This window comes from Sycon ciliatum, chromosome 1, assembly GCF_964019385.1.
Source record: "Sycon ciliatum chromosome 1, ocSycCili1.1, whole genome shotgun sequence".
NCBI lineage: Eukaryota > Metazoa > Porifera > Calcarea > Leucosolenida > Sycettidae > Sycon > Sycon ciliatum.
Window position 1 is genome coordinate 42,921,469 of NC_088643.1, and position 71,211 is coordinate 42,992,679.

Sequence of the window (71,211 nt, forward strand, 5' to 3'; positions counted from 1 at the left end):
TCTGGTAAGTTTCATGCATGTTTGGTATGTGGATAAAGAAATGGAGCAGAATTCGAGGAATTGTCCGCCATAAGGTTTGTATGGTTCTGCCAATTTCACTGCTTTTCGAGCAAAATCTGCCACCTTTTCGAGCAGAATCCACCGGTCCCTACCACAGACACACACCACGAGACCATAAATCTGAAACGGCATGCATTTTGACACACACACGCACACATGCACACACACACACACACAGTCACACACACACACACACACACACACACACACACACACAGTCACACACACACACACACCACGAGACCATACATCTGAAACGGCATGCGTTTCGACGGGCTTTAGAAGGCCACGAGTTAGGTGATCCACATCAAGGCAATACGCACCACCAACCCAGCTACATGTACCGATATCTCATACTAGACAGCAACTGAACGCGGCACACATACTACACACAAGAGCGCGTACAGCGGCAACTTTCTCCTTATGCTTACGGTTGTCGAATACAGCATTGACGACACACCGAGACACACAGAGGAACACAAACTAGGGTCTACAATGTACACACATACAGTACATGTGCATGCACAATGTACATGTATACACAGCTATGCGTTTGCGTGTTTTCATGCTCCCTTCAAAGGTTTATGTACATGTATACGGCATGTATGATTTATGTTGCTTGAGTACGCCCACTTTGAAGGTCGAAGTTGGATTATACAGGGCGTGAACAGGTGAGATTTTTATGTCTAGCTGTTAATTACCCTTACCTTAGCCCACCAAGGAAATCGGAATAATCAAACTCGTTGGTGCTCCAACTTCATTTCGACGTAGAAAATTCGCTGTTTGAACATCTCAATTTCAAAGGGTAACCACTGATTTCGATGTGAAAAACGTTTCCTGATCGCCATAAAAAAATTCCTGCCGACACACACCATAACAAGCTCCAAGTTCACAAGCAGTGGCCACAAACGGTTGCTTGTCATGAAGGTGGTTCGACACTTTCGACCAAATTCGTTCACTTCCGTATTCAGTTGACAATTATTTTTTGCCGTCATCAAGACTTATTTGGGCCCAAAAGCGCAAAAATCAGTGTAAGTCTCGATTAGTGGCAGAGATTATGTTTTTTGCACGCTTGAGGATGGACTGCAATTTCTGTAGCTATTATCTGCGAAAGGTGGCTGCGACTTTAGAGAGCCGAATTTCAACCTTTTACAGAAATTTTCAGCCGATTCTGGCGATTTTTTCAGCCGATCGAAAAGCCGAATAGGCCAAAATAAATGGCCGATTTGGGAAAGGCCTAATGGGGATATAAAACGCACCAGATTAAAAGAAGAAGAAAAAATGGAAGGAGTGACAGGTACATGTACATTATCTGAAAGTGAAATGTTAGGAGGAGAGACAGAAGGAGGGGGAATTAGACAGACAGTGTGAGGAGGAGAAGGAGACTCTGAGAACAGACGTTATCAGTAGGAGGAGTATGTGGAGCGGAATTTGAAAGCTGTGTGGTGAGGCAGTTATGCGGATGCTGATACTAATCAGAGATGCTCATGTGCCCACGACCAGTATGATTCATCGGGCCGAAACGAACACGATGGTGTGTAATTATTTGCAATGGCACTTCACCACTGCATTGGAATACTATGTACTAGTACTGTACTCAGTAGTGTACACTCATGTACATCATGCAAGTCGTGACTCAACTGCATAGCACATCCTCAGATGTTGCAATCAGGGAGTAGTACAATAACAATAATTATAATAAGGTATTGTACTACTCCCTGGTTGCAATGTGCGACCGCACTCCAGTACCGTACATGTGCAGTTCACTGCATGTACAGAAAGACCGGAAGTTCTGTGTAGAATGACGGATCATCTTTCAGTGGGAATGTTCTTCACATCACGAATGTTTGCTCTGTGAACGTATGTTCGAATATTCGGTATGTTTGTTTCAGCCTTGTAAATATGAATGAAACGAATATGAGCTCCTTGGTCACAGACACAGGTCCGTGAGAACAGCCAGAAGTCAGGATAACGCAACACTGCCAACACTGGCAGTATAAACTGTAACTAACTTTGAGTCGTGCTGAGATCATATCACTATCAGAACTTCTAACGGAGAATTTTTATGGCAGGTGTCACCTTATTCGACGCCACTACTCGTAGGGTTCAAAGTTCAACGCAAGGAGTTGGGCGCAGTCGAACCGCGTCGTAAGTAGATCTACGATACAGTTCATCGATGGCATTACACACCGTTTTTGCTGATGCCAACGGAGCTTCCGCCTTCGGCTATGACTCGGCACACTGCCCATATATAGCGTAGTCGCGAATATGTGTGACGAGCCGGATGTTGCTCTCCAGTTCCGCAATCCGACTCGTTTCTTTGGGTAGACAGCTACTGCCAGCAAAGGAGAACATACAGCAGGCTGGGTGACCACTTATTTCTTGTGCTGTTCACTGTTGCATGCTCTTTACTTGGTTGAGTGTTTCAACTCTTTCCTGCGTGGCCCCTTGGCTGCGTTGCGAATCCTCTACCATCTGTTGCAGGGCAGCTTCGCTTGAGCAGGCTGATCAGTTTCCTAGTGACTTGTCAGGATGGTGGACGCCATCGCTCGGGAAGTTCCTATTTCCAAGCAGGCCCTGTTGGAGAGCTCCAATCAGCTTGCAGACGTTGCAGACTATTGTGAAAAGCGGTACCTCGAGGCGACGTCGGAGCATGAGCAGGTACAGGTGCTAAGTGTGTTTAGGTTGGCCATAATCATGATTCTGTACGAAGTTTGGAATTACGTTGTACTGGTATCAGTCCACCGACCTCTTTCTTCTGAATGTACTTCTTGTATGTGTAGTCCTCGGGTCGACGCGACTTTAATCCAGTTCTCATATTACCGGCTTCGATTTTCAACAAGAACCAGGGCGTCACACACGAACGGTACGACCCCCCGTCGTACCACTTTTCGTCCGAGATGATCCACCCAATGCCCATCCAAAGAAGCAACAACTTCATGTGATCACGTCATCACACACTTGCACATGGTGCAATACAATGCTGATGCACCGTATCTAGCCTAGTTATAGTACATGTACTTGCCTGCGGCCAGTAGTGACGACCGTCAAGTTTGAAGTCAAACAGGTGTGGGCTTGGTGATGGTCTAAAGCCTCATTCATAGAAATACTTTGTTTCGCGTACGGGGAAACACATTGTGTGACGGTAGCGCGATGGGCCAAACAAGTTTAGCTCAAGTCCACTCTTTTCGCGATGCGGTGCGCTTCCCGTTCGCGAAATGAAGTATGCATCAGGGTTAGTCAGTCACAATACTGGCAGGTTCAGTCACACGCTATCCGTGCGTACATCGCGATATAGCCAGTGACCCACAGACTCACGTTTTCTGCCTGACGATACATACCCTGTGCGGGAGCTCACCGACGTTGGGCCGGAACGAGAGTGAGCTGTGTGGGTCTGACCACAATGTGGCTGGGGGGGGGAGAGGGCAATGGCCTTGACTTGAGTGACAATAATTTTGCCTTTCGAACAGTCAGAGTCAAATTGCCACGTGGCAAAGTAAAGTAAAAAGAAAATGATCATGTCCGTTCCCGAAGGGAAGCCGAAGGGAACTCACGTGGCAAGTGCAGAACAATCAAATTCATGTATACCCCACGTCACACATTCCACTCGTCAAACCTGCAGGAAAGCACAACTCCCTGCTCAATACACAGAGTTTCGGGGAATTCACCCCTCATCAGTTGAGCCTGAGTAGGCTGAGGAAGGCTGTGCCTGAAGAGTACCACTTATATCATGTATATAGTGCTCTCCAGACCAAACCATCACCAGGGATACACACTGAAATGTATGCTCCAGGAACACTACATCTTATAGTGCTCAAGCATCCCTAACCGTGACCATTAGACAAAGTAGAGATACAAACTGACGGTGGCTCTCTATTTCCAGCATGTGTTCCGTGTAGTAGCAACCAACATCGTCCGCCGAAGTCACAACTTCTAAGTTCGATTTGTATTGTAATAATTATAGATTGTGGAAACTGCCATAGGCTGTTACTTCCCTCCTCGCCAAACACATATCCAGGCTGTCAGAAATGGGGTTGCATTTATGCATCTACCAAAATACATGTCCAACATACTAGCAGGGAGACATGTACTATTGTATATGTCTAAACCGATTAGCTTTTTCCTATTTTTTCAAGCTATCGGCGAAGGGGGGGGGGGGGGGGGGGGTCGTCCAGACCTTATACGTGACCCCTCTGGAATCTGGATACATGCCTGCCCTTTCTCCCAACCTCCATCTCCGTCTCCTTTTGTCTCCATCTTCCCCTACCTCTACCTCTGCGGCCCCGTTTCTGCCTGTCTAACATCCTCCATCCCTGCCTAGTGCCTTCCCGGCCTCTATCTATCCATCTCTCTCTCTCTCTCTCTCTCTCTCTCTCTCTCTCTCTCTCTCTCTCTCTCTCTCTCTCTCTCTCTCTCTCTCTCTCTCTCTCTCTCTCTCTATCAATCTATCTCTCTCCCTCTCTCTCCCTACCTCTTTCTCTTTCTCTCAAGTGCACATGCACACGCAAATGCATGCACACACACACACATGCACACACACACACACACACACACACATGCACGCACACACAAACACACCTCAGACCTTAGACCTGCCCATCGCGGAAGCGATGATAGCGAACAATTATGTTAGACATAGCAACTTGTGCTGGGATTACTCCATTCAACAGCTTGCAAGGCCGATGAATTGACCGCCACTAATGTTTAGCCTGGTATCCACCACACAGCTGATTGAAGTGGCTTTTTCTGGCCAGTGAATCCCCACAAACATGCAGCTAATGGGGTCGTTTTCGGCACTTGTGCCAGTGGTTGTGAGACTTACCCACTCACCCCCACCGTTAGGCGCTGCATCTGCCGCTAGGGTTTATCGGGTGTTAGCGGCCGTCGTGAGTTCCCTTCGGGAACGGATACGATAATTTACTTCTTTTTTTTAATCCCCACAAACACACACACATACCATAGCTAAGGTCCGTGTTGGTTGCTCTGGCCGAGCCACAGCTTCCGTGGGACATATTGTGCGTAACTGGTGACTCCAGTGTAAGAAGATGTCTGCGCTGATGATGTTGCAGGCGAGCTCTTGTGTTGGGCAAATCCACCCCTGCTCCGGAACCATCTGTCACACCCATCGCTTTCTGGCTGTTGGCTTAATGGTAGGGCACACGTAGCTAGCTGTACACTTGTGTCGCTTCCTGTCGCTTACGCGGCTGAAGGAGCGGTGACAAGTTGAGTATACAACAGGTGATGATTACGGTCTGTTCTGCTTGCAAACACACACACACACACACACACACACACACACACACACACACACACGTGCGCTCACTACCATAAGTAGTCTAGTCTTCACTGCTGTTGTGTGTTTGGATTCTCTCTCTTTGCTCGGTGTTGCTTGTCTCTCTGCAGGGCACTATCATCAATGAATCAAAGCAGTATACTATTCAAGCTCTGGCCAGTGTTGCCTACAGTATTAGTGTGCTTGCTCAGCATGCCACCAACTTATTTGACCAACAGTCACAGCAAATGGATCGATTAGATGAATCTGTTAGCCATCTATCCACGGTAAGGACTGCAGCCATGCGCAGAATCTTCTGCTTGTATGTGTGTGCATGCCAGCAGGTGTGTGTGCGTGTGGATGTGTGTACGTGTGTACGTGTGTGTGCACGTGTTTGTGTGTGTGTGTGTGTGTGTGTGTGTGTGTGTGTGTGTGTGTGTGTGTGTTGTGTGTGTGTTATGTGTGTGTTGTGTGTGTGTGTGTGTGTGTGTGTGTCGATAGTGAAGAGGGCAGGCCAATCGTGAGGCAAGGGAAAGTTGAAAACATCTGAAGGCCAGAACATAGCTAGTCAAAAGTCGTATTGATAACGCACGTCAATTTCCATGACGTGTATTTTGCAAGTGTCAATTTCCAAAATGTTTATGTAGGACCACACGTATAACATATTCGTAGCCTGCACACTGACATCTAGGCCAGTAGAAGGGGAAATCCCAGCTATTTGTGTTTGAGCAGCGCAGTACAGTGAAGTGTCAGCAATGTCAGGGCTCACCACGACCGTACAAAGCGTCAATAACGGTCATTTGGATTTGACCAATCAGCGCACGGCAAAACGGGCTGTTTCTTGCAATTGTGGGGTGTTTTCTGAGTGGAGCTCGGCTGTATTCGTTGGTTTTAGACATTAGGCCATTGTGGATTCGTGTTCAGAAGGTGTGTCTTTGGAGGGTTACCGTCTCGAATTTTTCGATTTGGCCTTCGTTTGGCTGAGATCGGATGGTGAAATCACTCAAACGCGAAGGCGTGCGAACAAGTGAATGAAGAGAAAATTAGAAATCGGGGACGGTAAACCGATAGAGAATTCCAAGACCTTGAAAATGAGCTATCGATGGTGAGAATCGGCCAAGGAGAACCGCTGTTCTACTTTTTTGAAGACATCAAGGTCGGCCGTGCGTCGCCGCGCGCACCAACAAAAACTGGCAGCCGTGCGCATATCTGCAAGTACAACAAGAAAGGACGGAGGAGACAGCAAGCGTTCCAAGTGAAGAGTTTACCTTCGTGTTGACTCAAGCTAAGGACTCATGCCAGTCAGGGATCATACCAGTCATCTCTCATCATGGTCATGACTAAGGGATTCATTTGTGGCCAGGAAACTCCCCACGCTGCGAGGCCAAACAGAAAAGAGTGTGCCGAGTCGCGATCAGGAAACGCTGAGTTCTACTGACAACATTGGTTAGCTAGGCGCGGCAAATTCTTGTAGATGCCAGGACTCAAGTTCACTAGTACCTCACGGACATATCTTGGTCAACACCCACCAGCGGATTGAGAAAAATGACCAAGATGGCTTGGAGAAAGGACGTCTTCTCCGCGTGTCTTTCCCGACATGAAACAACAAGATTCGCTTCGGCACTGGCGCTTCGCTGTACAGAGTAGACCAGGGAGTCGTAAAATACCGGTATTTTACGACTAGACTGTACATCGCTGTGCATCGATGAGCATGAACTCGGGTGCGTAGCCGCTATGACTGCACAAACTCTGGCCTTGGCGGCATCGCCATGTTTTCAAAATGGTGGTCGACGCTTTTTGAATTTTGTATGGTCGTGGTGAGCCCTGAATGTACAATTGCGAATCAGTCATGCATGAGAATGGTGTCGTTATTCGCGTGTTGCCATTATTCATGAGGTTGCAAGTATACAGTCAAATGCTCACTAGTTCTGAAGATGATGTCGTTATTCATGAGTTGTTGTTGTACCCAAGGTCATTATTCATAACGTTGGCTGTACACCGTGTTTCTGTGTGTAACTGTTGCATACCCCCACTGCAGTGTGTCAAGATCCACAAGGAGAAGATCGTCCGCCGTGATATCGGCAAGATGTCCATGTTGAAGCGCAATCGTCCCGCACCCTGTGTTAGTGTCAGGGATGGCGCTGCTGTAGCCAAAACCAAATGTAAGAATTATATTGTGTGTGCGTGTGTGTGCGTGTGTGTGTGTGTGCGTGTGTGCGTGTGTGTATGTGTGTGTGTGTGTGTGTGTGTGTGTGTGTGTGTGTGTGTGTGTGTGTGTGTGTGTGTGTGTGTGTGTGTGTGTGTGTGTGTGATCTACACTGCGCGCAGTGCTATGCCATGTCTTGCCAAATGTCCAGCTCATCATTGATTGTCCACACCACAAATCAGTGTAAACAACTCCAGCAATGATCAGGGAAATGTTGGCCGCTCCGTATGTGATAGTCTCTATTCCAGCCAAATAAGAATGACTTGGGTAACGAGCAGGGAGTGCATTTTCGTTCATCTTTGCCGAGACGAATGTTCGATGGATTTCTCGTGTGCGCTGGATGGCAGTCCAGAATCAGGCGAGCATCTAGTCAGCAGGATAAAACCGCGAGCGCCCATGCATGGCATTGGAGCTGTTGTGTATACTTATGTTGTGTTTGTAAATATACTTCCAATGTAGTACTGGGGAGGAGTGAACTATACTGTGTAATCACAACACCCGCCGCTTGAAATTGCAAGGTAGGGGGAGAGCACAATCATGTTTTTCCTCTTCACGACAACAGCTGGATGGTGTTGTTGTTGTTGTGCATTAGCCCGTTTTGGGGCCCGTAGTACTAGTACCAGCATATGCACCGCCGGTTACTTCAGTTGTGTAGTGCGCCTTTGTTGGCACCCACAGTGCATGCCAAGGAGTCGTCCTTGTTTCCACGAATGCAGCGCCATTGTTGGCCCCCGTTTCTACATGCTGTTGCTGCGCCACCTATGATTCCTTCGGCTGCATCACCTTTGCTCCTGGCTCTACTATAGTAGTACTGTACTTGAAGGCATGCATGTGTGCCGTCTTTGCTTCCCTTCCCGTCTGACGCCATTGTAGATAGCAATTGTGTATTGTTGGCTCAGCCCAGTGCTAGTGCATTTGACAGAGTGACGACAAACGCTGAGTAATGCCCTGATTTTTGTCTTGTGATGTCAACATGCATGTAGATCACTTCAGTCGCAAGAAAATCGACAGCGCTTCCTTGGACACCATTGGATTTGGCTTGCCAAAGCAGCACTCCGATCCCAGGTGTCGGGCAGGTCATAACTCACAGAGAGGGATGCAATCAGCTGACGGGCAATCAGGAGCACCTCTACAATCAGTAAGTGTCAATATGCTCTTGGAAGTGTGATCAAATACTCGTAGGAAACATCCTAGCCAGCCCTGGGAAAATCCAATGGAATGTAGTATGTGGGTGCGTGGGCGGCGGCGATGGGGGGGGGGGGGGGTAATAAAATTATTTTTATTTGATTCCAAAGCCCCTTCTCCATGACACCATACACATGCACATGCACAAACACACCACACACACACACACACACACACACACACACACACACACACACACACACACACACACACACACACACACACACACACACACACACACACACACACACACACACACACACACATACATATACACATACACATACACACACACACACAAACACACACACACACACACACACACACACACACACACACATCTGTACACGTACAGAGAAGAGAATCAAAGTGGAGTTGCTGTAACTCCGAGTTTCACGCGTCAGCAATTATCACACAGCACTGACTAACTACGATGTTGTGAAGATGTGATTGATATCGGCTGCAGCAAGTGTGAGTAATGTAGCGCGGGTGAATGGTATGTGTCAATAGTGTAATGTGCACATACGCAAGCTGGGTGGGGTGACATTAAAGGACAGGCGCTAACAGCATACACCGAGGCGCATACGACCAGATGGTCTACGAGTTTTAGAGGGAGACGACACAACATGAAATAAACATGGTTGCTGGGAAGGAGAATGACACAGGTCTAGCCAGCGCTAGTAGCATCAAACATCCACACCAGCGCCTCGCCTGCATGGTGTGGATAGTTTATGTGACGGCTGATGATGAGAATTAAACACATCTGTATGTTGTTAGATGATTTAGATCCTGGTTTGGCTACACCGCACTCCACTACGCAAGTGACCACGCCTATGCTGTCTCATCATTGCAGTTGTCCAATGAATTGTATACAACTAGTACTGTGTTGCACAAAGTTGTGATTGAGTGTGTCTGCTGTCTTGTCATCATCCTGCCTGTAGAGTGCGTCGATGCATTCATGGTCGAACAGGAAGTCCACCATAAGATCAGGTAAGCAGCGCTTGGGCACTGAGTAAAGTAAACCCTGACCTGACCGGACCTGACCGGACCTGACCGCATGCCCTTGGTGCAGTGGAAACTGTCCTGATATGACAGGATTCCGTTTGATCAAGGGATGCACGTTCGATCCACAGCACGTCGGTGCATGACCATTTGTCCGGTCAATACAGGAGTCCGCTTGGTACAGGGTCCGGCAAACACAGTATCCCGCCGTATCTCGACGACGTTTTGCTGATTCACATGATCTCTCAAGACATACCCCCCCCCCCCCCCAGTCCTAGTAGAGGGGTCGCCAACCGGTGCCCAAAACTCATACTCTGGCTCAAGTGCAACAAGGAGAATTTGGGTTGAGAGTAGGGCTGAAAACAATCAATATATCAATATAACGATATTTGAAGCCAGCATTCGGCAATCATAGCCAAGCGCGGCTAGACCGGAAAAGTAGTCCACGCTGGGCCAGTGTACGCACTAACTGTCTGCCACCAGTGAACACTGTAGTACTGGACGTGTGTTATGCCAGTGAACAGCGCAGTCCGAACCCGGTACACTGTGCCCGCAGCAATAACAGTGCAATTCTTGCATTCTAGCACCTTTTAAAGGGGAAGTTAAGGCTAAAATCAAAAATTCACCAGTTGTAGTCTTCGGGGTGCTGAGTCGAATGGTCTTGGTTCGAGAAAGTTGAGACGCTCCCTTCCTACTTGAATTCCAATCGAACTCGCGCACTTCCACCGAAACTGGGTGACTGCGCCCTACTAGATTGGGATTTGTATGCAAAATGTCACTAAAAGCGCCATTTCGTTCTTATAAAAGCACGGATGACAACTTTCACACCAAGGTTCAACTCGAGTGACAGGACTGCACCCAAAATAGGTCAAACAGGCTAGTAAGTTGTACCCTGCAGGCGCGGTGACCAGGTGACTGGTGTACGCAGGAGCACGTGACCGCTTGTTCAACCATGTTCGATTGGGAATAAAGGAGGAACGCTGCATCGCAGTCTTTTCGGACCAAAACCAGTCGACTCAGCGTCCAAAAGACTACAACATATGGGCCAATCGCGGTCATCCGTGCTTTTATAAGAACGAAATGGCGCTTTTAGTGACATTTTGCATACAAATCCCCATCTAGTAGGGCGCAGTCACCCAGTTTCGGTGGAAGTGCGCGAGTTCAATTGGGATTCAAGTAGGAAGGGAGCGTCTCAGCTTCCTCGGACCACAACCATTCCACTCAGCACCCCGAAGACTACAACTGGTGAAATTTTGATTTTAGCCTTCCCCTTTAAACATGTGCATGTACATAATACAGTAGGTATCGTTATATCGCTAGTGACAGCTAACGATAATCGACACCTTCCTTAACGATTAGCAAATGTTTATCGTATCGTTTCGGCCCTAGTTGAGAGTATGTACTAGTACTTTTAAAGCAGGGTGTCCGTGCGTGCTGTTTCTTATGTTTGTATATGTTTCTGGGTGCGGGTTTGTTGTTGTCTGAACAGGAGGTATGGATGGAGGCCTCTTCAAAACTGTACACGCCGGCCCGGTGAGTGCAGCAGCAGACTCAACTACAGAAGTGGAGGGTGCTGCAGTATACTTTTAAAACTACAGAAGTGGAGGGTGCTGCAGTATACCTTACCCTGCAGTATACTTAACTACAGAAGTGGAGGGTGCTGCAGTATACTCAACTACAGAAGTGGAGGGTGCTGCAGTATACTTAACTACAGAAGTGGAGGGTGCTGCAGTATACTTAACTACAGAAGTGGAGGGTGCTGCAGTATACTTAACTACAGAAGTGGAGGGTGCTGCAGTATACTTAACTACAGAAGTGGAGGGTGCTGCAGTATACTTAACTACAGAAGTGGAGGGTGCTGCAGTATACTTAACTACAGAAGTGGAGGGTGCTGCAGTATACTTAACTACAGAAGTGGAGGGTGCTGCAGTATACTTAACTACAGAAGTGGAGGGTGCTGCAGTATACTTAACTACAGAAGTGGAGGGTGCTGCAGTATACTTAACTACAGAAGTGGAGGGTGCTGCAGTATACTTAACTACAGAAGTAGAGGGTGCTGCAGTATACTTAACTACAGAAGTGGAGGGTGCTGCAGTATACTTAACTACAGAAGTAGAGGGTGCTGCAGTATACTTAACTACAGAAGTGGAGGGTGCTGCAGTATACTTAACTACAGAAGTGGAGGGTGCTGCAGTATACTTAACTACAGAAGTAGAGGGTGCTGCAGTATACTTAACTACAGAAGTAGAGGGTGCTGCAGTATACTTAACTACAGAAGTGGAGGGTGCTGCAGTATACTTAACTACAGAAGTAGAGGGTGCTGAAGTATACTTAACTACAGAAGTAGAGGGTGCTGAAGTATACCTTACCCTAGAACTTTATGGCTAGACATCACCGAAAATGTTTTTAAGAGTGTGCCAGACTGGAAGCTAAGATTTAGGAATAGACACCGATGTTTGCCATGTGACGTTGCACTCAGAGTACATGCTTACAACGTGAATCTACAGTGCTGCTCGATGAAATCCTATCGCGTGAGTCGCGTACGCACCGGACGCTGGGGATCGTCTTACCGTGAACCTCTGAGTTATGACCAAGTGTTCGTCGTCCTCTTGCTGTGTGTACAAGGCTCTGTGTTTATTCACATTGAGCACTCTGTGGATGGCCAAATGGCAAGGAATGTTCACCTTGCTAAGTTGTTTCTAGTCTTCAGTTTGTATACTACATTGTAGGACATCAATTTACACTTTCATGCCATTTTCTATAGTTCAAAAACTGGATAAATAAACGAGAGAGCTTGGAAGCTCAGGGCCCTACGCTATGCTTTTTTGCCTTGATAACCTAGAGAAAAAAAGCATAGGGATGTTATAAATTCTAAAAAAATTCCAACACACGGCGAGGAGACAATAATTTGATAACCGCAATCAATAAAACTAGCTGAACCGACATTTGTGTACTTTATTCATGCAATGTAAAAACGGTGGAGACGATGTGCAATAAAACGATGAAACTATGAAGAAATGGTGTAGGGAAAAAAATATGGATTCAAACAAGTTTTCGTACAACACTCATCAGGAATCGTCGTTGTACTAAAGGACACTGAAACAAAAATTGAACTATTATAGAAAATCTAAGTTAGAGAAATAACACTAAGAGCAACAACAGTGAAATTTACAAGTGTGAATTTTAACAATCAAAGCGAGAAATGAACAAAGGAGAAAGGAAGGAAAGACAACGTGATAACACATAACAGCAGTACATTACACCTAGAACATTTTAACGGCCAAGCTTGGCCGCACTAAACACGACATGTTACTTGAACAATTTCAACCCAATTATACTATCTTTCTGTACACACAAATTAGGCTTGTACAGACGCTGATAGATAGCTTCCAACACTTTTAACTGTAGTCCATAACCATGACGACCACGGCACAATACAGTGAACGAAGAGTCGGAATACGAATTGCAACAATCAGGACTAGCTAGCAGATGATTGTACACTGAAGACTTGCTACCACGAAACCTACGCACAACACTAACACTCTCACCGGCATTCTCACCATCACTCCCATCACTGCTCTCCGACTCACTGCTCCCTCCGCCGTCCGTTCCATCCTCCGCTTCCTCTGTACTCTCTCTGTCTCGTCCATCCCGCCTGACCGGGTCCATTGAACTCAACTCGGCCGTCACCCTGCTATCACGTCCCTCCTTTCGCCCTTGTCCGCTGAGTGCGTAGCTTCTGTTGTAGTTGGCTGTTGATCGTCTTGGTCTTTCAATTATGGAAAACTTGTTTGAATCCATTTTTTTCCCTACACCATTTCTTCATAGTTTCATCGTTTTATTGCACATCGTCTCCACCGTTTTTACATTGCATGAATAAAGTACACAAATGTCGGTTCAGCTAGTTTTATTGATTGCGGTTATAAAAAAATTCCTTTTTTTTTAAGACATAACCTGGGATTCGAACCCGCACTATCGCGCGCTCTGCATGCATCCCCCGATACACTTCGCATACATACTAATTCTTCCAAGTTGCTTCACGTTTATGATCTTGCATTTGAAAGCCCTATTTGAATATGCATTGTGGCCAGCCGTACGGTACGGGACAGATACGGGACAGGTACGGTCGAGGGTAATACGACACCGTCTACCGCCTTGATGACCTAGGCAAAAAAAGCATAGGGATGCTATAAATATTTCAATTCTCCTATTTTTTTAGGCATAACCTGGGAATCGAACCCGCACTATCGCCCTACATGCATTCCCCCATACTCTTCGCATTCATACTCATTCTTCCAAGTTGCTTCACGTTATGATCTTTCGTTTGAAAGCCCTATTTGAATATTGCGGCCAGCTGTATGTGGCCAGCTGTGTTTGATGGTACGGTACGGGACAGATACGGGATAGCGCCAGGCGTGACACAAACACACAAACAAACAAACACCAAACGAGAGAGCTTGGAAGCTCAGGGCCCTACGCTATGCTTTTTTGCCTTGATAACCTAGAGAAAAAAAAGCATAGGGATGTTATAAATTCTTTAAAAAATTCCTTTTTTTAAGACATAACCTGGGATTCGAACCCGCACTATCGTGCGCCCTGCATGCATCCCCCGATACACTTCGCATACATACTAATTCTTCCAAGTTGCTTCACGTTTATGATCTTGCATTTGAAAGCCCTATTTGAATATGCATTGTGGCCAGCCGTCTTTGATGGCACGGTACGGGACAGGTACGGGACAGATACGGGACAGGTACGGTCGAGGGTAATACGACACCGTCTACCGCCTTGATGACCTAGGCAAAAAAAGCATAGGGTTGCTATAAATATTTCAATTCTCCTATTTTTTTAGGCGTAACCTGGGATTCGAACCCGCACTATCGCCCTACATGCATTCCCCCATACCCTTCGCATTCATACTCATTCTTCCAAGTTGCTTCACGTTATGATCTTTCGTTTGAAAGCCCTATTTGAATATTGCGGCCAGCTGTATGTGGCCAGCTGTATTTGATGGTACGGTACGGTACGGTACGGGACAGATACGGGATAGCGCCAGGCGTGACACAAACACACAAACAAACAAACACCAAATTAAAGCTGTGTGGACCCTGGCTAGCGCCAGACGTTACTGAAGTAACGTCTTCTGCATAGCTACGGGAATAAAGCTGACACTTCGGTGGTGAACTGATTTTCATTGTACTGTTTGATCTTTGTGCTCAGGCTCCCGTTTCCGTTCCTGTGTGTCCACCGAAGGCGGGATCCATGCGTTCCAGTGCGTCAGAACCAGGAATACGGCCTGCCGTCCGACCTGCCTTAGCTAGGCCGGGGCCAGCCCAAGTCCAGGAGGAAGACAACATGTATGAAGACTGTGGTCCCAGGCATAATCCTAATCCAGCTAAACCTCCTCCCAATCCGATGCAATTTAATGCACCTCCTCCCGATCCGATGCAATTTAATGCGCCTCCTCCCGATCCAATGCAATTTAATGCGCCGCCTCCCGATCCGATGCAATTTAATGAGCCAATGCAATTTTCACCGCCGAATACAGCACCACCACCAGCACCCATGAGCCCGGTAAGATATCTGTTTGCAATATACTAAAATCGTTTTACAAGGAATAGTACAAGCTAGGAAGTTGTGACTTTGGCGGTAATTTCTAGAAGTTGGCTTCTGCCAACACTAGCTTTTTAAATGCTTCCTGCCGATTGACTGAGACCTCACTGATTAGTGTATACCATCTGGAGCGCACAAAAAGTATGTTGACCCTTCGACTCGACAAACCTGCAAGAAACCACCATTCCATGCTCAGTAGTAGCACACGGTTTTTGGGGGATTGCATTCCTATTCAGACGAGCTGGAGAAGGCTAATGGAATTTGTGCTCTCCTGGCTAAAACCATAACAAGTGACCGAACTTCCAGTGACGCCTTCCAGCGTGGCAAACATCTCATAAACACCAACATGACTCAGTGTTGCCCATGGAGTGATAAGAACAGACGCCGAGGACGTTTGGTCATTTGCAGCGCTGTCACCTGCACCCGCGGCGCCAATGCCCAATGGTCCTGTTGTCGGCATGACATGGGCGACACTGACTCACGCTGCTCACTTGGACTGTCAGACTTGCTCAGACGACCCCCAGATTTGAGGCAGACGGGAATGATCTTCAATAAAATTCTTTGACTTGGCCTGGGTTTTGACTTTGATAAACTATAATGTCGACCGCACATGCACAGTTGATCCTCTAGATTGTTATGATGACGTCATCGTGTCCAAGATCTTTGTGACCATGAAGTCATCATGCCAAAGAATGCAAAGATCCTTGTGATGATGAAGTCATCGTGTCCAAGAAGCTTTAAAAAAATGTGAATGTTTTCAGGCAATTCTCTGTGCTTGTAGTGGCCAGTATGTAAACGAGCCCACGCACCCTATTAAAGATACTGAATTCACTACTGGTAACTTATTAAACTTAATGGAGCTGTTTTCACTGTGTGCCTATACGTGTTGCTACAAACTTTCCCTTGCAGTCAATAGGTGGAGGGGCTCTGATGGACGATCACTTCGATACCATGTCACAGTATTCTACTCAGGAGCAGATGGCACAGTATTCTACGCTGACACGCAAGATGCCAGGCGCGAGCCAGGCACCTCCGCCTCCGGCACCTTCTCAGTTCCACGCCGATGCAGATCTGGTGGAGGAACAAACGTCACCCTTGCCACCACCACCACCATTATCAACCGACGATCTGCCGCCTCCGCCACCGCCTCCGGACGAAAACAACTACACCGCTTACGGTGAAATACCGGACAACCCTCCGCCGGCCCCACGTGAATATGCACTTGGTCGTAAGCCGTCCAGACCGTTGCCAATGGCAAAGCCGAGACTGCTCAAGAAAAGAGATTCGTCTTCAAGCACCACGTCCAACGGTACGCTGAATGGCAGGAACACCTCGATCACAAGCGCCTCTTTTGCCGATCTACCACCACCGCCTAATCTATAGGTACTTGACAAAACCAATAGTCACATGGACAAAGTGAGAATACGCGTTGCAGACATGTTGATACATTTCTACTTCTGCCCTTGCAGGCTTCAAGCATACTTTGCACACAAAATTGAATAACATGAAACTTGGTATGAACTGTCTGCTTTCAAGTAGTGTTGTTGTTATGCTGCACGCTGATAGTAGTGTTGTTGTTATGCTGCCCGCTGATAGTTCAATGTATACTTTCCTTTCGTAGGTCTTCTCTTATCCTGTGCCTGTTAGACTGGCTCTGTGCAGCTGCTAAAAGCTGCTTCCTACTCACTGATTGTACATCATACCTACTCACTGATTGTACATCATACCATGCAGTTCATAAGCTTTTATACCGTGTACTATTATTTCTTCTTATTCGAGTAAAGAAGCAAACACCCGTCTTGCACGTATGCTGTTCCTATTTTGAAGTGTGTTTGCTGCTGGTACATGTACAAGCAAGGAAAACACACATACCGGTACACACATAGACACAAAAACATACACATGCATGCGTGCACGCACGTGCACCCACACACATGCACACACACACATGCACACACGCACACACACGCACGCACGCACGCACGCACGCACACACACACACACACACACACACACACACACACACACACACACACACACACACACACACACACACACACACACACACACACACACACACACACACACACACACACACACACACACACACACACACACACACACACACACACACACACACACACACACACACACACACACACACACACACACACACACACACACACACACACACACACACACACACACACACACACACACACACACACACACACACACACACACACACACACACACACACACACACACACACACACACACACACACACACACACACACACACACACACACACACACACACACACACACACACACACACACACACACACACACACACACACACACACACACACACACACACACACACACACACACACACACACACACACACACACACACACACACACACACACACACACACACACACACACACGGTGGTTGTGATCTGCATCTTGATTGTCTCCAACAGGAGCATAGCCATGCCATGGAAGCAGTAGAAACCAGGGAGTAACCCTTGCTAGAACCTTTCACAGACAGACTGAGACTGGGAACTGCATGCACGTTGGCCATCTCCATTAATTTTTATTATCACTGGTGCTCACCGGTGTTCTCATAAAAAAGGGACAAGCAAATTTAGAATTCAGCAGAAGTAGTTGAAAATACAGAGCAAACAGCAGCTTAGCGATAGTGCAATGGGTCCAAGCCAATGTACACAGTGAATGGCAAGACCACACTTGGTGCAGCGACAGGGGCACAAGCAAGTAAACATAGCCAAATACGGCGATATTGCAATTCAATTGGATGTGCACTTTACGAGGTGCACAAACAGCAGCGAAGATAATCAAATAAGATAGAAATAAAAAATTAACAAGCAACAGTGTAGGAACGCACTGCATTCTGTTTGTAGCGTAGTTTATCAAGTTTGGCACACACTCACACACTCACAGTCACATACACACACACACACACACACGCGCGCGCGCGCGCGCGCGCGTGCGTGCATGCGAATGATTGAGAAGTGTTCCTGTACTATCAACGATCAGATCGTGGTGGAAGTGATGGTGCGTTTAGAAAAGCTTTCCCTGATGCTGCAATTGGGTTTGGAGGAATCTTCAGCGAAGAGATCTCCGAGGTGGCCTTTTCAAAAAACCGTAGCATACTCTGTGTCTTCTCGGCTCTTGTTGTTTCGTCATGTTCCAGGAAAGATGGCCTTACCTATAAACCAAGACAACCATCAAAGAAGAAATAACCACAACTTGATCAGTCTTGTTGCAAGACTGTATGGTATTACTATCTGTTGTGGGTGTCTATCCAGGAACCCTTTTCTCAGAGCTGCAGGGCCAGGGGCTGTACTGCAGGCTACAGTCTGTAGGCGTTGAAGGTGGGGACGTCTTAAGTCAATACAGTGGCATCTAGTGGATAAGTCACTTGTGTCACGTGTTGCCATGATCTTTTGTCTGCACGGGTTATGAGGGCCAAGTCTGGTCACTGCTGGCCTGATACGCGCCTTGATTTACAGCCAGGGAAAGGAAATCGTATCGACTATGGCTGGGTACGACTAAGATCGTACACGTGACAGTGCAAGAACCTGAGTGTACTGGGGTCACAGAAGGCCCTCCACTAGCCTTAGGGGGTGATTATAGGTGAAACTCCAGCCCGGGTTGGCCAGCCTGCCTGCATAGGGATCTCGGGCTTGTACACACATCAGCCCGGGTTGGCCAGCCTGCCTGCCTGCATAGGGATCTCGGGCTTGTACACACATCAGCTATTATGTGTCATATGACCAACAAACAGGACTCGCTCATTCACGCCACCTCCAAAAACACGACCATGAACGGGTGCAGGTGGTGGGGAACTCTCTCGTGTTCTACCTTGATGCTAGCTGTGTAGCACAACAGCAGGGCAGCCACATTTCCAAAGCAATAACTTGTCCTGGGAGCTGAAGAAGTGCTGGCGATGATCGGGTAGAAGAGTTTGGTGATAACACGTAGAGTGTTGTTTTGGCCCATATCATGCAACATGTGTACTGTGTAGGCAGCAGCAGGTTCAAGAACATGTACCCCTTCACCCTACATTGTAGTACTCCGTAATAGAGAGGGCAGACAAGTCAATGCACACAACCCGGAATCCCGGATAGATGCGAACTGTGGCACATGTAGCCATGTGAGTGACAAGCGGCCTTCTCTGCCCCTCTCCATATACCTATGTACCCGGACAGACGTGCATGCTACGCCTAGACACATGTGCACTCTACAACGAGCCACACAAGCAGCACACAGCACGTACACACAAGCAGCACACAGCACGTACACACAAGCAGCACACAGCAAGTAACAGTTACACACTGGCAATACACAACTCACCAGTTGAACTGTCCAGCCTAGCCTCTGCATGATGATCTTCTGTAGCTCAACAGAGCCGAAGAGTTTTCCCGACTTCCACCAGGCGTTGTCCGGAATAACGAGCAGCGCCACGTTCACTACAGTACCTTCCGGCCAGTCTACATTGCTGACGCTCAACAGGCCTATTGACGAGGAGCTACTCTGCTTGAATGTCAGGGGATTTCCCCTACCGTCCAAAGCCATGATGCCGTCAATCCACCAGGCATGGGTAAAATCCGACACATGGCAAATATACTTGTCAGTGGACAGGATCGAAGACGGGAAGTAGTTGGCCAATGAGGTACGCTTCCGCAGCATTGTCTGTACACACACATGCGCATGCGCATGCGCGCGTGCACACACACACACACACACACACACACACACACACACATACACAGATGACAAAGGGCAAGAGCGGTCTACCACTCAACGTCCACAATCTGGCCAACAGTGCAAGTACTCTTGGCCATGACGAAGACAAGCTACATGGACAATACGAACAAGGCGAAGGAAATGAAAGCATGCACATATACAGGTGTGGCGTGTGAACTGCTACACTTGAATTCTGGCCCACACAGTGCCACGAATAGATTTCAACTACACAGACATAGCCACTGTACAGAACATGATTGTACAAACAATTCGTAAGTATATTATACAGGTCGATAGGTCACAGCCTAAGTACACACCAGGAGATAGCCCATAGAATAGTTCGGAGCACTCTCAAGCCTGTCTGAAATATTGCACATTTGTGACGAACACAAATACTATGAAATACAGTTTACGGATTACAGAAGGACAGTAGTACTGGCACAATATAGTCATATAAGTTGTAGTGATACGATGATGGTATGCAGGTCTGCAGGGGGCTACCGGTACATGCTCTATACGAGTGCAGTCCCTGATGGCAGGTGTCAGATTCCACTTGCCACAATCGCAGACCTACTTGCATTCTCCACAAGCACTCTATTCCAGCAATACACATGACACACGCCAAACGTATCCTCTCTATGCAGGGTGCTGCTGCTGCCGTGTGCTGTTGCAGGGTGCTGTTGCAGGGTGGGGCAGCAGCACACTGCAGCACCATTTACTACACAACATCACTTCACCACCACCATCACCACCACCGCCACCACCACCACCACCACCAGTAGCAGCAGCAGCAGCATCCGCAGTCATAACGGTTGCTATCAAGCAATTACACCTAGGAAACCGACCCTGATTTATCAAGACGCGCATACAATGCACAATGTACATACCGCGTGTTTCCTGTTGAAATGTGACATCATGAGTGTCTGACTGTGCACTAGGTCAGGCCCAGCCGAGAAGACATTACTCTGCATGATCACAGAGCCGATGCGCAGGAATTTAGCTGAGCAAAAAAAGAAAGAAAAAAAGAATCTAAAGTTACCATCAAAATGGGATGCGGTAGTAGAATCTACATGTATGTCACAGGGACTGAGAATTTGCCCCCCCCCCCCCCCCTTTGTCGGACGGATAAGGGTGAAAAATCAGCTACATATTGTAATTATTACATTCTAGAATAATCATTGGGGACGTTGGGCCGGGCAGTGAGTTAGGGACCATCCGGCATTATTGATGATTTCCAGGGAACGAGAAAGTGTCATTACGACTCTTCACCATCCACTCACCCTGAACGAAAAAAGAAAAAAAGGAACCCATATTGACTTGACATCTTGAATAAAATGGTTCAGCTATCAAAATGAAACTGGCCCCGCTCCACTCACAAAATGAGGTAGATGAAGCCGAAGTGCGACGCGAACTCGCGAAACACCATTCACAGATCACGGATGCAATGTGGCCTTGCATGCCGATGTGGCCTTGCATGCTGATGTGCCTGAAAGCGCAATGCTGGCGGCTGCACGACATCATGGCATTCGCGTAGCTGGGTACAACCAGTACACATCTACAAACAACTCTTGAACCTAATGCATGACCTTTGCTGCAAAGAAGGGCCAACCTGCACTTCGCATAGCATATCGCATTGCGAAAAGGTGAGCCAACCTCAAATTCTGCGATCAACCATTTGCGACGGTTCCGTGAGCTGCGCGATGGGTGCGATTCGGGAATTTCCGGTTTTTGCGGGCGTCCCATCGCAAAAAATGCTTCACCGAATCCCGCCTTAGACCGAAAAATGATCCTAAATAGTACCCCATTTCACGTAGTTTGGACAAGTTTCCACGACAAGTCCCTTGCTGTTGCTAGTGACAGGAGTTGTGTGGAGTCAATAGAATACAAACAGGCTGTTTCTCTGGGCTATCATTCCATCTATATGTACGATATTGGTATGATTTAGAGATTTTCGACACAAGACGGTGGCTGCTCATAGCGTTGGAGCCTTCTTCTACAACACCCCCCCCCAAAACGCAATATCGGTACAGTCGACCTACCCTTATAACGATATTTGCGTCAGACCAAGAAATATCGTTATAAGGGTAGGTTGACTGTATCTCATTTAGACATAACGTGGGAAATGTACTGATTTTAGCACATAAACCTGACGTTCTTTACACAGCTTGAGCTAGGGTCAAGTTCACAGACGTGTACAAAGCACAGTAAGGTTATATCTCGAGCCGAGAGATGCATGTGATGTCCATACCTGACTCTCTGACGGTATCCGGGGCAGAGAGCATGGAGAAAAGATTGAAGACCAGCATGAGATTCAGGTCCAGACAAGCCAGGGCATGAACGAGCGACAAGTAAGTACTCGTTGATTTAGCGCTTTGTGTCAGGCCGAGGTCTTGTGCAACTTGCTTCAGCAAGGCGCCTCCTTCAGGCTCTCCCAGCTCAGCAATGAAGTCGAACAAAGCCCTGATTGCAGCAGACAACACGAACACACACACACGCACACACACACACACACGCACACACACACACACGCACACACCAATAGCAGCAGCAGCAGCAGCAGCAACAAGAGTCAAGGCACACGTCTTTGACAGCACCAATGAGCTTGGACAAGTATCACAGTTCCTCGTGTTCAGTTTTCCTCACACTATCGTGGACATGGAAATGCAGTCGATTGACCGGGGCCGGCGCCCTCAGCGCCCTCAGAACAGCGCTTGATGCAACCAGCACGCTGCGGCGCATATAATACAAGGTCATGCATGTGTGTACTGCTTACCCACGGCTGCATGGCCAGCGCCCTGGGGCCGCTAGACGTGCGACCGGACTTCCATGCCCACAACAGTACATGCTGAAAGTACACTTCAGCTCAATCATTCAAGGCTGCCTGCAGCCCGTATGACTAGACTTAAATCGAACCCACTGCACACTAAGGCATGTCCAGACTCAAATCAAACCCACTGCACACCAAGGCATGTACGGTAAAACCTGGTGTAAGCGACCTCTGCGTTTAGCGACCACCTGCTCTTAACGACCGTTTTTCCATGCACCAACAGTTCTACACAGACACTGTGGGACCTGGTGCTAAAGACCACCTGGCTTTAGTGACCGCTTTTGCTTGCAGCAATGGGAGGATAAAGGTTACAGCAGCAGGTGTTACTGTACCAGTACTAGTGGATACTGGAGAAAGAAAACACTGAGGAATTACAGCAATGACGAATGATCCCCACAACTGTGTTGCATTGTATCCATCACAACATCGCAAACGCCATCAACCGCTTCCATGAGAACATGACTATTTCAAATTTCAATTGTTTAGTGACATACCCTTCTGATGCACGAAGATAGAAGCTACCATGCGGTGTGGCAAGGAACTGGAAGAAGGCTCGAACGGTGTTCGAATCATTCACTCTGCTTGCCCTGTTGAAACACATATACACACACATACACATATACACACACATACACATATACACACACATACACATATACACACATGTACACACACATGCACACACACACACACACACATGCACATACAAACACACGTACACACATACACACACACATACACACACACGCATATATACACACACACACGCATGCACACACACACACACACACACACACACACACACACACACACACACACACACACACACACACACACAGAACGACAAAATAGGCTAGTGGCCTACGCGAGAACACCAAGGGCAAAATCTTGATCAAGCAGCAAGTTCCTAGACATGCTAGGCACACACACAGCAAGTCAACGCTCACTGGACTGACTTACAAGAAGAACCTGGCAATGTTGTCAGCAGCTGGAATACCATGAACATGTCGCATCTTGAACAGGTTGACTAAGGACGTCAAAAGATGGGAAACCAATTCCTGTGGAAAGTAACGCCTATTGACCATTACATCCATGAGGTTGTCTAGGAAGACAGGATGCGTGCCATGCATCTGCAACGCTAGAGACATGGACGGAAGCAGGAAATCTAGCGTACCGGCACTGATATCAGTCATGACCTTGGACAGCGTGTCAGCCAAACTACACACACACACACAAACACACACACACACACACACTTATACAGACAAATACACACACACACACACACACACACAAACACACGCGCGCGCACGCACACACACACACACACACACACACACACACACACACACACACATGCGGAACCGGTGTTAATCAAAAATTGAACGCCAATAAAATACAGTCAATGGAAGACCAGTAAACAACACTCAATGAACTACAGCGAAACCTGTCTAAGACGACCGCTCAAGGGACCTTCAAAATGTGGTCTCTGTTACCAGGTGGTCTCCTTATCCAGGGTTATTTGACTGGGGATAGTATCCCTTGATCCTGCCTGCAGTGGTTGTCTGGGACAGGTGGTTGCCTTATCCGAATGGTGGCCTTGACGGGTTTTTACTATACATGTACTACAGTGCATGTACCGTAAAGTACCGCCAGAGCGCCCCGTCTCGCGAGAGCGCCCCACCTTGATTTTACAGCCAAGGGAAGAAGATCGTATGGCAGAATGCTACCAAGTTTGTACGATGTGAGAACCTTCGTGTACTAAGGTCACACTTGGTATGCTTTTATGTGGCGCTCGAAGGTAAACTGGGTACGGATTGACTGCACAATGTTCAATGTTTGTACAAGGTCCGTGTCGTATGACCTACAGACAGGAATACACCTCCACAAGGCGACCACGAAAGGACGAGATGGTGGGGCGCTCTGGCGGTACTTTACGGTACTAGTACATGTATTTAAGGACTCGGAGATTGGGATGAACACGGGCCGCAGCGGATAGAAGCAAAATAATTCATATCCTATGGTGATTTGTCTTCGCCCGAGTTCGTCATATCCGAGTTTTACTGTATTTAGTACAGATCCATTTTTTGGACCTTTTGACGCCTATCGCCGGAGGCGATGATAGCGATGCTACAGCAGAAGCCATAGCAGCTTGTGCTGGGATTGCACCATTCAACAGCTTGCAAGACTGAAGAATTGACCGCCACTATTCAGCATGGTCTACACCACACAGCTATGAAGTGTCTTTTTCTGGCCAGTACTTCACCCACAGTACACCCACAGTACACCCACACCCACACGCGCGCACACACATACACACACACACACACACACACACGCACACACACGCACACACACACACACACACACACGCAAACACACACATGCACACACACACACACACACACACACACACACACACACACACACACACACACACACACCACACACATCACTGCTCTACCATCGTCACATTGGCGTTCATAGATTGACAATTTCTCAGCAAGGTAAAACGTGTGTTGCGTGCTCGACAAGACTGGCACTCTTATCAACCACAATTAGAAAAGTTGACAGGATTGCTTTTCTTAACGTTCTTATTCTTCTTAGTGTGTGTTGGAGTTTTCAAAGGACCTTTTCCATGTGCTTGATGATGCTTTCGTGGTGAAAGTTCACCATGTTAGAACACAGTGTTGTTGTGCTGGCGTAACCAAGGACTGTGTGGATGGAGAAGAAGATAAACTCAGCAGCATGCACAATTACACAGCGTTCATACTTCCCTGTATGGTTGACTCACCAGGCAATTTTCAACAGCAATGGCAGGTCCATAAGGTCAATGGACCGCAGCAGAAGTGGATCATTCCGCAGGCGCTCAATGTACAGCTTGATGAGAATGAAGTTGGGTGTTGCGTCGTACTCCGCGAGAAACGCGACCAGCTTGAGATCGATGAAATCGACCTTCAAGACCAGCTGTGCATATGCCTCTTCCCTGGCGTGGCTAATAAGCAAATCCAGCGGAGCACCATCCTAACGTGACGCAATGCAATGAATGCAGAAGTCAAGGTAAGAAGAGCGAGAACAACACTTCTTGACATACAGTTCTGGCAACGAAACCCTGACACTTGCCATAAGGAGCTGCAGCATACAGCGTGCAGCCCCTGCAGCCATGCATACAACATACTACCAAGAGTAAATAAGCTCCCAAGAGTGCGCAGCTCTGCATTATGGGGTCTCCGACGGCAAAACCTCACATCAAGTGTTCCAAGTACGATTAATAGCAAAAATCGTACTTGAAACACACGGTAACCTTCGTTGTATGTAGTAAATTTTCTACTACGTACAACGAAAGTTAGCGTGCGGGCAGTCCGAATATCTGCCGCGATTGTGTTGATAACTCGTACAAGTTTAGTGGGTTTCTGTCAGGGAGCGGTGCTTTTACTGCTCCATTGGTCGCTAAGATGGACTGTGAATGAACGACAGGAACACTGCACCGCTTGATGTGAGTTTTTGCAGTCGGCGGACCCCATAGAAAGGGTATCCAGAGCTGCACGCTCTTGGGAGCCTACGTACTCTTGTTATTACCAAGATCAAATAAGGGAACGTACCAAGTGAACACTACGTACACCATGTGATGTGAGTTTTCGTCACCGGCGGACCCCATAGAAAGGGTATCAGCAGTTGCACACTCTTCATATTGCATGTGTTACATACAACTTCTACTACTTGTACTTGTACTTCGACTAGTTTCAAAAACAGTAAGGACTAAGGGCATGTTTGATTGGGCAATCCGGATTCAGATCACATTCGCGGGAGCAGCCAGAAGAACAGTTCCCAATCAAACAGAACAGCGAATATGTTTGCCAGAAATGGTGTAGAACTCATGATAGCTCATTGTGCTGCGAACTTCAAAATTTCCACAGAGTTCAAAGATGTTTTAAACTTTTACGTTGCTCAAGTTGCGAAGGCGAAACAAACTTGAAAGGCTAATACAACCGGAGAAGAAGCTTCGAAGACAAACAAAAATTCAATCATGGAAGTGGAGACCACCATGAAATGTGCCAATCATACGTAGACCTCCATGTACATGTACATCACCACGTCCTTCACATAATCCCTGAACATGCCAGAATCGCGTAGAATCAAAACAAAAACTAAAGTCATTGCGTAGCCCTGTCAGGTTTTCATTGGGCTTTGCGACTTGCTCTGGCTGCTCCAGCCTTGGGGTCGGAGTGGTCAAAACATGTTCCAAACACTCCAAAGCCAGTGCAGACCAATCAAACGCCCCTGTTCTAAACGATCCTGTTTCGGATCCGACCAATCAAACGTGCCCTAAAGTACTCGTACACATCACATGATATGTAGCACCAAGAGTAGATAAACAAGAGTGTGCAACTCCAGCTATGGCCCTGAGTATGGGGTCTGCGACGGCAGAACTTCACATCACGTGATGAACCCGTGCACTCTAGTGCATGATAGATACTGGGTTGTACGCAGCCCAGCTTTGGGTACAACTCTCTTGTGGTCACTTTGCACTGTTTGCCAGCATAACCTTTTGAACCATGTCACGTGATGTGAAGTTCTGCCGTCGCAGCACAGCATAGAGGTTGTGCAGGCAGTTGCACACTCTTGGGTTATGTACTCTTGGTAGCACCCACACTGCACCTGAAATGTTCAAGAGTGCTCCCAAATGTGAATGGGCAGTTAAGGTACGCTTTCCAACGGCCAAAGAGAGTTGGAAAGCTTGTGTCTTTGTGGGTAATTTGAACATTTGGGGCTCATGAAAAATCGCACTGATTTTGGGATTTCTCTGCAACTTTTTGCTTCAGCAAAAATGTTGTGCTTGACCGCATTCCTGTCACTTCGCAGTGGCTTTTTGTTGGTGCAGTTTGTATCCCACCCTCCCACCCCTGACTTCTGGGTGTGGGTTTTTCGATATTATCTTATTGGCCATGTGGCTGTGGCAGTTACGACTGCTTTTCTTTTTTAGCTATTAAAAAAAAAAAAAAAACCTAGGGGTGGTGTGTGCGTCGCGGGCCTTTGTTTGGTTACGTACAGCTTCAGATTGTATGGCTAGTGCCAGCCAGGGGAGTTCAATTGAATCTGCATGGGAAGAATACTACTGTATTGTGATTGAACTGAAGCTGGATGATGACCGTGTGGTGAGTGTGTGGGGTTTTTCAAGATACCGTCCTGGGGCAGGGATGTAGGTCCTTTAGCTTGGACGGGTGTTGTTACATTCATTGTAACATCTTGTCGTTTTCTGTGTGCTTTGCTGTGCGACTAGCAGCAGTATCTTGTGCTTATTTTTCTTATCTCTATGCATCCAATTATTATTATTTTTTTTAAATCAGGAAGAGGATATAATATCAATAAATAAAGCCATTGCCGAGCCACCGTGCTCACAGCAGAGACTTCTGTGTGTGTTATTGTCGTGAAAGTGGACCACAAAGACCCCTACAAGTAATACCGGTACTCCTTATGTGTACTTAGGTTGTGACCTATGTGTACCTAGGCTGTGACCTATCAACCTGTTTTGGGATGCATGCCGCTAGGCACCGCATTTGCCACCTACACGTATTCAAGGCATGGCGATGGCAAGCATTACTTTACTTCTTACATATTATCCACTGCTACATTCTTACATATTATCCACTGCTACATTTACGTACTATGCTACTATGCCTAAACTACACAATCATCGTCTAACGTAACTTTTGCCTGCAGCAGCTTCAATGTTGGCGCACAGCAGGGTGTATGTACTGCACAGCACAGCACAGCACAGCATGGGAAACTCCTACATGCGGTATGCTACGCTTGGTGGAATATGGCGACAATCTAAACTAACCTTAGCTGCACGTTGGAGGGGTTCCAATGACGTACAAAACATATCCAAGAGGTCCTCTGGAGGAGTGCGAGATACATAATCCTCAATGACGTCGGCCAGAAGTTCCCTTGTACCCTCCAGTGTTCTCAATTGCTTCCACAGGACTTCCACAACCCGTGGCAGTTCCGCTGAAGTGACGTCATGGCGACACCGATGCACAGCAGGGAAGAACTACACAGCAGAGGATCATAAGCATACGCAATACAAACTAGCAGTTCACCGTGAAGAATGTTCACCGACGAGAGTACTTGGCAACAGAAGATGGCATGCCACACCACCGAGATCACATGCATACTCGAGTCAGTATGTCATCCATTCACTTTCAACACAGGAATGCACATAGCATGATACTACATGCACCAGTACAAAGCCAGTAGATAAGCAAGCACTCTTGAATCAGAGCAATCTTCCACGTATTTAGCCTCACAGTGCAGGAGAATGGGCCGTAGCAGTTCACATACGCCGTGTACAAGTGACATAGTACGGTACAATGCGAGTGGAGAAGGTGAATGAGGAACACGACATGCAGCGGCACCACTGCACACAACATAGCTCACAACTCACGATGCTGGAGAAGGTGGTGGTCAGGTCAGACTGCTCCAGCAGCTCCGCTTCTGCCAGTAACTCACTGACTGTCATGTTCCAGTAGGTGCGCAGAGGCAGTGTCATCTGCTCAAAGAAATCAGTGCTACCCGGCACACCCAGTAACCAGCGGCGTATTCTGGTCAGCTGAAGTGGTGAGAGCTCGGCCATTGCCACCTGGTCAAAGAAGAAGTCACACGCCTGAATGGAGCAAAAGAAAGAAAGAAGAAGAACATGCAACAAGTGTGAGATCTCTAGAATACTCCTATAGACATGCCTGCATGCACAAGTAAACACATGCACGCCCCACACACCCACGCACATGGAAACAAAAAAAAGGTGTCTGCTCAAAAGGCCCGATGACAGCTTGTCCCTAAGGCAATCCCATAGACGTTGAGCCTTGCTCTCCACAAGCGCAACACAACACAGAGACAGCATGCATTGTCAGCATATTCAATCACAATGCAGTCAAAAATCAAAGCAAACAGCAAAACATATCCATGTATAAGATACAATATGTATATAAGGCAACGAAGTGATGCTGTTGTCACAAAGCAAAACACCCGTGACTCTCATTCCCTACGTGTCAGGAAACCTTTCATCAGCGGCATGAATTCGTAGCTTTTAAAAGTTGCTTTCCTATACTAACTTGTACGTTTTTCAGTCTAATGGGCGCTGCCTGCACACTACGATGTATGACACATTCCTATACAGTCAGAGCATGCATTTCTGAAGTCCATGTCAGCAGATAATTGCCACAATGAACACTGTGCACACTCAACACGATAGCGTACATTAAAACATGTGTGACAAACGCATGCAGGCACTAAAAAGTTAGGGTCCGTTTACATGAGAAAGTTGGGCTCACTCGCCTCGGGCAGATCTTGACATCTGTTCATATGACAGACGTTTGTTTGAGGCAATCGGGTACTGGCTTGTGTGAGTTCTGCTTTTCATTTCTAAAACCGCGCATGGAACACGGTCGTAAAAAATGTTGTGAACGATATTTTGAATCACAAAGTGCCTGCAGACATTCTTGCTGACGATTCTGACAATGCAGGCACCAAATACCCGTACAAGTGGTTATCCGAGCCTTCTATTGAGCGATGGTTATACAGCAGTCTCCTCGGTCAGCACTGCTCACAGCTACGGAGCACTGAGACAAGGATGCTACCAGTACCAGTGCTACCAGTACCCTTTGCTATCATATTATTGGGCAACAATCCCGTTTGACTTAGCGAAGTAAAATAAAGAATACAAATACAGTACATAGCAAAACAACGCAAGCACGTCAAGCCAGAGTAGGGCAACACACACACACACACACACACACACACACACACACACACACACACACACACACACACACACACACACACACACTGACAACAGTGAACAGTAGGATTACAAGTACAGACAGAGCTACTGACCTGCTGCAGTTTGGACCCCGGTCGCAAAGAGTCCGACGGATGCAGGAAGACGCGGGCGAACTCCACAAGTCCCGGTACGCTGCACTTGAAGTTGCCGCTCTCCAAGCGTAACAGCACCTCGCTCAAGACCGTCTGCCTCGTGCTCTTGCCGAGCATGCCGCAATTATCAATAGCGCCCGCACACATGATCAGTGCATCCGAGTTGAGTTCCAGTGCACAGGACATGTAGAGCTTGAAGTACTCATCAAATATGTTTCGAATACAATGGGTCAAGGACACCATTTGCTGATTTTGCTAAATGCCGTACAAACAGACACAGAGAAAAGACCATACAATCTCACTAAGGCCGGGTTGAACAGCAGTCACAGTCACGAGTTGCCACCTGCAACTGTAAAGCAGACAATATCATCGTATGGAATTTAAAATATAGTTGTAGCCAGCTTGAAGGTGAAGAGGGGCAGCTGGGAAAGTGTATGTATACATGTAAAATGTACAAATCTGCAACGCTCCACACATGGAGAAGTCAAAAGGTAAATGAAGTTAATAATATGGATCCACATACCGGGTACACGCACAGATTATCAACTACACACGGAGCAAGAAAATAAAAGAAAATGTTTCGTCTCCATTTCCAACAGAACTCCCGACGGTGGTTAACGCCCGGAATAACCCAGCTGCACATGTGGACTGCAGCACAATGATGAATGGCCTACATGTATTTGTATCGCCATTCAGTTCACTCAACTGTAGCAGTCTATTTGTTAGTGTATACATGTACAGGCATGCGATGCATCATACCTAGGGAAAACAGGGGTGTTGATATGTATGGCAACCATTCATTGTACAGTGGCTCTTTCGATTCGTGCGTGTTCACCTAGTCTAAAGAAACCAATAGAAGGATAATGAGTAGCAGTGGCGAGGAGAAATTCAAGATGCACTAAAGACATGACAATAGTAGCAGCAGCAGCAGCAGCAGCAGCAGCAGAAACAGCAGCGGCAACAGCAGCAGCAGCAGCAGCAGAAACAGCAACAGCAGCAGCAGCAGCAGCAGAAAGAAGAACAGCAGCAGCAGCAGCAGCAGCAGCAGAAACAGAAGCAGCAGCAACAACAGTGATAGAAGCGGCAGCTGCTGCAGCTGCGGCAACAGTGACTGTGCAGACCTAGGCGTATCTACTCACATGGAGTGCCCATAATGGTGTTATTAGCACTTCAGGGTCTTCAACTTGAACCCAGTGTGGGAAACTAACCACCAGGTCAAACGCACTGGTTACGACGGTTGGAGTGATCTTTACAAACGTATGAAACAACAGCACACAACACCACAACTCGGTCATGACAGCACTATAACTTGGTCATTATCACAAACAATTTTCCTAGTACAGTGCGTATCGGTTATAGTGTGGTCGTGTAAAAGAATATACTGCCTACAAGAATGAACTCTCATGTTTTCATAATCATAACATGGATTTCAAGTGCACATTTATTCTTACAAGCAATTTTATCGTACAGTAGAATATATCGGTCCTAAAAATGGACTTTGTGTAGCAAAACATACCAGATTAGTACAAAGTATATCGCCTGTAGTAATAACACCCGTCCAATGCAGTTCCGACCTGACTCGTGTTGGGTCGCAGTGCTGCAGGTTCAACTGTTGTGGTCAGGTAACTCATGTTGCATAGCCACATGGTAAGCCTTGTGACTATAACCAGCCGCATGCACGGTAACACTACATTGCGTGTACGATGATCTTCCTGCCTCTCCGCACATGCACATGATATGTCACACTTGATTTATCGTGTGTAAGAAATATCGGAAATAAGAATAGAAAGTCATTTTTCAAACACCCACGCTATAACCGATACCTACTGTATCTAACATCACCTTGGGGCGTAAAATCCGAAAGTGGATCTTGCCCTGAGTTGACTGGCTGAATTCAGAGTGTGTGTGTCCTTGCTAAACTGCCCCATTGATGGCGTTACTAGAGCAGTGCGCATACACAGACCGTGCGTACTACTGTCGTGAACATTGAAACTCATGTTGGACTACAAGGCACAAAATTCGTACACAGGATCGACTAGTAGATGCAATGAGTGTTTCCAGGACAAGATTTATCAAGAGCAAGATGTGCAAGCAAAAGCAACAGCTCTCATTAGACGTCGCAACCCAGAGGTCCTGGGAGTGCACACTGGCAGTAGGCATGATCTCATGATTACAGTATACAGGTGAAATCCTGATACATGTACAGTCAACTTTGCGTATAATGACACTCGGCGGGACATCAGAAAAGTGGCCTTATTCGCGAAGTGTCGTTATACCCGAAGTCTCATCATACGTGTTACAGTTAGACGGGACTTTGCTCTGGGCATGGAAATTCTGTCGTTATTCGCGAATTGTCTTTATATCAGCAGTCGTTCTTAGCGAAGTTGACTGTATACACGTCTAGATGTAGGCCTTACCGTTGTCACTTTTCCCAGATTGCGTACAGCGCGCATGAGCAAGGTCAGATCGTGCGCATTGCCGATGGGCTGCAGTGGCTGCAACGCAGCGGCCACCATATCGTTGAGAAACCAGGTCATGAACTCATTGATGTCGGCAACCCCCGCGGGTGCGCGCTGTGCCAGTGACCAGAGTACTGATAGCAGAGCCTCCACGTCCAGCGCAGACTGTGATGCCATCCGCTCGTACTGACTCAACAGTGCCCCGAACATCTAGACAGGGCCACACAGGAGTACAGAACGCACAGTACGTCACATGACCAGATCTATTATCGATCACTATGGGAAAGACTACAACGTTCAACACATTGTTTCAAGCTGCATCCTAGACGGTAGCAGAAAGCATTGCCATTGCAGGTACAAGGATTAGCAGCCTCAATGCACTGAAAATCAACACAACTTACAACTTTATCTTCAACTCCAGCTTGCACAAAGAAGACCATTAAGTCCCGGACATTGGTCACAGTCAGCCATGATAGGCGACGGTCAGCCTAAAGAACATGAATTCACAACAGCAAACACTCTTGGCGGTAAGAATCGGTGACCGGCATGCTCTGGCTCAGGATCAACCCCACTGGCAGGAGGCAGATCAAGACAGCACAAGTTTCCCCTCATAGCTCTAATACGCCATGTGTGCCAAACACACATTTCAGAGCAAGTCCGAACCAAGCATGGGGACACAAGTATTCTGCAGGCTGCCAACTGCCAGTACATGAACAAACAAGGGTATAACTGTGCCAAGCCTCTATTTCCGAATGCGAGCAGTCCTTCAAGCCACAAGTGTTCATTCCTGCTGTGTCGCCTTCTACGCCTGAGTGAATACTGTGCGCTAGTCATCCGTGCTGCGTTCGTCGCTGTGCTGAGTGCAACTACTGCTTCAAGCCTGCTGTACGGCTTTGCAGACAAAACCGCAGCGGGAAAATGTGCTTCTATGCACGCATCCTGGACCGCTCAGGTTTGACACATACATGTACGTGTAGATTGATACAGGCCTGCGTCGATTCCAATACACTCATACCTCGGTTATCCGGACTTCGAAGTTACGGGCACTTCGGTCTACCGGGCACTATTTGGGCGAGTTTCAGGGGAAATATTACTACTCTTTTGTCACTTTTCGTAGAAATATTGACGTCATATGCCATATCGATGGCCTTTTCCCCATCAAGATGTATATGATTCGGAGTTACGGGCACCCTCGAAGTTACGGGCAGTGTCCGGTCCCGAAGCGCCCGGATAAGAGAGGTATGAGTGTACCTGCATCATGTGTAAAGGAAAGCGGCTTCAAGGCACATTGCAAACACACATTCTCATGATCTCTCTCTTGCTGCTACTCTACCACTTTTCTCTTTTTCAGCAAATGATGACAGTTGAGTATGCAACAATACACACCCGACCCGGTCTACACTTAGTGACTTACCTCCTCTCTCAGCTGCTCAATCAGCGATGGAGTACAGCAGGATAAAGCACAGAGAAGGCGAGCTGTCCGGCATACATTGTCTGAGCTTGCTTCTTTGAGCGATTGTGACACATTCTACACACCAGCAGGCACAGCATATTAATTGGGTGAGTTCCAGTAAGGGAGTAGATCTGTTTGCCATTGCAGGGCAGGAATGGCATCCACCACTGGTCCAGGATACTGTACGTCCGAAAATACGTGTACCCCGCACACACTGCATCATAAAGATGAAGTCAATTTGAAATTCTGTCGGGACAGCACTGATAGTGGTGACGCACACTCATGGGGGGTAGGTGCTCGTGGGGGGTAGGTGCTCGTGGGGGGTAGGTGCTCGTGGGGGCTAGGTGCTCGTGGGGGGTAGGTGCTCGTGGGGGCTAGGTGCTCGTGGGGGGGGGGGGGGGGGGGGTAGGTGCTCATGGGGGGTTGGTGCTCGTGGGGGGTAGGTGCTCGAGGGGGGTAGGTGCTCGTGGGGGGTAGGTGCTCGTGGGGGGGGGGGGGGGGGGGTAGCTGCTCATGGGGGGTAGGTGCTCGTGGGGGGTAGGTGCTCGTGGGGGGTAGGTGCTCACGGGGGGGTAGGTGCTCGTGGGGGGTAGGTGCTCATGGGGGTTAGATGCTCGTGGGGGGTAGGTGCTCGTGGTGGGTAGGTGCTCGTGGGGGGTAGGTGTTCGTGGGGGGGGGGGGGGGGGGTAGGTGCTCGTGGTGGGTAGGTGCTCGTGGGGATAGGTACTGATGGGGGTTAGGTGCTCGTGGGGGGTTATGTGCTCGTGGGGGTTAGGTGCTCGTGGGGAGTAGGTGCTCGTGGGGGGGTAGGTGCTCTTGGGGGGTAGGTACTGAAGGGGGTTAGGTGCTCGTGGGGGTTAGGTGCTCGTGGGGGGGGGGGGGGGGGTAGGTGCTCGTGGGGGGCAGGTGCTCGTGGGGGGTAGGTGCTCGTGGGGGGTAGGTGCTCGTGGGGGTTAGGTGCTCGTGGGGGTTAGGTGCTCTTGGGGGTTAGGTGCTGATGGGGGTTAGGTGCTCGTGGGGGGGGGGGGGGTAGGTGCTCATGGGGGTAAGGTGCCCATAGGGGGTTAGGTGCTCGTGGTGGTTAGGTGCTCATGGGGGGGTAGGTGCTGGTGGGGGTTAGGTGCTCGTGGGGGGTAGGTGCTCGCGAGGGGGTAGGTGCTCGCGAGGGGGTAGGTGCTCGTGGGGGGTAGGTGCTCATGGGGGTTAGGTGCTCGTGGGGGGTAGGTGCTCGTGGGGGGTAGGTGCTCGTGGTGGGTAGGTGCTCGTGGGGGGTAGGTGCTCGTGGGGGGTAGGTGCTCGTGGTGGGTAGGTGCTCGTGGGGATAGGTACTGATGGGGGTTAGGTGCTCATGGGGGGTAGGTGCTCGTGGGGGTTAGGTGCTCGTGGGGGGTAGGTGCTCGTGGGGGGTAGGTGCTCTTGGGGGGTAGGTACTGAAGGGGGTTAGGTGCTCGTGGGGGTTAGGTGCTCGTGGGGGGTAGGTGCTTGTGGGGGCAGGTGCTCGTGGGGGGTAGGTGCTCGTGGGGGTTAGGTGCTCGTGGGGGTTAGGTGCTCTTGGGGGTTAGGTGCTGATGGGGGTTAGGTGCTCGTGGGGGTTAGGTGCTCTTGGGGGTTAGGTGCTCGTGGGGGTTAGGTGCTCGTGGGGGTTAGGTGCTCATGGGGGTTAGGTGCTCTTGGGGATTAGGTGCTCGTGGGGGGTAGGTGCTCGTGGGGGGTAGGTGCTCGTGGGGGGTAGGTGCTCGTGGGGGGTAGGTGCTTGTGGGGGGTAGGTGCTCGTGGGGGCTAGGTGCCCGTGGGGGGTAGGTGCTCGTGGGGGGTAGGTGCTCGTGGGGGGTAGGTGCTCGTGGGGGCTAGGTGCTCGTAGGGGGTAGGTACTGATGGGGGTTAGGTGCTCGTGGGGGCTAGGTGCTCGTGGGGGGTAGGTGCTCGTGGGGGATAGGTGCTCGTGGGGGGTAGGTGCTCGTGGGGGATAGGTGCTCGTCGGGGTAGGTGCTCGTGGGGGGTAGGTGCTCGTTGGGGTTAGGTGCTCTTGGGGGTTAGGTGCTCGTGGGGGGTAGGTGCTCGTGGGGGGGGTAGGTGCTCGTGGGGGGTAGGTGCTTGTGGGGGTTAGGTACTGATGGGGTTAGGTGCTCTTGGGGGCTAGGTGCTCGTGGGGGGTAGGTGCTCGTGGGGGGGGGGGGGGGTAGGTGCTCGTGGGGGGTAGGTGCTCGCGGGGGCTAGGTACTGGTGGGGGTTAGGTGCTCGTGGGGGGTAGGTGCTCTTGGGGGGTAGGTACTGAAGGGGGTTAGGTGCTCGTGGGGGATAGGTGCTCGTGGGGGTTAGGTGCTCGTGGGGGGTAGGTGCTCGTGGGGGGTAGGTGCTCGTGGGGGGTAGGTGCTCGTGGGCGCTAGGTGCTCGTGGGGGGTAGGTACTGATGGGGGTTAGGTGCTCGTGGGGGCTAGGTGCTCGTGGGGGGTAGGTGCTCGTGGGGGGTAGGTGCTCGTGGGGGATAGGTGCTCGTGGGGGGTAGGTGCTCGTGGGGGATAGGTGCTCGTCGGGGTAGGTACTCGTGGGGGGTAGGTGCTCGTTGGGGTTAGGTGCTCTTGGGGGTTAGGTGCTCGTGGGGGGGGGGGGGGGGGGATAGGTGCTTGTGGGGGGTAGGTGCTCGTGGGGGGTAGGTGTTCGTGGGGGTTAGGTGTTCGTGGGGGGTAGGTGCTCGTGGGGGGTAGGTGCTCGTGGGGGGTAGGTGCTTGTGGGGGGGGGGGGGGGGGGGGGGGGGGTAGGTGCTCGTGGGGGCTAGGTGCTCGTGGCGGGTAGGTGCTCGTGGGGGGTAGGTGCACGTGGGGGGTAGGTGCTCGTGGGGGGTAGGTGCTCGTGGGGGCTAGGTGCTCGTGGGGGGTAGGTACTGATGGGGGTTAGGTGCTCGTGGGGGGTAGGTGCTCGTGGGGGGTAGGTGCTCGTGGGGGCTAGGTGCTCGTGGGGGGTAGGTGCTCGTGGGGGGTAGGTGCTCGTGGGGGGTAGGTGCTCGTGGGGGGTAGGTGCTCGTGGGGGGTAGGTGCTCGTGGGGGTTAGGTACTGATGGGGGTTAGGTGCTCTTGGGGGCTAGGTTCTCGTGGGGGGTAGGTGCTCGTGGGGGGTAGGTGCTCGTGGGGGCTAGGTACTGATGGGGGTTAGGTGCTCGTGGGGGGTAGGTGCTCGTGGGGGGTAGGTACTGAAGGGGGTTAGGTGCTCGTGGGGGATACGTGCTCGTGGGGGTTAGGTGCTCATGGGGGGTAGGTGCTCGTGGGGGTTAGGTGCTCGTGGGGGGTAGGTGCTCGTGGGGGGTAGGTGCTCTTGGGGGGTAGGTACTGAAGGGGGTTAGGTGCTCGTGGGGGTTAGGTGCTCGTGGGGGGTAGGTGCTTGTGGGGGCAGGTGCTCGTGGGGGGTAGGTGCTCGTGGGGGTTAGGTGCTCGTGGGGGTTAGGTGCTCTTGGGGGTTAGGTGCTGATGGGGGTTAGGTGCTCGTGGGGGTTAGGTGCTCTTGGGGGTTAGGTGCTCGTGGGGGTTAGGTGCTCGTGGGGGTTAGGTGCTCATGGGGGTTAGGTGCTCTTGGGGATTAGGTGCTCGTGGGGGGTAGGTGCTCGTGGGGGGTAGGTGCTCGTGGGGGGTAGGTGCTCGTGGGGGGTAGGTGCTTGTGGGGGGTAGGTGCTCGTGGGGGCTAGGTGCCCGTGGGGGGTAGGTGCTCGTGGGGGGTAGGTGCTCGTGGGGGGTAGGTGCTCGTGGGGGCTAGGTGCTCGTAGGGGGTAGGTACTGATGGGGGTTAGGTGCTCGTGGGGGCTAGGTGCTCGTGGGGGGTAGGTGCTCGTGGGGGATAGGTGCTCGTGGGGGGTAGGTGCTCGTGGGGGATAGGTGCTCGTCGGGGTAGGTGCTCGTGGGGGGTAGGTGCTCGTTGGGGTTAGGTGCTCTTGGGGGTTAGGTGCTCGTGGGGGGTAGGTGCTCGTGGGGGGGTAGGTGCTCGTGGGGGGTAGGTGCTTGTGGGGGTTAGGTACTGATGGGGTTAGGTGCTCTTGGGGGCTAGGTGCTCGTGGGGGGTAGGTGCTCGTGGGGGGGGGGGGGGGGGTAGGTGCTCGTGGGGGGTAGGTGCTCGCGGGGGCTAGGTACTGGTGGGGGTTAGGTGCTCGTGGGGGGTAGGTGCTCTTGGGGGGTAGGTACTGAAGGGGGTTAGGTGCTCGTGGGGGATAGGTGCTCGTGGGGGTTAGGTGCTCGTGGGGGGTAGGTGCTCGTGGGGGGTAGGTGCTCGTGGGGGGTAGGTGCTCGTGGGCGCTAGGTGCTCGTGGGGGGTAGGTACTGATGGGGGTTAGGTGCTCGTGGGGGCTAGGTGCTCGTGGGGGGTAGGTGCTCGTGGGGGGTAGGTGCTCGTGGGGGATAGGTGCTCGTGGGGGGTAGGTGCTCGTGGGGGATAGGTGCTCGTCGGGGTAGGTACTCGTGGGGGGTAGGTGCTCGTTGGGGTTAGGTGCTCTTGGGGGTTAGGTGCTCGTGGGGGGGGGGGGGGGGGGGATAGGTGCTTGTGGGGGGTAGGTGCTCGTGGGGGGTAGGTGTTCGTGGGGGTTAGGTGTTCGTGGGGGGTAGGTGCTCGTGGGGGGTAGGTGCTCGTGGGGGGTAGGTGCTCGTGGGGGGGGGGGGGGGGGGGGGTAGGTGCTCGTGGGGGCTAGGTGCTCGTGGCGGGTAGGTGCTCGTGGGGGGTAGGTGCACGTGGGGGGTAGGTGCTCGTGGGGGGTAGGTGCTCGTGGGGGCTAGGTGCTCGTGGGGGGTAGGTACTGATGGGGGTTAGGTGCTCGTGGGGGGTAGGTGCTCGTGGGGGGTAGGTGCTCGTGGGGGCTAGGTGCTCGTGGGGGGTAGGTGCTCGTGGGGGGTAGGTGCTCGTGGGGGGTAGGTGCTCGTGGGGGGTAGGTGCTCGTGGGGGGTAGGTGCTCGTGGGGGTTAGGTACTGATGGGGGTTAGGTGCTCTTGGGGGCTAGGTTCTCGTGGGGGGTAGGTGCTCGTGGGGGGTAGGTGCTCGTGGGGGCTAGGTACTGATGGGGGTTAGGTGCTCGTGGGGGGTAGGTGCTCGTGGGGGGTAGGTACTGAAGGGGGTTAGGTGCTCGTGGGGGATACGTGCTCGTGGGGGTTAGGTGCTCGTGGGGGGTAGGTGTTCGTGGGGGGGGGGGGGGGGGTAGGTGTTCGTGGGGGGGGGGGGGGGGGGGGTAGGTGCTCATGGGGGGTAGGTGCTCGTGGGGGGTAGGTGCTCGTGGGGGGTAGGTGCTCGTGGGGGGTAGGTGCTCGTGGGGGGTAGGTGCTCGTGGGGGGTAGGTGCTCGTGGGGGGTAGGTGCTCGTGGGAGGTAGGTGCTCATGGGGGGTAGGTGCTCGTGGGGGGTAGGTGCTCGTGGGGGGTAGGTGCTCATGAGGGGGTAGGTGCTCGTGGGGGTTAGGTGCTCTCGGGGGTTAGGTGCTCGTGGGGGTTAGGTGCTCGTGGGGGGTAGGTGCTCGTGGGGGGTAGGTGCTCGTGGGGGCTAGGTGCTCGTGGGGGCTAGGTGCTCGTGGGGGGCAGGTGCTCGTGGGGGGTAGGTGCTCGTGGGGGGTAGGTGCTCGTGGGGGGTAGGTGCTCGTGGGGGGTAGGTACTGATGGGGGGAGGGGGGGGGGGGGTAGGTGCTCGTGGGGGCTAGGTGCTCGTGGGGGGTAGGTGCTCGTGGGGGGGGGGGGGGTAGGTGCTCTTGGGGGGTAGGTACTGAAGGGGGTTAGGTGCTCGTGGGGGATAGGTGCTCGTGGGGGGGGGGGGGGGGGGTAGGTGCTCATGGGGGGTAGGTGCTCGTGGGGGGTAGGTACTGATGGGGGTTAGGTGCTCGTGGGGGCTAGGTGCTCGTGGGGGGTAGGTGCTCGTGGGGGGTAGGTGCTCGTGGGGGATAGGTGCTCGTGGGGGGTAGGTGCTCGTGGGGGATAGGTGTTCGTCGGGGTAGGTACTCGTGGGGGGTAGGTGCTCGTTGGGGTTAGGTGCTCTTGGGGGTTAGGTGCTCGTGGGGGGGGGGGGGGATAGGTGCTTGTGGGGGGTAGGTGCTCGTGGGGGGTAGGTGTTCGTGGGGGTTAGGTGTTCGTGGGGGGTAGGTGCTCGTGGGGGGTAGGTGCTCGTGGGGGGTAGGTGCTCGTGGGGGGTAGGTGCTCGTGGGGGGTAGGTGCTCGTGGGGGGTAGGTGCTCGTGGGGGGTAGGTGCTCGTGGGAGGTAGGTGCTCGTGGGGGGTAGGTGCTCGTGGGGGGTAGGTGCTCGTGGGGGGTAGGTGCTCATGAGGGGGTAGGTGCTCGTGGGGGTTAGGTGCTCTCGGGGGTTAGGTGCTCGTGCGGGTTAGGTGCTCGTGGGGGGTAGGTGCTCGTGGGGGGTAGGTGCTCGTGGGGGCTAGGTGCTCGTGGGGGCTAGGTGCTCGTGGGGGGCAGGTGCTCGTGGGGGGTAGGTGCTCGTGGGGGGTAGGTGCTCGTGGGGGGTAGGTGCTCGTGGGGGGTAGGTGCTCGTGGGGGGTAGGTACTGATGGGGGGAGGGGGGGGGGGTAGGTGCTCGTGGGGGCTAGGTGCTCGTGGGGGGTAGGTGCTCGTGGGGGGGGGGGGGGCTAGGTGCTCTTGGGGGGTAGGTACTGAAGGGGGTTAGGTGCTCGTGGGGGATAGGTGCTCGTGGGGGGGGGGGTAGGTGCTCATGGGGGGTAGGTGCTCGTGGGGGGTAGGTACTGATGGGGGTTAGGTGCTCGTGGGGGCTAGGTGCTCGTGGGGGGTAGGTGCTCGTGGGGGGTAGGTGCTCGTGGGGGATAGGTGCTCGTGGGGGGTAGGTGCTCGTGGGGGATAGGTGCTCGTCGGGGTAGGTACTCGTGGGGGGTAGGTGCTCGTTGGGGTTAGGTGCTCTTGGGGGTTAGGTGCTCGTGGGGGGGGGGGGGGATAGGTGCTTGTGGGGGGTAGGTGCTCGTGGGGGGTAGGTGTTCGTGGGGGTTAGGTGTTCGTGGGGGGTAGGTGCTCGTGGGGGGTAGGTGCTCGGGGGGGGGTAGGTGCTCGTGGGGGCTAGGTGCTCGTGGCGGGTAGGTGCTCGTGGGGGGTAGGTGCACGTGGGGGGTAGGTGCTCGTGGGGGGTAGGTGCTCGTGGGGGGTAGGTGCTCGTGGGGGGGGGGGGGGGGGGTAGGTGCTCGTGGGGGCTAGGTGCTCGTGGGGGGTAGGTACTGATGGGGGTTAGGTGCTCGTGGGGGGTAGGTGCTCGTGGGGGGTAGGTGCTCGTGGGGGCTAGGTGCTCGTGGGGGGTAGGTGCTCGTGGGGGGTAGGTGCTCGTGGGGGGTAGGTGCTCGTGGGGGGTAGGTGCTCGTGGGGGTTAGGTACTGATGGGGGTTAGGTGCTCTTGGGGGCTAGGTTCTCGTGGGGGGTAGCTGCTCGTGGGGGGTAGGTGCTCGTGGGGGCTAGGTACTGATGGGGGTTAGGTGCTCGTGGGGGGTAGGTGCTCTTGGGGGGTAGGTACTGAAGGGGGTTAGGTGCTCGTGGGGGATACGTGCTCGTGGGGGTTAGGTGCTCGTGGGGGGTAGGTGTTCGTGGGGGGGGGGGGGTAGGTGCTCATGGGGGGTAGGTGCTCGTGGGGGGTAGGTGCTCGTGGGGGGTAGGTGCTCGTGGGGGGTAGGTGCTCGTGGGGGGTAGGTGCTCGTGGGGGGTAGGTGCTCGTGGGGGGTAGGTGCTCGTGGGGGGTAGGTGCTCGTGGGGGGTAGGTGCTCGTGGGGGGTAGGTGCTCGTGGGAGGTAGGTGCTCATGGGGGGTAGGTGCTCGTGGGGGGTAGGTGCTCGTGGGGGGTAGGTGCTCATGAGGGGGTAGGTGCTCGTGGGGGTTAGGTGCTCTCGGGGTTAGGTGCTCGTGGGGGTTAGGTGCTCGTGGGGGGTAGGTGCTCGTGGGGGTAGGTGCTCGTGGGGGCTAGGTGCTCGTGGGGGCTAGGTGCTCGTGGGGGGCAGGTGCTCGTGGGGGGTAGGTGCTCGTGGGGGGTAGGTGCTCGTGGGGGGTAGGTGCTCGTGGGGGGTAGGTACTGATGGGGGGAGGGGGGGGGGGGGTAGGTGCTCGTGGGGGCTAGGTGCTCGTGGGGGGTAGGTGCTCGTGGGGGGGGGGGGGGTAGGTGCTCTTGGGGGGTAGGTACTGAAGGGGGTTAGGTGCTCGTGGGGGATAGGTGCTCGTGGGGGGGGGGGGGGGGGTAGGTGCTCATGGGGGGTAGGTGCTCGTGGGGGGTAGGTACTGATGGGGGTTAGGTGCTCGTGGGGGCTAGGTGCTCGTGGGGGGTAGGTGCTCGTGGGGGGTAGGTGCTCGTGGGGGATAGGTGCTCGTGGGGGGTAGGTGCTCGTGGGGGATAGGTGCTCGTCGGGGTAGGTACTCGTGGGGGGTAGGTGCTCGTTGGGGTTAGGTGCTCTTGGGGGTTAGGTGCTCGTGGGGGGGGGGGGGGGGGGGATAGGTGCTTGTGGGGGGTAGGTGCTCGTGGGGGGTAGGTGTTCGTGGGGGTTAGGTGTTCGTGGGGGGTAGGTGCTCGTGGGGGGTAGGTGCTCGTGGGGGGTAGGTGCTCGTGGGGGGTAGGTGCTCGTGGGGGGTAGGTGCTCGTGGGGGGTAGGTGCTCGTGGGAGGTAGGTGCTCGTGGGGGGTAGGTGCTCGTGGGGGGTAGGTGCTCGTGGGGGGTAGGTGCTCATGAGGGGGTAGGTGCTCGTGGGGGTTAGGTGCTCTCGGGGGTTAGGTGCTCGTGCGGGTTAGGTGCTCGTGGGGGGTAGGTGCTCGTGGGGGGTAGGTGCTCGTGGGGGCTAGGTGCTCGTGGGGGCTAGGTGCTCGTGGGGGGCAGGTGCTCGTGGGGGGTAGGTGCTCGTGGGGGGTAGGTGCTCGTGGGGGGTAGGTGCTCGTGGGGGGTAGGTGCTCGTGGGGGGTAGGTACTGATGGGGGGAGGGGGGGGGGGGCGGTAGGTGCTCGTGGGGGCTAGGTGCTCGTGGGGGGTAGGTGCTCGTGGGGGGGGGGGGGGGCTAGGTGCTCTTGGGGGGTAGGTACTGAAGGGGGTTAGGTGCTCGTGGGGGATAGGTGCTCGTGGGGGGGGGGGGGTAGGTGCTCATGGGGGGTAGGTGCTCGTGGGGGGTAGGTACTGATGGGGGTTAGGTGCTCGTGGGGGCTAGGTGCTCGTGGGGGGTAGGTGCTCGTGGGGGGTAGGTGCTCGTGGGGGATAGGTGCTCGTGGGGGGTAGGTGCTCGTGGGGGATAGGTGCTCGTCGGGGTAGGTACTCGTGGGGGGTAGGTGCTCGTTGGGGTTAGGTGCTCTTGGGGGTTAGGTGCTCGTGGGGGGGGGGGGGGATAGGTGCTTGTGGGGGGTAGGTGCTCGTGGGGGGTAGGTGTTCGTGGGGGTTAGGTGTTCGTGGGGGGTAGGTGCTCGTGGGGGGTAGGTGCTCGTGGGGGGTAGGTGCTCGGGGGGGGGGGGGGGGGGGTAGGTGCTCGTGGGGGCTAGGTGCTCGTGGCGGGTAGGTGCTCGTGGGGGGTAGGTGCACGTGGGGGGTAGGTGCTCGTGGGGGGTAGGTGCTCGTGGGGGGTAGGTGCTCGTGGGGGCTAGGTGCTCGTGGGGGGTAGGTACTGATGGGGGTTAGGTGCTCGTGGGGGGTAGGTGCTCGTGGGGGGTAGGTGCTCGTGGGGGCTAGGTGCTCGTGGGTGGTAGGTGCTCGTGGGGGGTAGGTGCTCGTGGGGGGTAGGTGCTCGTGGGGGGTAGGTGCTCGTGGGGGTTAGGTACTGATGGGGGTTAGGTGCTCTTGGGGGCTAGGTTCTCGTGGGGGGTAGGTGCTCGTGGGGGGTAGGTGCTCGTGGGGGCTAGGTACTGATGGGGGTTAGGTGCTCGTGGGGGGTAGGTGCTCTTGGGGGGTAGGTACTGAAGGGGGTTAGGTGCTCGTGGGGGATACGTGCTCGTGGGGGTTAGGTGCTCGTGGGGGGTAGGTGTTCGTGGGGGGGGGGGGGTAGGTGCTCATGGGGGGTAGGTGCTCGTGGGGGGTAGGTGCTCGTGGGGGGTAGGTGCTCGTGGGGGGTAGGTGCTCGTGGGGGGTAGGTGCTCGTGGGGGGTAGGTGCTCGTGGGGGGTAGGTGCTCGTGGGAGGTAGGTGCTCATGGGGGGTAGGTGCTCGTGGGGGGTAGGTGCTCGTGGGGGGTAGGTGCTCATGAGGGGGTAGGTGCTCGTGGGGGTTAGGTGCTCTCGGGGTTAGGTGCTCGTGGGGGTTAGGTGCTCGTGGGGGGTAGGTGCTCGTGGGGGCTAGGTGCTCGTGGGGGCTAGGTGCTCGTGGGGGGTAGGTGCTCGTGGGGGGTAGGTGCTCGTGGGGGGTAGGTGCTCGTGGGGGGTAGGTACTGATGGGGGGGGGGGGGTAGGTGCTCGTGGGGGCTAGGTGCTCGTGGGGGGTAGGTGCTCGTGGGGGGGGGGGGGGGGGGGGTAGGTGCTCTTGGGGGGTAGGTACTGAAGGGGGTTAGGTGCTCGTGGGGGATAGGTGCTCGTGGGGGGGGGGGGTAGGTGCTCATGGGGGGTAGGTGCTCGTGGGGGGTAGGTGCTCGTGGGGGGTAGGTGCTCGTGGGGGGTAGGCGCTCGTGGGGGGTAGGTGCTCGTGGGGGGTAGGTGCTCGTGGGGGGTAGGTGCTCGTGGGGGGTAGGTGCTCGAGGGGGGTAGGTGCTCGTGGGGGGTAGGTGCTCGTGGGGGGTAGGTGCTCATGGGGGGGGGGGGGGGTAGGTGCTCGTGGGGGTTAGGTGCTCTTGGGGGTTAGGTGCTCTTGGGGGTTAGGTGCTCGTGGGGGGTAGGTGCTCGTGGGGGGGGGGGGGGGGGGGGTAGGTGCTCATGGGTGGTAGGTGCTCGTGGGGGGTAGGTGCTCGTGGGGGGTAGGTGCTCGTGGGGGGTAGGTGCTCATGGGGGGGGGGGGTAAGTGCTCGTGGGGGTTAGGTGCTCTCGGAGGTTAGGTGCTCTTGGGGGTTAGGTGCTCGTGGGGGTTAGGTGCTCGTGGGGGGTAGGTGCTCGTGGGGGCTAGGTGCTCGTGGGGGCTAGGTGCTCGTGGGGGGTAGGTGCTCGTGGGGGGTAGGTGCTCGTGGGGGGTAGGTACTGATGGGGGGGGGGGGGTAGGTGCTCGTGGGGGCTAGGTGCTCGTGGGGGCTAGGTACTGATGGGGGTTAGGTGCTCTTGGGGGTTAGGTACCCCCAAGAGTTAGGTACTCATAGGAGTTAGGTATCCCTGGAGGTCAGGTACTCTTGGGGGTTAGATGCTCTGGCCAATACTTGAACTATGCTTGACATGAGTCGCTGCCACTGAAAATCTTTGAGAACCAAAGTGTAAGTACACCTTGAAACCTACAGCTATGAATGCTTGTTACATTGCAACTTTGCTGGCCATAGTATCACACACTTGGCCACCATGGCCCAGGGACAGCTGACATGAAAGATGATGTGTCAACAAGCGGACAATAACATTAGTGGGCAGACCCATCCGCGACTGGCAACTGCACACACTGTTTTCTTGTGCACACGACGATCACTCTCCCAGTTCGTTACTGCATGTGCATCCTTCAACTTTAAAATACCGCATTTCCCCGATTATTCGTCACACACGATTCTAAGTCGCATCCCCATTTTCAGGTCTGAGCCAAATTGTTTCCATACATTGACATAAGTAAGAAGTCACGCTCAATAGTAACTTGTAAGTTGCACCCCGCCTTTGCTCTTGAAGTTCAGTGTGAAAAGGTGTGACTTATATTCGGGGGAAATACGGTCTAGAGGCGTGGAAAATATATATCTGTCAACGGAAGTGTCCCTGCTGTGCTGGTGCCTTTATGCTTCGTGGTTAGGCTGAGAGCGCGTGGTTGCGACGAGTTGGGAATGCAGTAAACGGGAATAGGGCCGAAAGCTCTGTGGGAATATTAAATTGTGAAATACGGTGCTCTATCAAGACAAGTACAGGGTCTACAGACCTTAGCAAGGTTCAGCTGAAGCTGCTCCGTCGGTGACTCATTGCCAGCTGCTTGTGTCAGTGTCTCTGCAACAGACAGTGTCCTTTCCAGATCTCCAGCCGCCGCCGACGAAAGACACGCCTCCAGCATTTCACGCAGCTCCGCCGAGTTAGGAATGACGCCATCGCGAAGAAGAGATGAAATGTTTCCAAGCTGTTGGAGATTACAAGCACAAATATGTACACGAGTCGCACACGCATGGCACAGACATGTGCATGCATATAGTTGAGGCATGCATATTATTATACTTATGCGTTGGCAAGTACGCACATCTACGACCACATACACATACACATACACATCATGTACCATACAAACATACACACACACACCTCAGACCTCAGACATGCCCATCGCGGAAGCGATGATAGCGAACAGCTATGTTAGACATAGCAACTTGTGCTGGGATTACACCATTCAACAGCTTGCAAGGCTGATGAATTGACCGCCACTATTTTCTAGCCTGGTATCCACCACACAGCTGATTGAAGTGGCTTTTTCTGGCCAGTGATTCCCTAATTTTCATTTTTTCTTATTTTTTTACACACGCACACCACATACTCCGGCATACACTGGCTGTTGGTAACCACCCAGGAGAATGAAAGAAGAGCTAGGAGAATGAGAAAGAGGAGAAAGACGTGTGTGACCATAATCGTCGGGAATCGAACCCGCAACCTATCGATTGGAAATCGCTGCACATACCACTGCACCATATGGGACACACACACACACATCCACATACACACACACACACACACACACACACACACACACACACACACACACACACACGTGTACACACACGTGTACACACAGTGTACACGCACACACATGTACACGTACATGGATATGTGACAGCATATTAGTTATTGCCCAGGTCAACCTTCTTCACAAAACAGGCATCTTTTTTTATGTACATGTACTGAGCTATCATCCGGGTTGAAAAACATGTCAATACAGGCGGGAAAAAGACTCTTCCGGGCACAGCTACTGACTACTATAGTGCTACAAACGAACACAACTCACCGCTTCGGATGTCATTAGTTCAGGCTTAGAGTAAAAGCGTTTCATGGCTTTGTCCATCACCAGCGGCATAGGAGATGATGAACGATGCTGCTCAGCCTTTGTCGCTGTGTCATCTAATCCAGCAGCAGCAGCAGCACTGCCACCACCGCCACCGCCAACACCACAGCGTGCCAGCACTGATACCAGATGAGAGAGCCAAGTCACATCAATGACCTCGACTTGCGGCAAAACGTTCTGCGTGCACGATTTTCAACAGAGCAACAATTTTTTTTAAATGTCCATGCACATCGAAGTACACGTAGGGTTAGAGAAAAAAACTGAAGGCTCCCAATAAGCAACATTTTCGACAAATCTTCAAGTACTTTCAATGCCTTCTCATCAGCAGGTAAAACACAGGCAAAATGGAACTGAACGAGAACATTCATACAGCGAGAGAGAGAGAGAGAGAGAGAGAGAGAGAGAGAGAGAGAGAGAGAGAGAGAGAGAGAGAGAGAGAGAGAGAGAGAGAGAAGAGAGAGAGAGGAGAGAGAGAGAGAGAGAGAGAGAGAGAGAGAGAGAGAACAGAGAGGAGACACACACATACAGCCACACGCACGTACACACACACATACGCACATGCGAGCGCACCTACACACACACATACGCACATGCGAGCGCACGTGCGCATACACACGCATACACACACACACATACACATGCACACATACACATGCACACACACACACACACACACACACACACACACACACAAACACAAACGTACACACAAGCACGCACACCCATACGGACATCTAGAAACAGCAGTGTTCTACATACCAGAGAGACATGACTCAAGAATTCTGGCGCTTGCACCGACACCATGGCGAGAGAAATCAGCTGCTTGGTGGGCAGTTGATGCAACACTGGCAGGACTTGCTTGCGAATGCTAGCCATTGCTGAATCTCTCTTCGCGATCAGAACTGGTGCCTCAACACCCGCCAAGCAATCATCCAATGCCCTCAGCATCATTCCAATCTAAGGAGAAATATGACATGAGGCGTGGGGTCAGGGCATAGCTAAAGACAACGCAACACACCTTAAAACATTTTGCTATGAACATCAATAATTTGTGTTCTTTGTAATTCCAACACTACCTGTGGATCATTTCTCACTGTTTTCAGTCATCAGCATTACGTACATATAGCTTATTCCAATGCATTTTTCAGTGAATCAACACGAGATACCTTACCACACCGCTCAAGCCGACAGCATTCTGATCAGCATATTGTAGGAACAACAGGGGAACAGAGCTGCTGCTGACCACGTCCAACTCGATCGCAATGCGGCATGCTTCACAGCACAGTAAGGCCGCCTGGTGCGAGGTGAGCTCTTCCTCCAGGGTCAGTGCGAGTACGTCTAGATACGCTGCCTTCGGAGATGCTCTAGCTTGCACCAACAGAGCAACCAGGGGGTCCTGTTTGCCACTGAGGTACTTCTCCAGGTCGCTGGCCCTAGTTGATGACAGAACAAGAAATGGGATCATTGTAGCTTAGAATGATGAGCAATCAACTTGCCCACTAGTCCTCACAAGTCACGTACAACAAGAACTTTTCTTTCAATGTTTCTGCTCTTCGTGACCGTCATGAAGAATTGTCTTGATGAGCACGACGTCACCGTGAATACTTCCGCTAGAACAAAGCCGTCGGACAACTATTTGTCTTGACGATCAGCCGATGCCAAAGCATGCACTGTCCATGCATGTGCGAGAAGCACGTCACATAGGCTGTAGACATGTGACACTGCATACTCGTAACTCTGATGAACAACTCCAGGACGAAAGCCGAGACAGCTACAATTGTTACACATATCATTTTTCAGTTGGCTTTCTGGGCTCTGTAGATGTTATAAGCACCACAGTGTGTGTGTGTGCATGAAAAAACAGGATGAACAAGCAGGGTCGGCAGTTGAACTTTTAGGCAAGCTGCCCACAAGGAAGAACTTATCCAGTGCGGACTAGCTAGACATATTATACCAGTAAGCAACAAACACAAACTTCGAGTAGGCCAATAACACTGTTATACTGGAGTGCCAAAGTCACAGAGTGGTACATGTACCTTCAATGACAAGACGGAACAAGAGTACCGCAATGTCTTATCGTGCAGAGTCACCGGTAGCAAAAGGGTGGAATGGTGCAAACTCGTCCACTGGGGGCCATAACACAGACGGCCAATTAATGCCATTATAAATACAGATATATACACTGACTCAAACTCACATGTCCTTCCACGCCGTTGACACAGCTGCGACATTGCTGCTGGATGCAGCAACAGTAGCTGCAGGCCTCTGCAATATTGCCGAGGTAGCTGCAGATGCTAAAGATGTCGGCGCCTGTTGTAGCTGCACCTGTTGATTGTGTTGCTGAGCTGGGATATGGGTATTGGACATCGCCGGATGAGCTTGAACCATGGGCACAGTGCCATGCCGATGATGAATTGGCTGTGCTGTTTGTTGTGCATAGCTACGGACATGAGATTGCTGTTGCTGGCCATATCCAGGCGCCCCGTTGTATCGGGGTGGGTGAACAGAGTTGGCAACGCTGCCTGCATGGCGGTCCCTCAAGACTGTCTGCCAGTGCTGCTGCTGTTCAGCATTCTGTCGTTGTGAGTTCAACTGCTGTTGCCATTGCCTGTAACCAGTGACAGGATCCAACCCAGCAGGAGCAGCACCCTGGTGAACCAGCCTACTTGCAGGCTGACCTAGACAACTGCAACTGCACCTCGAGGCAACTCTGCCAGCTACAGACACCACCATATACTGCGCGTGGCAAGACATCAGCAGAACTTTTACGTTTGATGTCAGGCCATCAACAATTTACATCGGCTCTGTTTAGAACTCTTCGATCCAAACAGATGGCCGTCAAAGAAAGAGCACGAATATACAAAGGGCATCAGTGCAAGCGTTGTCTGAGAAAGAAAATGTTCTCTAAAGATGTATATCGGAATGCTCTTTCGCAACCCAATTTTTCGTAATTTTCGTAAATGAATCAGATACTGTACTCAGCTCATACATGTACAATGTTTGCAAATGCAATGTGAAAATTTGAATTGTTTGCCAGATTTTTATTGCATTCAATTATTTTTGTGAAAAATTCCTCCAGATCAGAACGCCATATTTGCCATAGCAATCAGAGAGAGCTAGTTTTTTTCTTCAGACTTTTTTCTTTTTCAATTCGACTCCGCCTGGCCGGCCCTAGCCTGCCTAGCCTAGCCCGGCCTGGGCCTGGCCCTCAGCCTGACATGATCAGTCTACCATGCATGGTCTACTGCAAGAGTCTTTTGCAGTTTTGGTCTGAGTGATCATGCATGCTCAGATCATAATAAAATAATTATTATAATTCATTATTATAATTATTTAAATGCTCACAAGTCTAATGATTCTGATTAGAGACTGAGTATTCATCTTTTATCTGTCTTGACTTCTGATCTGTGCCTCTTGAAGACTTGATGTTGGCAAGTCTTCACTCTTGTCCGCCTGTAAAAGCGGCTTCTTCAGACAGTCAGTAGATCCACTGCTGCCTGGATTTAGCTGCTATCCAGCCGCTACATCTACATCATGATGGGAATCGAAGCATGCCACAATCCCCGATGTGCAATATTGCCTACATGCATCATTGGGGTTTACAACTTGTATGATGAAGCAAGGCTTACATAGCAACAGTACTGAGTACTACCGACAGAAGCCCATTTTCTACCATCTGCATGTCGGCAGAGCGATACATGTATGTACACGTCGGCACACACGGACAAACTGCATAGTCACAAGCGACTCAAAGCTCAAGCTTCATAACATAAACCCTTTGGCAGAATGCAACAAGATGATCTGCTTAACTAAGCTAGCATACTTGAAGTTCAAATATGAAAATGCCAAGCACAACAAAAATGAACAGAGAATTGTGGCACAGCTGCAGACACAAAACAAACAAATCCCAGGAAAGGCTGCAGCGCGAGAAGGGTTGTGTATTACAACAGTCCAGTGAAAGCTGGTAGATATTCCAATAATAAGAGGGATGTCCGAAGATACAGCCGACACCGGTGACTAAAAAGCGCATAAACACAGTGAACCGTGTGATTGCGGAGACAAAGAAAAGGCAAAAGAAGATTTTATGAGAGACGAGACACGGGACACAGTACACTCTTTAACTACAATCAACGGAACTAGTAAAGCAGAGAAGGCGTGACAGATACTGATGCACGCAGGAAGCAGAAGCAATAGGACAGCATGGATGCACAAGGTAGGTACAAACGTCAACGCAGCAGTCTAGAGATGAGTGAATTGTAACGTTATGCACGCTGCTTCATATACGCATCCAGTTCATCATCCAGGTCGTCCACACTTTTACCGGCGTTTCGCTTCTGCCCAGAGTGGTCCTGCTGGTGCTGTGCCGGCTGTTGATGCTGCTGCTGCTGCTGCTGGGGTCGGGGATGCTTGACAAATTGACTATAATTTACTGCACCAGTAGCAGCAGCACCCCCATCTCTCGGAATTGGTCTGTTGCCAGGCCGGGCTGTGGCCATTGCTGCTCCACCGCCACCAACAGTCCTGTTGATTCCGAGACGGCTGTGCACATTGCCCCGGGAGCGTGAAGCCGCAATGCGCTTGGTCGCCTCAAGTCGATCACTTCGTGAACTGTTGTGCGACTCGCTGTGCGGATTGCCATTACTTGCCCGCTGTTGGCGAGGCGCAACTGGACTCCTGTCTCGGTCTCGCGAGCGTTGACGTCGAGAATCACCTTCAATCTTGTCCAGAACGTCGGTGCGATGAGCGAGTTGATCCAAGTACTGGCGATTCTTAGCACTTCCACTGGACAAAGAATCTCGCGGCGGAGGGCTGGGTGATGCAGAGCGCGTGCGCTTTAATGCAGTGAATCTGAAGATGTGGGAAAAATCACGAATAGCAAAGCCATAACGATTGTCGCAGGCTATTATGAGTTCCCAATCACCCAACTGTACAAACTACTACACAACCATAGATGGCAGAGAGCTGCCACTTAATTACAGGTAGCACAGAGAGATGCATAACATTTTTTTAACCTACGGTGGCTGAGTAGCATTTAAAAACGAGCCTATCACGGACAGACTTTACAGATGACATCGGCATGAGAAGCGCAAGGCATTTTCTGTGTAAAATTCAAGGAGCTGCACAATCCAAAAATGCAGCAGCTTGTGACGGGCAGCGGATCGTGCGGCTGAAAGTGCATGCTTTGGAGTACATTTAAGTGATGATTAAACGGCACATGCATGTAACAGCACACACACACACACACACACACACACGCACACACACACACGCACACACACACACGCACACACACACACAGTAACTGTCCCAGTACATGACATACATGTACATTATGGTGACAGGTCAACCTTGTAAATAACGACTCACAGTCGTGCATGAGAATGGTGCCGTTATTCGCGTGTTGCCATTATTCATGAGGTTGAAAGTATACAGTCAAATGATCACTAGGTTTGAAGACTGTGTCGTTACATGTACAGTCAGACCTCGCTTAACCGCACACATCCGTTTTCCACAAAAATATCCAGATAGGTGAGGGAACCAGACAACTGAACACACATACTGTATGCATGTGGCACATCAAAAGAGGTGGCATCGTACATACATGTAGACGGGCCCTATGTAGTACAACTAGCGCGCACCGTATGTAAAGCAAGCCAGGAAAATGACAAGTGCATGCAACTGAGTGCTATCCGCATGCATCCAGCCAGTCAAGGACCTCATTTGCTTGTATAACTCCCTGATTCTAGCTTCTGCAAGCCACGTGCAAACGGATACGACGAAGCATTTTGCACACATTTCAACCAGTTCGTACACACAATCATGCACCGGTATGCGGATCGCGAGGTCCAGTTATGTTGTATGCGTAACATCTGCTGCACATTGGTATCCAGCGATTTTCTTCCGGATGGCGAGGGATCCGGATAAAAGAGGGCCGGATAAGCGAGGTCTGACTGTATTCGCGAGTTGTTGTTAACAGTTATACCCGGGGTCGTTATTAAAGAGGTTGGCTGTATACCTGAAAACTAAACTGATGGGGACAGGACAGGCTTCTTACCTTTCATCAAGAGATATACTGGTGCAGGAATGGGCTATCATTGTATGGATGGATGAAGCAGGAGGGGCTGCCATCCTAGGAGGTTGAGGTGGTGACTGCCGTCGTGAATGATGGCTCAGGCCAGGACTGGGGCTACGTCTATGACCGTATGAAAACGTGCTATGGCCACTGGTATGTGAGCGAGACGAGTAGCCATCTCGATAATCACGGTCTCGCGGCTCTCTGCTGCGATATCTATCAGCCATGGGCGCTGGCTCCCTGAACTGTGGCAATCGAAAAAGACATTCAGCACAGTTGGTTAGGTTTTCATAACTACAATTGCATTTTTTTAGATAGTCACGAGTTGTTTGATTCGTGCCATTTTTCTTTACGCGAGTCAGCGCCCGAATAATACTCAGAGAAAGGGCGGTAATAGAACAAACTTGCATGTTGAAATTAGGGGTACATCATGGAAATCTTTACAGGATCTTATCAAGCACATGCAGGTAACAGCACCCAATTGAACATGGTGGAACACAATGAAAATAAAAAAGGCAAAATATTTAAACGTACTGGTGAGGCAGAAAGCTATCCGGGCAAGTTACTAAAGGAACAGAGGTCAAGAAAGCAGATCAAAGGATCCACATAACTCGTAACAGATGTCCGGAGATTGAGTGACTCGTAACAAAAGGCTTCTGCAACAATTTGGGAAACAGTCAGCTTGAAAATCCAACAGTCGACACTCGAACTCGTCAGGGGACTTTTCTGAGTCGATCGAAATTCGCGAAAAGAGAGCGCTCAGCTCAGCTGAGAATATTTTTTCACTTCCTAGATCCTCCATATGCAAAGACCATGCACTCATATTATGATCATCCTCGTGCCTCGTAAAGATTTGCATACAGTTTTTTTTGTTGACCCTAGTATTAAATGACGTCACAAGATTGTGCACACTACTGCATGCGCAGCTAGTTGCGCACAGGCACTTCTGCCTTTTTGTAGTAGTCCATCGGCCAAATCTCAGAAAGGGCCTCTTTCGGCGAAGGTGATGCACTGAAGCTCCAACTAAACGCCCTTTGGCACACTAGCTCATGAGACCCCATGGAATACGAATCCGATTGTTGGACGTTGCCAATCCAGTCCAGGATAGTCGAACTGGGTCGAATACCTTCTTCCGATTTTCGTAATTTCGTCCACCATTACATCTTTCTCATCGACTTTTTTTCGCTTGGCGAATGTTCTTGAGCCGCTGAGCAAAACCAACGCACGCTCGAACACTTGAAATGCCTGCATGTTGACGGTTCGCAAGATTCTAGCGAGCTTGGTGGAAATCTATTATTTATTTTGACATTTTTGGCCAATTGGGGGAATCTGAATTAGAACGGTAGAAGCTCATTCGGAGAAGACGGCGTGTCGCCGCTGTCGGATTGTCGCTACTGTGTTTCAGACGTATTTGCTTGAACGTGCTATTGAGGATGGACAGAAGATGAAGTGACGGCTTTCTTGAACACGGACGTTGTGTCTACATTGTAGCTGAAACATCTCATCTGGCGTCTAGAACGCAATTATTATGAGTTGTGAGTGCCAGCTGAGCTGAACACAAGCTGGACACCATTCGTCAGCTGGGAATTTGCATCGAAGCTCTTGATAGCCACGATAAGCATAATTATACAGAGGTAACCTTGTTTGACTCAATACGCATGCAGGTGATACCACTAGTGGCACTACAATGTAAATGGTGCAAAATTGATGCAACAGCGAATATGTACTTCGTACAATCACGAATAATTCATGATTGTAAGGCAAGTGCTCATGCCTGTCATAGAAGAATTTCAGCCCGGAAGTCTTATTGTCATGGTCATAAATAATACAGGACTTGAGTTGGCTCTGGACATAAACACACTTGTGGCGAATACGGTCATTATTGCGAGAAAAATATTTAGCCACTGTATGTTAACACCTGATGCCGCACTACACGCAATATTTCATGTACATGTATGTGAGACTCAATTGCATCCACAAGGCCGTAGATGCATGTAAGCACACAATGCTGTACAGTATAAGTACTAGTAGTAGTCGACATGTGGTGCCTTCCTGCTGCACATGCACATGCGGCAAGTTGGCAACGACACATGACCTATCTGCACCGCACAGCGTGAGCTTAGAAAGGAATATTGCACACAGAGTGATATTTGTGTTCCGATATCGTTAAGCCAGTATACATGTACTAGTATCCTTATACATGTACCTGGTCACTCGATAGGCGATGCCGACTGTACTAATCTTATCCATATTACCCGACAGGCTATAGCACACTGCGTCAGATCACTATGCAACAAAACAAGAGCTTTGCCCGGGGCGAATATACACTGAAGCAAAGTAGGTTTCAACGGAACAGCACTAGTCACGATGAGGGGAGTTACGAGGATGGTTAGGCCGTGACACATAGATGATGATTGTTAATGATTCATGCACGGTGGAAAATTACCACCAATGGCGATGATATTGCTTTCACAACAATGACATCAGTAGGAGCAGTGACACAACCTTACTGCTCCAAGTAGGATTTACAAGCGAGTGAAGGGAGAGCAGACTGGTCTAATAGCAGACCGGGTCTAAGCAAGGAAGTAATCGGCATCAGAGGTGAGCTGGCACATCAGAAAACAGATGATGATCACCAAACACAGAGACGTTGGCTATGTGTATGTTTGTGTCACTGTGTGTGCATGTGTGTGTGTGTGCATGTGTGTTTGTGTGTATGCGCGCACATCTGTGTGTGAGAGAGAGGCAGACAGACAGATAGCATATGGTGGGAGGGATCAAGGTCTGACCTCAGAGTTAAATGCTGACGGTGTGGAATAGCAACAGTGCGAAATCAGGCAGGGTGGTTAATGGCCCACACTGGAGCCGAGTAGGAGCGCCAGTGGTTGAGGGCTAGCACAGGAGTAGCAGCAGCTCCAGCCTAGGAAGATCAGCTTCTGGATAAAAATCTCCCGGACACAGTAGGTACCAAGCTTCACTAGCAGATTGCCGGCAGGGGTGCACGGCGAGCACCCGTACATCCCTCAAGCCACCAGAGCCGCAGTACTTGGAGACGATCCAGGTGCTTACCCGCCAACAATGCTGAGAAGGCACTGGAGCCATACAGGAACTTATGATCGAGCATGACCACAGACTTGAAATACAGGGTCCGGCGTTGAATACTGAGACAGCGACGTCTCCTCCACAGAACACCACTCAGCCCCACCATTGCATTATTTTCGCTTTTTCATGATTTTTACAATTGTGTTAGAGCACACAGCACTCGATGCAACATTTACCAGTGACTAAATAACTCCGCGTCTCCGACCATAACTGCAGCGTTCCCGTGAGCCTGTTGGATTTCCGTCAGCCTGTTGAGATTATCTTCATCTCGTCACATGTGAGCCTGTGTGTTTCATCCGTATCGTGGCACAATTACACAGACACGATTTCCAACTCAGGCCGGTTCCGTTGCTCGAAGGGTTGGCGGTAAGAATTGCTACGCCGTCTGTGGCTGCATGGGAATTTGGCGAGTCGTCGTCTTTCTCCATAAATCCTGATCGTCACGCGAACAACAGCCACTATTGCCTAAAAACTACGACACAACAGTATCAAGCTCGCCCCAGCAGAAGGACACGAATGACGAGCGCTAAGACGGAGAAAGAGAGACAGGGTTAGCGAGAGCTGACTAGTGCAGGTACGCTGTCATCTCCTGAGGTGGTGGGCGAAGCAGCGAAGTGAAACGAAGGAAGATAGAACTTATTAGAAGGCATACGGAGGCACCAAAACCTATTGCCTGTCACATACTAAGTGCCATTTAGGGTTGACAGCTGTCAGCTGACAGCCTCAAAAATTTGAAAATCTGCTCAAAAAACTCTCGATCAGAACTCTGCGCACTCTCAAATGGAGCGCACAGTAAAAAACTCGGCGACGAAGAACGCTTCGTATCGACGCCCTGGACTGAATTCGGCACGTCCAACAAACGGAATAGTGTTCTCTGATATATTCTCTACGTGCTGGGTATGGTCGCGTTTAGTTGGAAGCTCAGTGCATCACCACTTTCGATTTTGAGACTTGGCCGATGGACTATAGCTGCTAGCTATGCTACTGCTAGCGCTAGTGAATTATTGTACTGCACTATAGCATGCCATGGTAGTGTAGACGGCTAGCTCTGCATGAGCTGAGCACGAAGCCAGTGAGGGCAGCTAGGGAGAGGGCTGGATGTAGGGACGGTAGACAGGGAGCTCCGGAGAGGGAGGGAGAGAGGGAGGGGAGAGGGAGGGAGAGAGGGAGGGGAGAGGGAGGGAGAGAGGGAGGGAGAGAGAGAGGGCAAGATCACTATTTCAAGTATTTGCATATAGAGCAGAGCGAGGCTCGAGGGCTGAGGTTCTAGAGGGAGTCCGTTGCCCAGGCCCAGCGGCTGTGGCGAAGGTGCTTGTTGACTTTCTCCTTGAACTTTTGGGCAGCTTTGCGCTGGGGAGGAGTCGAGAGAAGCCGTTGTGGCAACTGGTTCCATTCTTCGATGGTTGCATAGGGGAAGGAGCGGCGAAGGATGTTGGGGGAGCTAGCTGGAAGCAGTCACGTACGCCGGGCGCTGTGCAGGCCTACACTTGTGAACACTGGGCTGTCGGCCCAGGAACTAACTTGGTGCAAGGATGTGCAATCATTGATTTACATGTACATGCTTGTTCTGTTCACACTTTTCTTTCTTACTTTCTTTCCTTGTGTTTCTTATCCAACATTTCACACTCATTTTGCGCACTTCCTCTCTTCTCAACTATGTTACCAGTGCATACACAACTTACGATAGGAGATCCCCCAGATAGGCATTAGCCTTTGGGTATCCTGAAATAAAGATTATTATAATATTTATCATTAGGTGCAAACTTGACACACACAATCGGATTTCATGGAGCAGCCCTGTGCATGATGTACCGGTACTTACAAACTACTGTACAGTTCGCCTTCTCTTCTCTAGTCTCTTGGTCACGGTTTCTTTACTCTTTGCCGACTTTACCAACTTACTTGTTTGAAACTGGCACGCCTGAATGGATTGTATACATGTACCAGCAAATTTGTGTGATGGTGAAGTGAACAAGATGTAAAAATAGCTGTCAGACACCAGTTTCAGGGGGCTGAAGGAGATAAACGAAAAGTTTGCCTGGTCGGAGGAAGTACACGTTTTTAGAAGCGAAGAGCGAGGTCTGTCTCGTTGTCCAGGAGACGACCAATCAGTGACGTTCCCGCCAAGGGCCTTATATCGATCAATCGTAATTTTACTACTCTTTGATGACGTATCGACTCGATCGAGGGCCTTGAGCCCGCTGAGTATTCTAAACAGGTGTATACAACTTCATGTACGCATACGGTGCAGCTAATGAACTCTAGTCTAGCTCTGCATACAATGATTATGTACGGTGTACTACTAAAAGCTACGCATTTCAGAAGTGCCTACGGTTTTTGCCTCCCGTACTCCTTCATCTGTACGACTTTCCTTTGTATCAAAGTCAATAGGTATCGAAAAGAGCCTGCCGTCTTCGGAAGCCCCTAAATAGTTCCACAAGCTATGGAGCTCGCAATAAGAGCCCAGCATTTCCGATTTGCTCAGTCTATTCTCCTTCTAATACCGTAGTCCTGAGAAAATATTGGGCGGCTCTTGAAGCCCCTATTAAATACATGTAGCTCCCGGTGACCGTTGAAGCTATGAATAAAAATGAAGCTCGCAATAAGAGCCCAGCATTTCATTTGCTTCTATTCTCCTTCTAGTAGTCCTGAGTGGTGCCGAGTTGACCAGAATATAATCTTCTACATGTATCTGCATATCACACCAATTCTCTCTGCACACGAACCACAAAACTACCCAAATAAGGGTACACCGTGCGGGCAAGCATAATGCAAGTGAGATAATACATGTAACCAAGAGTCCATGGACTCTTGATGTAACCTCGTTCTAAGTACATGCCACATGTACATGATTGTATACATGTACCGGTACATGTACACGTACCTTGCTTATCCGGGCCGTCCGGGACCGGGCACTGCCCGTATCTATTAGTTACTTCGAAATTTCCATAACTCTGAATCACATACCCAGTACATTTTTTTTCACGGCGTCAGGGACCGTGCCCCACATGCATGCAGCGGAGTGGCACACTCTTGGGAGCTTATTTGCTCTTGACAGATTGTGTAAGTTGTGGTGATAATGGATAGCCTGGGTTCTAGCCAGGTCAAAATAGTAGGGGGAGGGGGCGGGGCATGGGAAACATGAGCCCCGTAAGGGCCGTAACCCATTTTCCAAAATTGTCTTGCCTTGCACACTCAGTACGGGGCCGGGTGAGCATCCCCTCCCCCCCCCCCCCCCGGGGTAAGCGGATTATGCTCGGAAATAACCAGATTATGCTCTAGTTAGCCCTTGGCGGATTATGCCGGCATCATATTTGGCATAATCTTGGGATTTCGTCAAAAAATTATGCTCCGGCATAATACGGATTCCAACGCGTGTAAGGTCGGCATAATCTTTCGGTTTAGACAAAAATTATGCTTAGGGGCATAACACAGCTTTGTCAGAAAGCCTGCAGATGTTTTTTTTTAAATACCCCAGGTACGACTCCTTGTCATAGCCTTTGGCGGATTATGCCAGCATAATATTTGGCATAATCTTGGGATTTCGTCAAAAAATTATGCTCCGGCATAATAATTATACGGATTCCAACGTGTAAGGTCGGCATAATCTTTCGGTTTAGACAAAAATTATGCTTAGGGCATGGCCGTGTGTGTATGCGTGGTTTCTCAATCCTCTATGTACAGCGTGAATACATAGTGGAACCAAGCATAATTCAGCATAATTCAGCATATTTGTTGGCATAATTGTGGCATAATCAAAAGCATAATTTGACGATTGGCCGAGCATAGTCCGCCAATGGCTAGCTCTAGTGGCTGCTCGCAGGATGCTCGAGAAAACAGCCAATTATGCCGTTTGTGCTTCACCAAAAAGACAAAAGAACAGCAGATAATCGTCATGAAAAAAGGACTCAGACCATTGTCATGATGTGGACTGGGAGCTTTGTGGAAGTACAAGACAATAATATGCAAGAGGAATACCAAATTCACAAGCAAACGCTGAACTTTTGGGAGATGCCCTATAGTGGCTGCTACAATAATTATTCCAAATCGACAAGAAGCGCTTTGTATGGTCCTTCAATAGCCGGTGTGTACATATACATGTAACAGCCTCATTGGGCATCTGCCCTTGTTTTTCGGATGCCATTTTATGCTCTTTCTCAAAAAGGACCTGATTATGCCTTCAATTATGCCTTCAATTATGCCTTCAATAGCAGGTGTGTTTAACAGCCTCATAATGGCTCATTGACATTGGGCATCTGCCCTTGTTTTTCGGATGCCATTTTATGCTCCTTCTCAAAAGGACCTGATTATGCCAAAATTACGCCTTCAATTATGCCTTCAAGAGCCTCATCGGGCATCCGCCCTTGTTTTTCGGATGCCATTTTATGCTCCTTCTCAAAAAGGACCTGATTATGCCAAAAATATGCTGGCATAATCCGCTTACCCCTAACCCCCCCCCAACTTCACCCCAGACAAATGTGCCTTTATGAACCCTGCAGTAACCAGGCAGGCACAGTGGGTTGGTCAAAGACCACCATGACGATTGAGATATGACTGAGAGGTGCCTGGTTCAAGTCCTACATGTACGTCCTGCCTGGGAGCGATTTTTCCAGCCGTGCTGCTACCCACAGTCAACTGGGAACTTGTGGCCAGGCACAAGGGGTGCATGGATGCGGCTAATGGGGTTTCTCCGCACTTGTGCCAGCGGTTGTGAGACTTGTCCCTCACCCCCACCGTTAGGCGCTGCATCTGCCGCTAGGGTTTACTGGGTGTTAGCGGCCGTCGTGAGTAACAGAGTTCCCTTTGGGAACGGACACGACATTCACTTTACTTCAAGTTTTTTTACTGCAGTAGTGACTATCGACTGCATTTTCGTTGAATGGCATAAAAAAAACACAAAAATCGACAAATGAGTAGGGGGAGGGGTGCTCAATCAGACTAAGAGGATGCTGCCCCCCCCCCCCCCCCCCCCCCCCCCCCCCTCCTCCTTTGGCTAGAACCCTGGTAGCAGCATACCGTCGTAAAAGCCAGTAAATAAGCCCTAGGCGGAAACGTTACTTAGTGAACGTCCAGAACATGGGCGTCAATTTGGGCCTGGGCACTAATGTGGGCCCGGGCATGGGTTATTCCGGATAAGTGAAATCAGACTGATTTTCATATCATGCCGTACTTCTGCATGTACAAATCAGGCGAGCACATGCACAGTGCATTTGCAGTGTACATTTAAAAAAGTTATACATGTACACCAGGGAGTCGTAGAATACCGGTATTTTACGACTCCCTGATGTACATGTACTTCGAAGTACTACAGTACCGTACATACACATGGAGCTGTGCCTGCACTGCACTGTGTAATCTGGTAATGGACCTGCCTAGCTTTCACCCATGGGCGCTAACACGGAGGTGGGCTAGAAAACGGAACAAGAGTGTTGACAGGACTTGTCACTGGGCACCTGGGCGTGTACACGGGTAGTGGACATTATACTGGGTGGGCGTTTATACTGAGTGGGCGTTTATACTGAGTGGGCGTTTATACGGGCTTTTACGGTACAAGTAGTTCCGCACCAGTGCTGCTAGTGCAATGCTATCCACTACACCCATTGTACTAGGAGCATATAGTCCCCAAGAGTGTGCAACTGCCTGTTCGAACATGTACATAAACAGCTTGCTGTCTATAGTATTGGGCATTACCCTCCTCTACATTCGTCGCTGTGGTTCCACCTTTGCGCCATGACCGGTAGCTCCGAAACAGCTTGCTGTCTACAGCATTGGGTGCGACGCTCCTCGACATTTGTCTTCTTGAGCACTCTCAGTAGGCTGTTCTAGTGCTGCTGCATTACGCATCGGCGATTCCCCCAGGCTACTTTTCATAGTTTCAGTCACTTTCAGCACTCTGGCGCTAGAGCAATGAAGGCCTGTAGCTCGGCTTACTTTAAAAAGCTCGCAGCTGTACTGGCGAGGCCTTTATGGCCGATACAGCTTGCTGTCTACAGCATTGGGCATGTTACTTGTACATGTATATGTACATGATTGGATAGCTAGCTACATGTACTGTCGTGGACCGGCATGGAAATCCGGTCGCATATCTAGCGGCCCCAGGGTGCTGGCCATGCAGCCGTGAGTAAGCCGCACGCATTCAGTTATGCGCTGCAGCGTGCTGGTCGCATCGGATCAACATGATGGTTACATTCTGTATGCGCTGGGGGCGCCGGCCCCGGTTATTCGACTGGATTTCCATGTCTAGGGCACTACGTGTACATGTTTAGAGGTTTTAAGCGATTACATCATCAGTTGAGATGCGTTGGCAAAGTCGCGGAGACGCGGACTGAGTCACGGCACAGTGCTGCACTTGCACTAGCGTCGTAGCAACTCACGCTGCATATAGCTCTTGGAGTATTATACTCGATAAATGGCTGGATTATGCTTTCCATTAAGCCCAAATTATGCCAGTGATTATGCTACATTATGCTGGAATTATGCCAATGATGGTGCTATACTGTACCCTTGCACTCTTGTTGCACTTTGCAACGTTACAACCACTCTGGCGGCTTATAAGTGTTGCAAAAGAAGGATCCACGAGCGCGATTCGAACCCAGCACCCCTGTCTTTCCGGGACAGTGCCCTATCGATTCGGCTAACGCGGATCACACACACTCATGGGTCCTTCTTGCTACACTGCTCCCCCGCCCCAATTGGCCCAACAGGCTGTGTCCTCACGTCGTACCTACTCGCGGAGGGGGGGGGGGGGGGGTACGGTGGGTCGTGGGTTCGAGCCTCACGTTGGGCACCAATGTTGCAAAAGAAGGATCCACGAGCGGGATTCGAACCTAGCGCCCCTGTCTTTCCGGGACAGTGCCCTACCGATCCGGCTACCGGGGATCACACACACACTCATGGGTCCTTCTTGCTACATAAGGGGTAACATGCACCAGGTTATTTCCCGTAACATACCTAAATATGCCTGGAGCATGAATCTTCAGCCACCGGCATCGTAAGGTTATGCCGACCGTCTGGTGTCAGAAGTCCTTTTATGCCAGGGCATAATTTTTAGACAAAATCCGAAGAATATGCCAGAAATAATTATGCCAGCAGAATCCGCCAAGGGCTACGCTGCATACTCAGCACCCATTTGGAAATCTGCTGACTCACGCTGTATACTTACTTAGCGCCCGGCATTAGAAAGTCCGCCATGACGTCATTCGCATAACCTCTCTATACAAGTACAAGTAGCAAGAGTATCATATGATAAGCCCCCAAGAGTGTGCAACTCCTGATACACTTTCCATGGGGTTCGCCAACGGCGAAAACTCACATCACGTGGTGTCGTGTCGCAGTTGTACGTTTCCCGCCCGTTTTTAGCGAGCAGTGGAGTAATAATAAAAGCACGCTCTGACGGAAACTCACTGCGCGTATGCAAATCCCCAGCATGATCATGGCAGATCGGATTGGGTGCACGCTATCCTTCGTTTGTACGTACATGTAGTACGAAACGTACCTGAGACACGTGATGTGACTTTTCGCCATCGGAGACCCCATATGCAGAGTTGTACACTCTTCGGAGGTTTATACTCTTGCTAGTACAAGTAGCAACCTAGGCTATAGTAGATAAACCACCTTGCAAGTTTGTTCAAACATGTTGTTGGTTGACAGCATGTAACAAGGTGGAGGACACCGTGTTTGGAAACGGTGACCTTTCTACGACCATCCATGGTTGGTAGAGCCCCGGTCGGTTGTGACCATCTGAACCGTAACACCTATACTGTGGTTCAGATGGTCCCAACCGACCTGGGCTCTACCAACCGTGGATGGTTGTAGAAAGGTCACGTTTCCGAACACAGTGTCCTCCACCTTGTTACATGTACATGTACATGCTGTCAACCTCTATCCTTTGTTTCAATGCAGAGTACACTCAGTTTTCTTATCTACATCACATCACTGTGAGTGTGACACATCACATGTCTTGACGTTGGCAGTGCAAAGCGACCACCAGACTGGTCCAGAGTGGCACAGGTTCTGACATGGCCTGATAGCTGCACCGTCATCACTCGTCAGTGACAGGGGGGTACAGGGGGGTAGGGCCGGGGTGCAAACGGTACGGTGTGTATGGTGTTGTCACGTGATGCGAAGTTCTGCCGCCTAGCGCCTCGACTCTCGACAGATCCGACCATTCATTAGGACATTACCATGATTACCCGTCGGTAAGCTAAGACAGTAAGAGTACTAATACATACAGACTGCACTGGAGTGGAGTTGCACACGCTCGATACTCCATGGCGGTTTATTTGTTATGATTGAGAGTTGCTAGTACTAGTAGTAGTAGTAGTAGTACTGTACTACAGACAGTAGTCATCACTCATGATATGAATCAGTACAGTCATGTACAATCATGAAGTCGTGAAAGCTTTCACGCGACTCACTCACTAGCGCTATATAGCACTCCTCACTACCTCAGCCTCCTGGGCCTGGTTACAATGAACAAACTGTTCCGTGTTCGCGAATTCGATGTGTGGAAATTTCCAGAAGCATAATTACTAATACTACAACTCAGGTCAGTAGGAGACTACTACAACTGGCGGTCAATCAATTTTGTTACAGACACTGCTTTATTTATTACACAACAGTCCGGTACGCCACTAGCACTGGCAGCTAGCAGAGTGCGGAGCAGTAGAAGCCCTACTAAACTAAAGAAGTAACACTGTAAAGTAAAGAGTAAAGTCAGGGTCAGGAAGGAGCGCTTACCCATAGTGTTCGTACAACACGACGCGACGTGAGTTGAAGAAGTAATTAGTTGATGTTTGATCCATGGAAGACTTCATGGCGGTGGGGGCATCCGGCCAAGCACTAGAAGCAGATGTTGCTGCTGCCGCTACTCTACTTTGGAAGTCACATCGCTACTAGAAACTAGTCCTGCGCATCTGGCCAGCGCTAGCTACCAGCTATGAACTCCAATTTGTTTGCCCGTCTGGGTGGCCTGGCGCTGTGCCTACTGCTAGTCTTCTATCAGATTGTCTACTTCAATGATCAGCTGTTATTGATGGCGGGGTATAATGTGCTTCGGCATCCTCCGTTCGTAGTGCATTTGGATTTCAAGGGCGCTGTTCCGCGAACCGACTACATCCTGCAGCTGGTGACATGGCTCGGCCAGCGCAAAGTGTCCGGAATCCTCGTGGAGTATGAGACGATGTTCCCATTCGATGGCAAGCTAGCCGATCTGAGTACGAAACACCACATGAGCCACGAGGATATAGCAGATATGCTGCTGACAGCCGATAGGACGGGCATGGAGGTCATACCGTACGTGAACACCTTCACCGATCTACAGTATGTAGTGGACAACGCCGATGCATTCGACGATCTTGTCAAGTCGTTTGGCGGCCAGACTCGCAATAGTTGGAATACGTGTCACAAGCACAAACTGCCAGAGCGTCTCGTCACAGAAATAGTGGATCAGGTATATGTACATGATATTGTACAGTATTGTCATTCACTGCTGGTCCAGCTGTAGTGTAGTAGTACTAGTAGTGTAGTAGTGTAGTACTGATGTGACCTGACATTACCCATGAAGCTCTACAATACTGCTCAATGAAATCCAGTCGCGTCACTCAAGTACTAGTAGTGGTGCTCACCGAGCATTGCGCAGCCCTGGACCTGCGAACGCTGGGCTGCGAAATGGTGCAAGGCGTAAACGTGAGCGATGCGACTGGGTTTCACAGACGCGGCAGCACTGTAGATCCGCGCTGTGCATGTAACCAGGGAGTACTAAAACACCCTGCATGTGACACACCGCATGTTACACACCGCACAGAGGTGTAAACATTAGGGGTCAAACGGGTATAACTAACAGGCGGGTTAACGGGTACCCTTTAGCAGCCATGTTTATTTTTTTGCGCAATTCACATAAATCAAGATTTTAATTAATCTGTTCTCGGGTTGCATTTTGATATCACATTGTGATTCGCAAATCGATTTGTGTCTGATAGTCGCAGGAGTAGATCTACTAGGTGCGAAAATGCAACAACAATGCAGACATCCAGCGTGGAGTTGTAAGTAATTGACTCCCGCCTGGAATACACGATCCCAGCTGAGTGTTGCTCCGTACTGACAGGTTCATCAAAATCCAAACGGCTACCCTTTTACTAACGGTACCTGAGATTAACGGTCGGGTACCCGGGCACCCGGTACACCCCTTTGACCCTTACTAAACATTCAGGTAATTCTCAGGACCGTAGCACCGGAATTTCAGAAATGACTGGAAATGAACAATGTTGACGAAAAACTCAGTTTTGCACGAGTTCGGTGGGTCAGCCTTTCGAAATATGGTCCAGCCATGATTCTAAAAGAACATTATTGATAATATCACACTATCAGCAATGCGGACCGTGATGCGGCATTTACCACTCACAGCGACTGTGCCATACAGTTCATTACTTGCTGATCCAGGTCACAGAACACGTCTCTCTGCTCCTGAAATGATCGTCTCGCACCATTCGCAACGTGGCCGAGTATTTGAACAAAGCATACATCCGTGTGCTCGTCAACCCGTGCAGATACTTTGAAGAATAATTGGGCCGCTCATCCGGAGGGTGATCCATTCACCAAACTTGGACGCGCCGAAAGACGATTTCCTTGTTGCATTGATTCCTGCGACTTCAAAAGGTGCATACTTCGCTACGTGCACAGTAAACCTTTGTTTGCCGGACCCTGTACAGTACCAAGCGGAATCCTGTAGTCACCGGGCACATTTTTATGTACCGACGTGCTGTGGATCGAACTTGAATCCCTCGATCAAGTGGATGATCCTGTCATATTATCAGGACAGGTCCACTGCACCAAAGCCAAGCGCTTCCGGCTAGGGCAGGTTGCAGGAATCTCCTTGAAGAATGTACTCCATTGAGAGGCACCGTAGCATGGCAACTCTATACGACAGCACACCTGTCACATGTGTCACTTATCAAATTGCAAAAAAAAGCAATATTGTGAATCCAGTTTCAATCGCCAGCAGGGTCGTAGCACTGGGATTTTTCAAATGGGGTACTTGAGACCAAAAATGGACATTATTGACGAAACCCCCACTTTCACAAAGTCGGTGGGTCAACCTTTCTTGGGGTAAGGTCTGGCCCTGGCCACGCCGAGTGCTATAGTCCTGGCCAGTAGAGCAAACATTGCGTCATGTGCCGTAGGATGGCAATTCAGTTGCCGCTGGTTTTGGAGAGGAAAGTATTGGTTGCACAGCATTCCACTACATGTATAAGCAGCAGCAACAGCAAGGAAGTAGTCATGGTGCGGCTTTGAGTGCAAGCATACAATGAAGATTCGGATTCGGTGAAACGCTGCATTGCACACCAGGATGGTCAGCAATGACGACTGGCAGTGGGGAAACACCCTGACAGATTATTGACTGGGTTTTGTGTCACTGTGTGTGTGTGTGTCACTGTGTGTGTGTGTGTGTGTGTGTGTGTGTGTGTGTGTGTGTTTGTGTGTGTGTGTGTGTGTGCCATATGGTGCAGTGGTATGTGCAGCGATTTCCAATCGATAGATTGCGGGTTCGATTCCCGACGATTATGGTCACACACGTCTTTCTTCTCTTTCTCAGACTCTTCCTGACTTTTCTTTCATTCTCCTGGGTGGTTACCAACAGCCAGTGCATGCCGGAGTATGTGGTGTGATGTGTGTGCGGGGAAAAAAAATGAAAAGACCAAAAATAGGGATTCACTGGCCAGAAAATGTCACTCCAAATAGCTGTATGGTGTAGACCAGGCTGAATAGTGACGGTCAATTCTTCAGCCTTGCAAGCTGTTGAATGGTGTAATCCCAGCACAAGTTGCTATGGCTTCTGCCGTAGCATTGCTATCATCGCCTCCGGTGATGGGCGTCAAAGGTCAAAGGTGTGTGTGTGTGTGTGTGTGTGTGTGTGTGTGTGTGTGTGTGTGTGGGTGAGGCAGCCTTCACTAATCTTGTGTCACTGTACATAATACTGCCTGTTTGAGTTTCATGTTTGCAGATGCTAATGCCACTTCTTTTTTTCTTACCATGGCTTGGCTGTTCAGGTCCTGTCACTGCACCCAAACTCTCGCCACATATATATCGGATCCAGTAAACTTGCTGAATTAAACACCGACACGGAGTGTCTGATAATGGAAAAGGAGAACCGGATTGGAGAGCTCTACTATAGACATGTAGGTTACTCAATACTCGATTGTGACGTGTAAACAAGTGCAAGCATGGAGGTTACCACCGTACATGTGTGTGTGCGTGTGTGTGGGTGTGTGTGCGTGCGTGTGTGTGTGTGGGTGTGGGTGTGTGTGTGCGTATGTACATGCGTATGCGTGCGTGTGTGCATGGGTTAGCAATGCGCTATGGCACTTACTAAAGTATCCTGTGCAGACCTCACAGCTGGTAGCTGATTTCTTTTCTGGATACCTGCTCTTGTCCAGGTTCAATATATCAGCCAACATATTCATCACAATTGGCCTGGTGTGACCGTATTGGCCGCAGCTGATGCATTGGCGGATTTGTCAGAAGTACAACTCAAGGTTGGTTCTGCATACCGTATCGCATGCATGGCATGTGTTGAAGTGTCGTCCTTGAGATTTGTGTGTGTGTGTGTGTGTGTGTGTGTGTGTGTGTGTGTGTGTGTGTGTCCCATATGGTGCAGTGGTATCAAGAGTATATAATACACTCTTGGTGGTATGTGCAGTCGATTTCCAATCGAGAGGTTGCGGGTTCAATTCCCAACGATTATGGTCGAACACGTCTTCCTTCTCTTTCTCATTCTCCTAGCTCGTCTTTCATTCTCCTGGGTGGTTACTAACAGCCAGTGTATGCCGGAGTATGTGGTGTGGTGTGTGTGTGTGTCGAAAAAGAAAAAAAGAATGAAAAAATGAAAATAAAGGATTCACTGGCCAGAAAAAGCCGCTTTAATCAGCTGTGTGGTGGATCATCATCATCACAAGCCCATAGCCCTAAGGCCATCGGGCGTCACAGAGCAAGTATGAACAAGCGAGCGCCATAAAAATCGATCGCGTGCAGCAGCGAGCAGGGGCTGCACGTCAAGTGCAGTCCATGAAATAATATTATCAAGCCATGGCGTGTGGTGGATACCAGGCTAAAATTAGTGGCGGTCAATTCATCAGCCGTGCAAGCTGTTGAATGGTGTATAGTAATCCCAGCACTAGTTGCTATGTCTAATATAGCTGTTCGCTATCATTGCGTCTGCGATGGGCAGGTCTGAGGTGTGTGTGTGTGCGTGCGTGCACGTGTGTGTATCATGATGGTGTGCAACAGGCTTTTTCCTGACACGTTGGCTTCCCACTAATAATTTCAGGACTCCGCTAACAGCACAATGAACAGACCCCCCCCCCCCCCCCCCCAACACACACACACACATGCTGACTGACCCTGTTGTTTTATGTGTTGTGTATGCAGGCGATTTCAGAGTACATGCAACCCGTCGTAGTGGAGACCGATGTAGTGCGCAGCAACGATACAGAATCACTCATCACAATTGGCGTGGACTACTTTAGTAAAGTCTGGGGTGCATCGTCGTACAAAGGCATGCGCCTTCCCAGCGCAAACTATGTTCACCTCAAGGACACCCTGAAGAACAATGGGCGCTGGAGAGAACTTATCGGCGGAGTAAGTGGATGAACTCTCGTGGACATGGAAATCCGGTCGATTGACGCAGAGTCGGCGCCCTCAGTGCGTACAGCACGTTGCATATGCAGTGCACGTGTTGATCGTATGCGTGCTCACGGCTGCATAGCCAGCGCCCTGGGCCACTTGACATCCGACCGGATTTCTATGTCCACGGCAGTACGAGTACTCTAATTTCAGAAATTTTCGGTGCTCGATATTTTCGGTATGAGGGCAACAGGCCAGGTTAGGTGAATAGAAATTTTCGGTACAGAGAAGCAGTTCCCTATTGGATTATATGTGTTAGTGTTTGTTCGGTGTATTGAAATTTTAGGTATGAAACAGACGCACCGAAAGTACCGAAAATAAAAGTACACCGAAAATTTGTGAAATTACAGTAGTCTAAGCTGTGCTGCTACAAGAGTGAATGTTGCAAGTGCTGTGGTTATGCTAGTGTTTGCCTGGTTGTTCATTCTTCGCGCCATGCCTACTCCTTGTCAGCGGAGATATTGGGGATAGTGCGTGCATGCATATGTTGAATTAAGCTGCATCAAATCTTTCTT

The 71,211-nt window shown here is 50.6% G+C and overlaps 4 protein-coding genes across 4 annotated transcripts in view; 2 read left to right on the forward strand and 2 right to left on the reverse strand.

Annotated features, from left to right (window-relative positions):
* The first annotated feature begins 2,422 nt into the window (after window positions 1-2,422).
* LOC135827197 (abl interactor 1-like) lies at window positions 2,423-17,142 on the forward strand. Its single transcript, XM_065339727.1, has 8 exons — window positions 2,423-2,721; window positions 5,464-5,619; window positions 7,371-7,494; window positions 8,522-8,676; window positions 9,665-9,713; window positions 11,215-11,258; window positions 14,946-15,299; window positions 16,248-17,142. The coding sequence occupies exons 1-8, from the start codon at window positions 2,593-2,595 to the stop codon at window positions 16,719-16,721; spliced, it is 1,485 nt and encodes a 494-aa protein (XP_065195799.1). The 5' UTR covers window positions 2,423-2,592; the 3' UTR covers window positions 16,722-17,142.
* Window positions 17,143-17,915: 773 nt separating this feature from the next.
* Window positions 17,916-50,830, reverse strand: LOC135827205 (uncharacterized). The gene is made up of 19 exons (XM_065339736.1): window positions 50,039-50,830; window positions 49,013-49,274; window positions 48,601-48,798; window positions 47,785-48,018; window positions 46,720-46,911; window positions 34,746-34,859; window positions 33,733-33,819; window positions 33,290-33,541; window positions 32,012-32,119; window positions 30,834-31,127; window positions 29,386-29,604; window positions 28,783-28,992; window positions 25,735-25,964; window positions 23,901-24,158; window positions 23,435-23,527; window positions 22,362-22,573; window positions 21,001-21,113; window positions 19,721-20,059; window positions 17,916-18,572 (listed from the first exon to the last, which is right to left on the reverse strand). Exons 1-19 carry the CDS (start codon window positions 50,593-50,595, stop codon window positions 18,390-18,392), a joined length of 4,155 nt encoding a protein of 1,384 aa, XP_065195808.1. The 5' UTR covers window positions 50,596-50,830; the 3' UTR covers window positions 17,916-18,389.
* A 766-nt stretch (window positions 50,831-51,596) lies between these two features.
* LOC135827214 (serine/arginine repetitive matrix protein 1-like) lies at window positions 51,597-54,654 on the reverse strand. The gene is made up of 3 exons (XM_065339745.1): window positions 54,449-54,654; window positions 53,897-54,159; window positions 51,597-52,689 (listed from the first exon to the last, which is right to left on the reverse strand). The coding sequence occupies exons 2-3, from the start codon at window positions 54,139-54,141 to the stop codon at window positions 52,104-52,106; spliced, it is 831 nt and encodes a 276-aa protein (XP_065195817.1). The 5' UTR covers window positions 54,142-54,159; window positions 54,449-54,654; the 3' UTR covers window positions 51,597-52,103.
* Window positions 54,655-65,477: 10,823 nt separating this feature from the next.
* LOC135827220 (hexosaminidase D-like) overlaps window positions 65,478-71,211 on the forward strand; it is an 8,440-nt gene continuing 2,706 nt past the window's right edge. The window contains exons 1-4 of the mRNA XM_065339751.1: window positions 65,478-66,467; window positions 69,064-69,192; window positions 69,451-69,549; window positions 70,442-70,651. Of these exons, the coding sequence (XP_065195823.1) occupies window positions 65,955-66,467; window positions 69,064-69,192; window positions 69,451-69,549; window positions 70,442-70,651 (951 nt within the window). The 5' untranslated portion in view covers window positions 65,478-65,954. The remainder of the gene's footprint in view (window positions 66,468-69,063; window positions 69,193-69,450; window positions 69,550-70,441; window positions 70,652-71,211) is intronic.

Bases quoted from the DNA above. Each gene is read 5' to 3' on its own strand.
- LOC135827197 (XM_065339727.1), top strand. From the start codon at position 2,593: ATGGTGGACGCCATCGCTCGGGAAGTTCCTATTTCCAAGCAGGCCCTG. The intron at 5,620-7,370 runs GTAAGGACTGCA...CCCCCACTGCAG, and splicing joins CTGTTAGCCATCTATCCACG to TGTGTCAAGATCCACAAGGA. The intron at 8,677-9,664 runs GTAAGTGTCAAT...TCCTGCCTGTAG, and splicing joins CAGGAGCACCTCTACAATCA to AGTGCGTCGATGCATTCATG.
- LOC135827205 (XM_065339736.1), bottom strand. From the start codon at position 50,595: ATGTCTTGCCACGCGCAGTATATGGTGGTGTCTGTAGCTGGCAGAGTT. The intron at 48,799-49,012 runs GTAAGGTATCTC...ATTTCTCCTTAG, and splicing joins CTGTCGGCTTGAGCGGTGTG to ATTGGAATGATGCTGAGGGC. The intron at 25,965-28,782 runs GTTAGTTTAGAT...GCGTCACGTTAG, and splicing joins CCCTCCAACGTGCAGCTAAG to GATGGTGCTCCGCTGGATTT.
- LOC135827214 (XM_065339745.1), bottom strand. From the start codon at position 54,141: ATGGCTGATAGATATCGCAGCAGAGAGCCGCGAGACCGTGATTATCGA. The intron at 52,690-53,896 runs GTAAGAAGCCTG...CCACATCTTCAG, and splicing joins AGTATATCTCTTGATGAAAG to ATTCACTGCATTAAAGCGCA.